A 70,921-nucleotide genomic window follows, 5' to 3' on the forward strand; every position below is an offset into this window, starting at 1 on the left:
CGTCTTGGCCACGAAGGTTCAGAACAAAGGACAGTGCTTGGAAACGAGTGTCAAAACATCTTGAGGACACAATAGTGGCGGGCGGTGCAAAACAGTGTGGACACGGAGGCATGTCCCCCTTTATATTAGTAAGGCAAAAACAAACGGCCCTGATTTTGAGTGCGTTTCCCTCCCTACTCCAGATTTTTCCACTGTGCTGCTATGTAATCTAATGGCATGATTCTGACGGGTTGGCATCTGCCGGTGGTTGGCATTTCTGATGTGACATCAGCTTCATTTTCTGCAAGAATTTTTAGCCAGAATGAGCATAAATTCCTGGAGTGGGTTAACAGTATATTTTCACTTCAACGCACAGCAAAGCCAGGGTAAACCCGGGGCAGCCATGTCCTCAGCCGGCCATCAGCTCACTTCTGTCACAATTACCCAGTGCCACCGGTGCCGACAGGATGTTAAATCAATTAGGCCATTCCATGGAGTCGGGCTAATGTCCTGTGAAATGTCACCGAACTGACAGGTTCAATGAGAAGAGCGTGTTGTTTCTAAAGAACCCTACCAAATGCACATGACTTTAATGCACATGACATTAAAGTCATGTGCAGCGGAGTCTGTTCCTGGGCTTTCCCAGAGTACCGGAGGGGAGCTGTGAATGCATCGGGTCCTCTGCTCCCAAAGCAGGTGATTCCCTTCAGAGATCAGGACCACCCTGGCCCACGGCATGTGGCTTCCAAGGCCTTTTCCCCTGGAAGAATAAGATGGTTCCTACAAGTCTATATGGATTTCCTGTTTGTGAAATCAGAATTTAAATAAAATAATTAGAGCCTTGCAAAAGGAGTTTGACGTGGGAAGTGGGAAGCTGGGGGACCCCGTCTAAGACTAAGCAGGTATTGCTTCTTCTATGAGACACGGCCATCCTGTGTCGGATGTAATGCATACAGTAAGGGGAACAGAGGGTGCGCCATAGGTGACATCCGCTTGCTGACCTCCCTCCACCGCACCCAGCTCGGAGGGTTGCATTCATGGCGTCTCTAGTCTTTTAGATTCCTCTTCCATGTGGGGACTGCTGGCAACGGGAGGTGAGAGCTGCTACAGAGCCGGCTGTCTTTCCCTGGAAATTGTTGTGTTTTTGTGGACACTGGCCCAGGCACACCCATGCTGCCCTGCTCTGCCTCGCCGACACGCGCAGTGACGCATTACCTGCCTGGGAAGCCAGGCCCGGATGGCCAGGCTGGCTCTCACTGAGTGTGCGGGCCAGAGTTTGGCTCACAGTAATACAGGAGTATTTAAACACGAAATCACTGAAACTTTCAGTGAGTCAGTAATGTGGTTGCATTACTTTACCTTTGCCAGTTGCCTAGCTTTGCACCCTCCCATTAACTCTGGAAGAAAACAGTGAAAGGCAGTGAAGAAATGTCCTAGCCATGGTTAGAATATGTGTTAATATCCAAAGGAAGAGTCCTGCCAATTTATGCTGCTTTTGTGTGCCTCAAAGAATATCCTTGATTTAGTATCAGATGGCTATTTTGTCTGTAGTATTTTTGTCACGATTTCTAATACACTTATTCATCCTTTTATTGCTAGCCAAAACTACTCTTCCAAATTCTGAAAGCTAGATCTTTACTACTGTTTCTCCCCAACCCCTCTCTCTCAACCTCTGCCTCTCTCTCTCACAGAGCAGTATGCTCATGTTAAGCTCTGAGACTTTACATTTCATGATAAATAAGAGTCCTCTCATTAAAGTGTTCTTTTGGAATCTTGTAATATTTGGAATCCCTGGAAAAATGAAGATATCTTTAAATATCCTGCCTTAGAAAGTATCTTACCTGAACTCTTTATGATATTTTGATAGTTTTAAGGAGCTCTAGCAGTTTCTTTTAACCTGAAAATACACATGTTCTTTGTAATATCATGTTCTTGTATGGAATGAAAAAAAGAAGGGAGGAAGGAAGCGAGGGAGAGAGGAAGGGAGAGAGAAAAGAAGGAAAGAAGGAAGGAAGGAATGGATAACAGGGAGGGGAGAGGAGGAGAGGGGAGGGGAGGGGAGGTGGGAGGGAGGGAGGAAGGAAACCACAATCTTGCTTTCCGATTAAAAAGCTAAGTGGAACAGTCTTTCTTAAAATTTAGTAATCATCTAGAATCTCTGTATCATTTTTCCTATGAAAAGCAAATGAATACAGAAATAGTTTCCTCTCTTGGTTTTCAACAAATGAGGGAACTGTGCTCATAGGTTATATTTAGTCCCCAGAAACTGAAGATACTAATGGCTGTGGTTTGCAGAGTGCGGTGATGTGCCAAGTGCTTTGCATTTCTTTCATGCATTCTCACATGAGCCCCATGGAGGGTGCAGCATAGAACAGCTAACCTCTGTGGAATGTGGACTCTGTACTGAATGCTTTCACAAAATATCTCATTTTACCCTCATAACCAGACTGTGCTGTGTTATCATATAAGGAAGCAGGTTCAGAGGACTGAAGAGATTTGCCTAAAGACAGGCAGCTAATATATGGCAGCATGGAGATGAACCCAGCTCTGCCCAACTTCAGGGCCTAAGTGCTTCTTCCTTCAGGGTACGTTACCTTCCGACTAGCAGGGGAATTCACTTTACTGTGAATGCATTTAGCTTCCCAAAAGGGAGCAGGTAATTGCTTTGCAGTCAATGAGCCCTATGGAGCCAGAAAGGAGGTATTTCTGAGAGCTTGTCAGTAGCAAGTTAATATCAGCATAGGCCCCAAGATGTGGCTTTCAAACCTGGGTGCTCATTAGAATTAAGAGACTTGTTTAAAATGCAGATTTCTGAGCCCCACCTCTAGGTTCCTAGCCACTAACAGCTAACCACTAATTTTTTTTTCAAATAGTCCATAAATTTACCATTCATACTTGAATAGATTCAGACAACGGCGTTTCTTGAGGGTCAATGAGGCGACTGGCAGTTGTCCTCAGAAGCGTCCAGACTGGTGTGATGGCCGAGGCCTTGGTGCTTATAGAAACGCTTCAGGAAGGCCTGCACTTACTCTGAGATAATAGCGGAAGTAGTGTCTCCTGTAGCACCAAACACAAAACATAGCACGTCACCTGAAAACTGGGGACATTGAATAAATACACTTCACTGAGAAGCCGTGAGAATTAACTGTGCATTAAAGATATTTCATGGCCTTTAATTTAAATGCCAGGTAAGCTTTTATGATGCTAACCCCTGGTCACTGTCTTTACGAGGAACAGCAGAGTGTTTTGTTTTCCCAAAGCGCTGATGTGCTGGTGTCTGTGGGGTTCCTTCTCATTGTTTTTATATCAGTGTTTCAAATCCACATGTAATATAACCTACCTGTCTTTTAATGTTTAAATATATTCCCTTAAACATAGTTGTCGAGACCTTAACATTTGTACATGGAATGGCTGAGACTCAGATCGACAGTCCTGCAAGTGCTTCACTATGAGATTTCTCTGTCCGCACGTTCCCCAGTCTGCACCGCGTCTGCCTTGCCTGTGCTAGCGCTCTGCTCACAGAAACTCTGGGAAAAATGTAGACAGTAATGACGATAATGCTATTGGAACAGTGTATGGTAAGAAGCAGCAAAGAATTAGTAACTAGGAAATGTTCTTCTATATTTTAAACTAATCAACGTACAAAATCCATCATAACCGCGTATGTAGATTTGCCTGATAAACAGGTGGCCCCTGACCACGAATAAGGCAGGGTTCTCTGGAAAAGATATTCATTCTATTTATGAATAGCATCTGTTCCAAGAATGTATAATATTATGGCTCCAGTGAATGCTATATAGGGCGGGGAAAAATCAGGGTGGATTTAATACTACAGCTGTGACTAGTTAGGTATGGTAACTTTCAGGTATTTAGTGGTTTCAGCAAAAGTTCTAATACACATTCCAGGCATCGAGAACCATAGGGAAGACTGTAAAAATATTTAGACGAAGAATTAATATACTCACTGCTCTGAGAAGACTAGAAAAGTACACGCAGTTTCCTGCTGGCTTTAACTGCTCTCAGTTCATCATCTCAGGGTGAAGGGGACTGCGGGTTCCCACACAGGGACAGAGGTCGTGGCAATGGCACATGCGGAAATGGGGAGTCCCGCTGGGTCTTATCCGTGACAACTGGGCAATAGGGACTACATTATCAGGGGAGGTGGGTGACAAAAGAAACACCACAGCAGTGGCCCAGGGGCTTACTAACCGATTAATTGTTCCAGCCAAACACCACCAGGTTGGGACCTCTACCGTTATTTTGTAACTACTGCTGCTGAAAAGCTCACTTTCACAAGTGATTTATTTTCATTTCTCAGACGTATGTTTCATGTTTATTTGTTGCCTTACTACAAACCACTAATAATTCTCCTTGGCCTCTCTTAAATGGGTTTTTTAATGCTATTTGCTTACAGAAAGTTTAATTTTTGTTGGATTAAACCAACCAAATAAATAGCACCCAATCTGTTTGAAATACTTAGGGGGCTCATAAACAGAATTTGAGGACAGTAATCTGAGTTTAAGATGGAACACTATAAAAGCAAAATTCAAAACAATTTTGAAAGAAATGGACGAGAAGTTCAAGAAAACCTAAACATTGTCTAAAGGGGCTGGCCATTTCATTATTGGCGACCCTCAGCTGACATTTTGACTTACTCATACGGTAAGAATCTGTAACTCAGGATTTGTGCGATGTGAGTTTAAACGCCCCCCCCCCCAACCTTTTTTCTTTTTACTTTTACTTTGGAGATGTTCAGCAATGCAATCCAGCAGATAGTCATTGTATCTACCTGACCACAGGTCTCGTGCTACGTTGTGGAAAACAGGGCACTGATTTGTTCCTGGGTCTTAATTTATACAGGTGACTATGTGACAACACAGAGGGATCAATGCCATGGAAAGAAAAGTTTAAACTCATGGTTTCCCTAGAAACAAGAAGTGTGGAACGCCATGCGGGACCGCAGGGGAAGGCACCAGTGTCCGGAGGCAGTTAGGAACAAGGGGAAAGCATAAACCTCAGCCTTTATGGGGTTTCTGTGGGAAAGGCAAGGCAAGGCTAGGCTGGGAAAACTGCTCAGCATTGGCTGGTTTGAATAACTTTGGGGCATAGAGGTGCTCCCTATTTAAGGCAGGGAAAATATTGGCTCAGTGTGCAATAGTTAGGTAAGGATGTGGCTCAGAGAATGGCTCTGGATGGCAGGGGATCTGTAAGCAACTGTGGCCTTCAGTTTGGCCCTGCAATTAATGCATGCCAAGTAGACAAATGCAGAGCCTACCACCACACAGTTAGGGCAGGGATGAACGGTCCCTTCCACTAGGAACTCAGAATCTGTTATCCGAACTAATTATGTGTGCCAATAAAGCAGATCCAAGGTATGGGACTTTTATGGAGGTAAACAAGGAAAGACATGGAAAGCAAGCTTCTCATATGGAAGGTTTACATTCTCTTCAGTGCTCAACTGTGATCACTGCTTCAAAATCATGCAACCCTGCTAACAAACGCTACCCTCATATGCATGGAAGAACTTAAGTCAAGGCCCAGCCAAATGTCCGACGTGTGAAAAATGTTGAATGAAAGCAGTGCTCGCTCCTTCCTCCCGACCTACCATCATTTCTGTGTTGCTCTGCCTCGTGCTGTGACCGACGCAACGACACTCGGGCATGCTGTTCTCTCCCGAAATGAAGATGCTTTTTTTTGCAATTAATGTTGGTAACTAACTTGTTTCATAGGTGTTCACGTACTCCCATTTTTTAAATAAAAAGTCACACAGGGTTAAAGAATATACTCAAGTTAATTTGGGTTGATTCTCGATGAGCGGGTGCTGATGGCGGAGAGCAGCGCTGGTGCCCATATCTGGCCACGTCACTGTCTTCTCAGAGCCACATCTGCACCACCTTTGTACCATCCGCATCCCAGCCAGCCACTGTCATTCCCTGGAGGACAGGAAAACAGGGTTTTCCTTATGAATCTGGCAAAGATTTGTAGATTTTGGGCAGGGGGATGTTTGGAATGTTCTGTCAGCCACTAGTAAACAGCAACCCTTTGCTTGGGTGATTGGCGACCCTGCTCGGGAGAGAGGCAGAGGGGCTGGTTTCCATTAACGTGAAGCCTTATGCAGGAAAGAGCTGACAAAGAGATAGCAAATAATTACAGATCCATTCTTCTTAGAGTGAAGGCATATGACTGAAAAATGTTTGTTATTCTTTTCTTCACCCCTAGGGGTGTAAAGTTTTCTGTTTGGGAAGTGTCAAATCTTCCAAGCAGCAGTTAACAAACACCTCTTGCACTCAATTCCCGAGGGACCTTGCTGTGCTATTCTTTATCATCGCACACTGTTGTCCACGGCTACTGTCTTTTTGTTTGTTTGTTTATTATGTACCAGTCATCCTGTTAGCTCTTGACACAACATTTCTATTTCCTGAGCTGTATCCCTGCTTCTTATTTGGGCATGTACTTCAAGCCCAGATTTCAGGGTCTCAACTGTAGGAATTAGAAATGAAATTCTGCTTGTGCCATTGTTGAGGAGGCCCAGGAACCCCTGCGGATGGTCCGGAAGTAGGTGGTCCAAGGAGCACACTTTGAAAAACAGATTTCATGCTTGAAAATAATTATGCGGCACAACCTCTGAATTAACACACAGCACGTCGGTGTCTACAAACATTTTATGAGCACCTGTTGATGTAAAACCCTCTCTCTGGTTTTCCTATATTCATTGTTTGACTTTCTAGAACAAGCCAACAAGAGGAACTTCAAAGTTTTATCAAGAACATTAATCTTTAAAAAAATGAGAACTGGTAGTGTTTTCCAGGCTGAGGAAATCATCAAAGACAATCCAAGTCAGCTAAAGGAAACCTTCTAGAAGGTCTTCACAGAAGGGCCCTATAACAAGGAAGGAGGAGAGTCATTCTCAGGTCCTTGAAAAAACAGCAAGTTAAAGAAACAAGGGATTTTGTTTTTGTGGTTTTTTTTTTTTTTAAGAAGGCCGTTAAGCATTCTTTTTCTGGCCGTTGCACATCTGCCCTGATGACTCAATAGTCCAGGTTCCTTCCTGAGTCTGAAACCCCTTCTCCAGGACTCAGAAAGGCAGGGACTGTGGGTACTCGGGCGGAGTCTGGCGCCCACTCCCATGCAGCACAGGGTTTCTAACGGCGTCGTGCAAAAAGTTGTCTTAAAGTATATTTTATGTCACAGAGGCAGTAGATAAGTTTTCCTGTGTTTAAATCTCCCCAAATCAAGTAGGCGGGAGAACAGGATTGATGTTGCACGAAAGTGGGTGTGGGTGAAGGAATGTGATTCCTCTAACGGTCAGGCTAAAAGTAGTGCATGTGCTCTCTGAGTTACAAAGACCTGACGTAGCAAGAAATGTCCTTTTATCTAAAAGCATAGCAAGAATATACGTGTGTATATTTGTATGTGTGTGTACGTAAAAATGCCTAAGATTATATATATATGTTTATACTGTACATATGGCTGGTTTCCCACATCCCATGTCTACCATTCCATGTCACGGGCTGTGATTTGTGTGGGAAAAGGGCCCCGTGGAGTTCCTTACCGACTTTTATCTTCATGTGGGGGAACACCACACTGTCCTTTGCCTCTGTCTTCTCACATTATAATTCAGACAATCACCCATTCTTAGTGATGTATCTTTTCAACCTTGCCCCTCTCCTCTCCAAAATTCCACTCCCAAATCTTCAGAACATCTCCCGCCTTCCTCCTCGCTCCCAGCACCACCACCTCCTTCTATCCTCATTTCCTTCATTCTGCCTGATCACTGGAAATGGTCTTCATCATGGCTCAAAAGCTTTAGAGCAGGGCTAGCGATATATCAGTACTGAAAAAAGAAAGAAGCCAAACATTTTGAAATGAGGTCATCATAACAAAGAGCCAGTGTCAAGAAACCGCATAAATCTGTAAAATTGTGAAGTGGTCTTTTACAGAATCTGATATTTCAATCTCGTTACCTTCCTTACCGGCCGTTCTGTTAAATCACAAGTTCTTATTAAGCTTTACTTGGGTTGCTTTAGCTTTGTTTCTACTATTGTTCCAATGTTGTTTTCTACAGCATTTCAGTTACATTACAAAACTTCTGTGGGGGTGACCCAGAAAGCCAGCAGTATAACATTATTCCATGGGGAAAACGCATCCGAATCTCAGTTTGCTGACTGATTAATGATTTTGCAGAAACGTTTGGCTCCGTATATGTCTGCGTCACGCTGGGCAAATATAGGTGCTCCACGACAACAAAAAGGTACTTCACTGAGGTGACAAATTGAGGGCAAATGGGAATTGTATGTCGTTGAAGCAATCTATCCCTGAACGATGGTTTTATGACAAGAAGTAATGAGACCACTGCTAATAACTGCAAATTCTCAGAAAAGCTGCAGCATTTTCTTTTCTTTCTTTTTCCTCATCCTAATCCTCCAGGCTGGAGATGATACCCTTTGTCTCTGCCTAGCCACACCCCTTTAAGGTGCTTCCCACAAAGCCTTCGCTGGTGGCTCCAGCCTGCCCAGCACTGTTAGCATGAGCATTAGTGGTAGCAGCCAACATTTCCTTCATTTTCACAACGAGCCAGTACTGTGCTGAGTGCTTAAAAGGTGTCATCTCATTTCAATCTCATGGCTCTCCTGTGAGATTAGCATCGTCATTATCCCCATTTTGTTTCAGAGGAAATTGAGCCTAACAAAAGTAAAGCTAGGAAGTAGCGGAAGCCCCCAAGATTGGGACCCAAGTTGTCTGCCTCTTGAGCACGTGACCCCACTGTCCACTGCCATCCTCAGATGCACTATGGATAATTCACAGCGTGGCACCTGATTATGGTTATCCCTCCCCCACCCGCCCCAGCTCTAGTGTGTTTGGCTTCGTTGCTCTCTTAGGCTGCACATTCCTCATGGTTAGGCTTCAGAACAATGGTCTTCATGCTAACTATGCTACATGCTAACATGCTACATGCTATGTGTCTCCCTGAGCCCCAATCTCCAGAGACACCCACCTCAAAGGACTGTGGTGAGGATTAAAAGAAAATAATGCATATGAAGGGCTCAGATTGGGTGACAGTGGAAACAACTTTAGCTATTATTGGCATTATTGGTGTTACGGCAGAAAACACAGCCCTAAATCCACGGTGTGGTTAAATGTTTTTCTAAAAAGTTTGCTCTACAGGGACTCCAGTTTACTTTGCCATCCACTTTTGCCCTCATGGACTTGACTTAGCCGACATCCTCTCCCTCTCCCCAACTTGTCAGCAGAGGTGTACATGTTATGTCCTTTTTCTGCCCTCCACAGTACAAGGGCTGTCGCCCCTGAACAGACCTGGCAGCAGTCTAATCTCTGCCGCAAGAGAAACTTGGAGTGGTTGGCAGACTGTAAATAATCATTCTGCTCTGAACTCCCCACTGGCCTCCTCCTGCTCTTGGCTTTAGGTAAATCCTCCTCCTGTCTTCGGTGTCCTCATCTGTCACAGCTGACCTCTGAGGTTTCTTCCAGCCTATAGCTAAGACTCTTAGATGTCTTTTTTAAAAGAAGTTAATCCAAGTACTAACTGTTGTCGTCATCACTGTTTTCTGCCCTTCATGCCTTCAGTGTGTGTTTCTGTGTGTAAGAGATGTTCGTGTGTCTGTTTTATGTCTCTGTGTATGCATGTGCATATGTGTGTGAATTTGTGTGACTATGTGCTTTTGTGTGTGACTGAACATGAGTGTTTTTGTGTTTTGTGTATGCATATCTGTGTGTGTGCGTGTGTACATTCGCACAGGGTTGAAGCTGCCCAAATCCACGTGTCAGGAAAAGGCAGGGAAACGTGGCCAGCCCACCTGTGGTTTCAGTATGACCCACCCAGAAAAGGACAGGAGGAGGGCCACACTGGCTTCTGCCCGGGTGCAGCCCTCCCACCGAGACAGCCAGAGCCTCCCGGATGGGCGGGCAGGGCGGGGTAATGGGCGGGGCAACGGACGGGGCGTGGCGTGGCGGGGCGGGTGGCGGATGCGGCTCCGGGCATGCTCCGCTGCCGGGGCTGCGGGCGGGCTAGTGGAGCTGGTGCCCTGCCGGCCGGAGCGGCGGCGGCGCGCGGCAGCATGCGGGAGCCGCTCGGTAAGTACCGGCGACTCTCCCCACTCCTGACTCCCTCCGTGCATTTTACCCGTCCCCACGGCGCTTCACGGGCCTCGACCCCAGCCTCCCGCGCTCGGCCCCCAACTTCTCCAGCCGGACGTTGCTGGGGTCCCAGCCGCTCCCAGCCTAGGGGAAGGTCTGCCTTCTGCCCCGAGCCACTCCTGGCGACGCCCAGCACCGCAGCCGCGAGGTGGAGGTGGATGTGGGGCTCCCGCTTCTCCAGGGGGGAGAGTCCCCGCCTCTCAGGTGCTCAGCGCTGGCGCGGGGCGCGGGGCTTCCCCGTGTCGCCGAAGGCCGCGGCTGGCGTTAGGATTCACGTCGCCCCTCAGCGCGGGGGTGGTCCCTGGAGGACGGGGGTCGCTGTTTCCCCCTCGGCGCCTTCCCCGCTCCAGCTCTAGTCCAGCCACTCCCTTCCTCCCCTGTGCGCCCCGAGTTGGCGGACATCCCCACCCCGGGAACTGCCAGCCGCTCCTCACAGAGCCGAGGTCCCGGGTTCCCACGCCACCCACTGCCTCCGGACCTGCCCGCGGGACGTTGGGAGCTGGCCGCCGCCGCGTCCCGCTCGCCGCTCCAGTCTCCGCCCGGCCCGGCGACCCCGCCCCTCGGGTCGGGACTGGGGATTAGGGCGCTAATCGCTTTCGCTCCCAGCCACCCCCGGGTGGCCCCAACTGCTGGTGGTCAAGCAAAAAAGAAAATGAAAAAAAAAAAAAAAGGAGGGGTGGGGTAGGGTGGGAGAAAGGAAGGAGCACCGCCTGAGAGTGCTGTAAATCTCGTTAACTCGATGGTTTATGGAGCCACCCGCCCGCAGGGGTTGTCGCACCCAGGTCACCGCGACACCCTCAGCTCACCACCCCAGATCGCTGTCAAGTCACCCAGAATGTCAGGGTTTCCCTAGATGCCTGGACTGCAGGGAGGCTCCGCACCTACAGCTGAAAGCGCCTCTCTTGCTCCTTGTCACTGGCAATAGCAGCCGGGCGCCTAGGATTCTTCTGAGGGTTCGAAAAAGAAGCTGTGATTTCACTACTGAAGAAAAAAAAGAAAAGCGGAACTTCTTGTGCCTGCGCAACCTGGACATGCCCTAGTCCTGCTCATCCATGCTCTCTAGGAGCTGGGGACTTCGGGGAATGAGCTTAGTAGACAGATTGCCACCCCCCTTCCCCACCACACACAAACCCAGCCACCCACTCTCCCACCCTTTCATCTCCTCCCCTACCAGCCCCCAAACTCCCCATTTCCCTCCCCTAGTCTCGGGGATGAGGGTGAAGTAGTGTGGACAACACAACTCCGACGTTTTTCCAATAGCTTCATGTCTTCCTTTCTCTGGCTTTTTGTCTTTTCAGATTTGCAGATATCCCAGTGATTTAAGGTGAGGGTTGGAGCATGGGAGGGAATTCTTGGGAGGGGAGGGGAGTGGGAAATGGGATTTGGGTAGCTAGAAATTTTTTTGACAAATGGCAATCTCAATAGTCTAAACTCAGTGGGCTGTGCAGGTAAAACTTCAGGAAAATGATACCTTATGTCAGGTAGTTTTTGAATTTAAGAAAACCAGATTAAAACCATCCAACAACACAAGTGGGTGTGAATTTTTTTTTTTTAAGCAAATCATACTCAGATTCTATTTCATGGGACTTGTGTTGGCTTTTATGTGACATTGGGAATTTGGTAAGTCATTTGCTTTTCTGTGATGTTCTGTGAGTTTGGACTATCTATTTACCTTGATATGAGGTGTCTGATTCTTAGCTATCAGCGGAGCAAGCTTCCTTAAGACAGCTCAATGTTACTCCTGGCAGGCAGCATGAAGCAGACTTCCACTTCCGAACTCTCCCTTGGAGCGGGTGAGCAAATATTTGTTGAATGGAGGCCTTAATTTGCTGGGTCTTTCTCCTGCCAAACTTCACCCTCTGCTGCAGAGACTGGAAGGTCAGGGCATTGGCAAGCCCATGAGGGGGTTGGTGGGTGGAAGAAACCTGTGTCAGAAAAAGAAAAAAAAGAATTTTCTCTTCCCACCTCCTTGGAACGTAACTTGAAATGCTTGGGCGTCCACATGGTTCGCTTGACAAGTTAACCAGAGTTACCTAATAACCCGTCCGAACGGTCACAGACTCCAGGGCGGAAGGCGTATCGTTCAGTAGCTGTGAAATGGAACTGGACCCGGGGGGTACCGCAAGGAGAATAAATAAGGACCAATTTTTCAGTTAAAAAGAGCAAATATGAAAAGATCCTTGCAGTCTGATTTTTAAAATGCGATTTAAAAATAAATCTGGGAAATAATGTCAGTAAAGGAAGCTCAGGAGTCTGTGGTTCTGCCAAGTTCTCCTTGTCCTTGCTGGAGAGCCCTTGAGTTTGGGAGGACAGCGGACACCAGCCGAGCTGTAGGAGCCCAGAAGTTTCTCTTTTAATGAGCTTGGTGGGACTCCACGCCAATTAATCTGGAGAGAGTTTAGAATCTTTTAGAACAGAGTGTAGGATTGAAGCAATTGTTCTGTTGTGGTTTTTATTTTGATAAGCAAGGGCTGTATCTCTGAAATCCTCCAGGCCTATGGCTGAACCCATTCCTTTGGTCTGTTTGCTTTTTTAAACAGTTGTTTTTTACCTTTTGAATGGCAAGGGTTATATCACTCATTAAAACTTTGCTATTGTGCTTTGTTTCAAGGACCTGCTGACTTAAGGAACACTCAGTGAGGGACACTCACTGGCCAAGGCCCAGCAGCCCAGGGAAGGCTAGATCAGTCTCCAATGCTTTAAACACTGAATGTCATTTAAAAAAATACAGGAACTGCCCCAATGCTAAAACCTCAATTATCTTAATTTGAATTTGTGGTATCTTATTTAAAATTTAGATTCCTTTAAATATATTTTTCAAAAATTTTCTGTAGATAATATAGTTGGGAACAGCCTGGCCCACACTGGCAACGATGATCAGACAGCTAAATATCCTTGTATTTGCTGCTTATTGGTTTTCCGTCGATATTTCATGTATTAAGCTTGTTTCTTCTCTATGTAAATGAAAGAATTGAAGGTACTATTATGAAGAGATACCAAGATATATCTCACAGAGGAGAAGAACAAGAGATGGAGTGATAGAGACACTCTATGTATAGGAAGAAGAGTTGGAGGAGTAGAAACCAGTTATTGCTGGTTATCTTTTGGCACAGTGCGTTCATTGGGAACGTTTACTTTGCTTAAACACAAAATTATGTAGCGTTTACTTCTACAATAACTTTAAGTGACCTTTGTAATTAGAAAATAAGCAGCCCCAGCTGGGTAGCTCAGTTGTCTGGCGCATGGAAAGGTTGTGGGTTTGATCCCCCAGCAGGGCACATACCCAGATTGCAGTTTTGATCCCCAGTTGTGGCATGTACAGGGGGCAACTGACCGATGTTTCTCTCTCTCGCTCAAATCAGTAAACATATCCTCTGGTGAGGATTAAAGAAAATAAGCAAAAATGTAAGAATTATATGAAATCATTTAAGCTTTAACATTTCTGTAAAGCCTTGGCTCTTTTACCCTAAAGATATTTGAAAACAAAACTAGTGTGTTACAAGTTTAATAGACTATTTTAGGAATCTTGATATGTGGCGTTTGACATATTTGATGATAGTACAATTAAATTCTAACCTATTATAAGTTTCACAGTTATTTTTTCAAAAAGCCAAACATTTTAGAAAATTAAAAATATCTAATTTCATTTCTTTTCTTAATGACTACTAATTTTTCAGAAATGCTAATGAGGTACTTGGGGTCTCAAGAAAATGAGTTGGGGTCTCCAAGGTATAATTGTGTGACAGAATGTAAAGGTGAAAGAGAAGACAGAAGTGAGTGTGTGTGTGTTCACAGAAGTTGTGGGGGAAAAGGCAAAAAAGAGAAGTTAGAGGTCATATTTGTGAAAAAGAAGAGAAGTCATATTTGTGAGAAAATGAAGTGAATAATATTTTCTAATAATATTCTTCTCTCTCTTTTTGGATCAATGCCTTAACACTAGCCCAACCCAGCCAGATTGGGTTCCAGGATCCTTTTTGATCTTAGACCCAAGTGTTTTGGGTTTTGTTTTTTTTTTCTCTCTCTCTGTTTTTTTGTTTTCTTTTTTTTGTCACCTTACTGAAACAACTCAGTGGTGGCTGCCTTACTAAAATTATTACTTCACAGATTAAATATGCTTTTTATGTCTTAGGAGATTTTTAACAACTTGAGGGCCCTGGCAGAGCTGACCATCACACTGTGTGGTTTGTTAACGACATTGTGTGAGAACTTACTGTCCCAGAACTTGAACTGGAACTACCAAGCCCTCTATTTATTAGGACTGAAAAGGGAAATGTCAGTCCTGTTGCTCATAATAGAATACTTAGTTCTACATTAAAAAAAGCAAAGCTATAGGAAGCCTTAAAAAATCCACGTTATCATAAGCAACATGCTCCATTCTGGTTTGTTTTATGTCTGACTATTTACCTCTTGTTTAAAGAAAGTGCTTTGTTATATATTAATCATAACATTAGACCAAAAAGTTGTCAGTTGAAGAAATATTTACAGTGAGCTGCCAACAATTTGGGGGACTAATTACATCTTGAGTACGGAATGTTGATGAATACAGCTAAGTTTTAGGCTCTGTAGGGGAGTAACAGTGTCTAATCAAGAGCTTTAGAGTGCTGTTTGCAATGTTGTGTTAGATTTTATCGGCGAGACATGTAATTTTAGGCTCGCTGGAAACAGGTTAAGAATCTCTGTAGCAGATAAGACACATGCACTGCCTACTAGATTCTTAGACCGGTATGTGATTTACCGCTTATTCTTGTTTTATTCTCATTGAGTCTTCCCAATATGTGATGCGTTTTCAAAGATACATTTTCTTAACTCTACCTACGCAACTCCTTGTTTAGAATTTTTTTCTGTTGATGAAATAACTTAAAGTATATGCAAGTGTCATCATTTGACCATTTTTTATCTGCACAGTGGTACTTCATAAGGTTCATTTCGTGATAAAACCTCGTAAAATACGTTTCATAACAGACCCTCATAAAATGCTATAGAATATAAATAAGGACGTAAAAAAAACCCCAGAATCCAATTCCACTGTAGATGTTTTTAGTATTTTTCCTTTCAGGGTTTGTCCCCCCTTGCGCATATGTACATAAGTGGAATTTGTATTACTCTGGACCTGGGGCTTTGTGTCCTGTCTTTATTATTTAACTTGGAACCGTGAGCGTTTCCCCGTGCCATTATATATCTGAAACTATAATTTGACATGTGTGTATACACATTATAATCTATCACGTGGGTGTATCAGGATTTTTAACCATCCCTTAAATACAGATTTAGCCTATTTTTTAGTATCATATTAACACTTGGATAAATACGCTTATATACAACTTTGTGTATATCTCTGGTTACTTCATTAGGATGGGTCCTAAGTAGTAAGATTTGTCCATAGGGTTTCAGATTTTTAAAGATTTTATGACATATTAATCACTTTTAAGAAAGGAAATTCCCATTTACACACAGCCCCCCCCATTCCTACACCCACAAATGGGAGAACCCTCATAAGTCACCATGCCCTCACCAACAACAAATACTGGTTTTTAAGAGATAATAATTTGGTAAGTGAATAATGGCATTTTGGTTTAATTTGCATATCTTTGATTACAAGTGAGGGTGAACATTTGTTTCATGTTTTTAATAATGTATTTATTAATTTTCATTTTATGTTCTAGACAAATTTTTAAAAGAGAAGTTATGGTTAATTTAATGAACTTGTTTATATTTTGTTCAATTCGCTGTCTTGGGGAGTCTTATAACTGTAAATGTGAGAATGAAAATATTTTAATTTTTGTAAATGGAAACGCAGGAGAAAGTGGTACCATTTGTGAATTTCAACCTCTAACGATGAGAATGCAGTGAAATAACAGACTATGGCATCCTCAAGGGAGGGTGTTGATGGGTCTTAGGTGTCTTTTTGTTCTCCAGCACAAAGCCCCATGCCTGGCACTTCCAGTGCGAAGAAATAAGTGTCTTATTTACGTTGGAATAAGTGTGCAACTCCTGCGCTCTGGAACTTGCTAGATGGTGTGGTCCCTGGCCTCCCTCCTGCTCCCCTTTCCAGTCCCTCAATACTCATCTCCTCTTCTCAGTGTGGCCATTTAGCTCTTCTCTCTTAGTTTGTCTCTGTATGGGGCCTAATGAGGCCAAGGTCAGGGATTCTGTGTTCATATGACCTATTTAGCTTTGTTCTGTGTCATGGCCACAAGCTGCATTCATTTCACTGTGGCCAGCTGACATAGAAATGCATGTCGTTCGTCACGAAGGAGAACAGGTTAGAGGGGGGCAGGTTTCTAGAGCTAGAAGACCCTGAAGAACCTCTCATTCAACCTTCTTATTTCAGTTTTTCAGGGGAAGACGAAAGTCCAAACAGGTTCTCCCTTTGCTTCTGTGCAGTGTCTGAGGATGAATTCAACACAACAGATGTGCCGAGCAACATGGAGAAGTAGAAATTTATTTCTGGAGTCGGGGTGGAGAGCTGAATTCTGTGCTTACGTGCGGATGGATTGTTAACAGCATTTTCCTAACTTTATCATCCCTTCCATGTAAATATAAACAATAGAGCTGATATTTAAAGAATTTAGAGCTCTATCTAGCTCAAGAAGATTACCTTAAATGGTCTCATTCAGGTCTTTGGAAATGACAAATAATGTGATGAAAATCCATTTGAAAATGATTTGGGGAAAAGAAAAAATTGTCAGAATTGGTTGGTTAAGTCAAAGTCAAATTACTTGTCATCTTTTCCAACCAATAATTATTTCTGACTTCTGTATTTCTCTTAATGAGAAGACCATTTTCTGAGTCATCAAGACTCAGATTCATTGTCCTTCTTCCCTTGAAAAATACTCTTCTTATCTCTTTTTTTTCTTATGCTCTATGCTTGCACCCCTGCACATTACCATAGGAGGGATTTGTAACTACTTGTCCTCACATCTGTCCATGGTCTGGACACTTCAGTCCACTTTCCTGCTAGGTTCTTCATGGAGTAGCCTTATTCTTGCCCAAACCCTTAATGGTTTTCCATTGTTTGCTCAAAATAAGTCCAAAATCTATTAATGATGCAGGTAAAGGTGGCCATTTCTATATAGATAATTGTTTTTTCTTTTAGAGTTCATCTGTTTCCTGAAAGTTATTCCTTCTCCATTTAGCATAGATGTAGTTTGTCTGCTTTTCGGTTTTACACAACAGGTTTTACGATAGCTCTGTGTCACTAATGAGCCTGAAACCTTAAAGGATATGGGAGGTCTGCAGAAGGTCCCAGAGCAGTTGCATGGTGTACTTGTGAACGAACCGTGTCACTATGTGTTCAGAAATTCACACTAGTATTGCCATCAAGACATTGCAGTCAAGGGAGGCATCCACTGTGCACATGTGTGTGCTGTGTTTAAGCAATGAAGCATCTAGAGCGGCCTTCCTAATCCCAGAGAATAAAGGAGAATTTATTTTCTTTTTAAACGCACAGTTTTGCACCTTAATGTCACCATGACTGCTCTCTTTTCTTGTTGATGCTTTTCGTTTTGGTAAATTTGGAAACCTGTTGCTATATAGATAGGTGAGCCTAAAAGAGTAGCATGGGTTTTGAAGCTAGCTGGCCTCGGTGTGACCTTGTGTCTGCACCTGTGAGCTGTGTCACCTTGCACTCAGTCAGCCTCAGCTTTCTTGTCTGTGAAATGGAGACATTCGTAGGCACACCAGGAAGTGTGCAGGAGTAGAAGGTGAAGTCAAGTGTTCCAGGCGGCCAGCGGAGTACCTGGCACGTTGCAGATGCTCAGTGGGTGGCTGGTGTTCCTCCCCTCGTGTGTGCCGCTGTTCTGAGCTTACACAGCACTCTCTTTCTTCTGCTTTGCATACAGGGCGTTAGTTGGGGCATGGGAGAATAAGTTAACTGTGAATTGGAAGATACTCTTGATGAATTTGTTAGGCATCTGCTGGAGAGTATCTTGAGCATTTTGCCACCTATCACAAGCATCCTCAGGGGGCAAAAGGAATAGAATATAAACCTACTGATGTCATGAATCAATCCGAAAAGCTACCGGAGGCAAACCTGGCTGTTCAGCACTGTTGCTCCCCCACCTTGTCCCCTTCAAACCACCTGAATTAGAGACTGGGTGCACTAAGCGTTTCTCTTTGGGTGTCATCTCATGGATTCAATTCAGTTTAAACCAGTCTCATAGCGGTGAACAAGAGGGTTGTGGATTGGGCACTGTCTTCCCACCCAGCTCAGTGTTACTTGTTTTTTGTTTACATAGAGTTGACCCTTGAGACAATGTGGGGGTTGGGGGGCTTACTCTCCTATTTAGTTGAAAATCCAGGTATAACTTTTGGCTCCCTGAATACTATTGATAACCTACTGTTGACTAGAAGCTTGACTGATAATATAAAGAGTTGATTAAGATGCAGTTGGTATGTTATATGTATTATATACTGTATTCTTATAGGATAGTAATCTAGAGAAGAGAAAGTGTTATTAAGAAAGTCATAAGAAAGAGAAAATACTTTTACAGTATTTATTGAAAAAAATTACACATTCAAACCCATGTTGTTTGAGGGTCAACCACATGGACCTACAAAGTTTGTTTTAACCTAATGGTTTGTTTTGCTCAACCCAAGTTGTACGACCAGGTGAGACGTTCTCTGAGTGGGTGGCTGGGCCTACCTCTGATTTTTTTCTAGTTAAATTGAGCAATACCACAAAATCTATTAGAAATTACTATCCTAAAGCTCCAGGGAGTCCCATACTTCTCCCTGGAATAAATGGCAGACCCATCTATTTTACCCATGAGAAAACTAAGGCTTGGAAGTTGAGTAACTTGATAAAGGTCATGTATGTATGAGGTGAAAGCCAGGCTGGAAACCTAGGTCACTCCGACATCAGAGCGTGTGTGCTCATACTGTGCTCTGCCACCCTCTCTGCGCTTGTGTAGAACAGCAGTTTGCAGCAGGTGTGCCACAAGAGCTCTCCAGACACACAGCACCAGACTGTTCAGTTGGGGCGCTGACCTCTCGTCCCTTAGGTTGTCAAAGAAATGACAACAGCCAATACAACGTTAGCTGTTGGTGCGAATGAATCAAAATTATACCTTTTTTGTCAGATCAGCAAAAAATATATTTTTTGGTGTACCACAGAATTTTAGTAATTAATTCACGTGTGCCGTGAGATGAAAAAGGTTGAAAGTCGCTGGTGTGGGAGAAAGTCTGCAGTCACCTCCCAGCGAGGTGAGAACAAACAGCTGAACACACGCTACCCACAGAACTGGATCCGCGAGCGCCAGCGTCCCTTTGACTCGGCTGTCTGTTCTTCTGGTGGTGCTAGTTTTTAAACCGCTTTATGAGCTTTGTCTTTGAAATGCTAGACTTTCGGAATGTAGGGACCAGAGGATAGTAGGAAAACATGAGAAGAAAAAAAGTGAAATCAAAAGAAACAAAAAGCTGCGTCTTGGCTTTCTCACGAGGGGAGAGTAAAGGTGGCAGCTCTGCACGCCAGGCCCCCCCACCCCAGCCCCTGCCTCCAGCCAGTGACGCAGTGTTCCCAGACCTCAGGTGCCCGGGGGGAGGGGGGGGTGGTGTCACAGGTGGAGTGAGGAAGGAAGCAGGGACGGTTCTTTCCCTTAAGGAGATTCATTTCTGTTTCATTTTTGGCTCATAAGAATAGGAAAGTACTTAGCAGTTAGGCTTTTTCTTGGTAAAAACACTTCTGATAGGATAGAACAGCTGTATTTGCTGTTGAGAACAGAGCAATGAACTTATTAGATCAAGGAATTTCTCATAGATTGATAGGGTCTTTGAACTTGCTGGAAGCTCAGAGGTCACCCAGTCCAGCACCCTGGCCAGCATGGGAATGATTTCTATAATAGTGCTTTTCAAACTGTAGGTTGTGACTGTTAGGCTCCATGAAGTTTCACGGGTAGTGACCATCATCTTTAAAAAGTGAAATAGCAAATTGGGACGACTGTAGTTGAACAACAATAAAAAAAAAAGAAAAGGAAAAAATCTGCTTTTGGAAGTGGAAAAAAGTGAAGTAGCAAATACTCAGCACACGTCAGGATGTGAGGGTAAATATTCCTCTTTTACAGGTTTGATGGCTGTGCGCACACACCTTCAGTCCCCTCAGCCTCTGCCTCAGAAGCTCCCGGAGAGAAACCCCGCTCTCAGAGGCAGTGCTGCCCTCATGTTGGTTCTCCTGTTAAATGTTTTTCCTGCATTAACATGTTTACATATTCACAGCATGGAAATGATAATTACAGTGTGCTCGTTGTCTTGTTGTCTTGAGTCATTGCGCCCTGGCCCAGCCAAGGCTACAAGTCCCTTCCTTACCTGAGACTTTGTCTAGGCACTTTCACTGCCCAGCCACTCTTCCCATGTGTCCCACAATGAGTATTTGATGCCAGATAACAAGCAAAAGTAGTGAAGGGAAAAGCTTCTTAACTGAACCAGCTGGAAAACCATCCTTCCAGGGTGGTCCTGCTGTGCGCATCTACCCTGAGTAGAGGGTCTTTTCAACCTAGGAGCAATCTTCCAGAAGACTTCCAGACCCCTTGAGATTGCGTAAGGGTCCCTTCTGCATCATCCTGTCCTTATCTCTGTCACAGTGCTGTGACAATGTGGAGAGGTAGCTGGCTCCTGTCACTAATACATGCATATGCTCTGTTCTGATTGTCTGTTTCCCACCTGTCTCCACAGCAAGGCTGAGATTCTCAAGGGCAAAGAAAATGTCTTATTCCTTATTATGGTGTTAGTGCTTGGTGCATTACACACTCAGGAATTCGGTGTTAATGTTTTGGACTACATAGAGTACGTTTACTGCTCTAAGTGACTTGGATGGACATTGAAGTCTTCATCCACACAAGACAAGGAATGTAGGCACTATAAAGCAGTCATGAAAAGCAGTCACTTTGGAAATCAAGAGTTACATCCCAAATGATACCAAAGGAGTTAGGAAATGGTCCAAATTCCCTGATGAAAATTAATAACTAATGTAAAATATTTCCATAAGGCAAGTTACTCTTTAGAGACAAACCAGAGCCATTGCAATACTCTTATATTTGTGTGACTTCCACTTTTACGTATCCTTTTTTTAAATTACTTTTTTATTGATTATGCTATTACAGTTGTTCCAATTTTTCCCTCTTTGCCCCCTTCCACCCAGCACACCCTACTCCCTCAGGTAAGCCCCACACCATTGTTCATGTCCAGTGGTCCCGCGTATATGTTCTTTGGCTACTCTGCTTCTTATGCTGTAATTTACATCCCTGTGGCTATTCTGTAACTACCTATTTGTACTTCTTAATCCCCTCACCTCTTCACCCATTCCCCCAAACACTCCTCCTATCTGGCAACCATCAAAACACTCTCTGTATCCATGGTTCTGTCTCTGTTCTTCTTGTTTGCTTAGTTTGTTTTTTAGATTCAATTCTTAATAGATATGTAGTTTTTGCCATTTTATTGTTCATACTTTTGATCTTCTTTTTCTTAAATAAGTTCCTTTAACATTTCATGTAATTAGGGTTTGGTAGTGATGAACTCCTTTACATTTTCCTTGCCTGGGCACCTCTTCAGCTGACCTTCTATTTTAAATGATAGCTTTCTGGGTAGAGCATTCTTGGCTGTAGGTCCCTGCTTATCAAGACCTTGAATATTTCTTGCCAATCCCTTCTAGCCTGCAAAGTTTCTTTTTGAGAAATCAGCTGACAGTTTTATGGGAATTCTCCTGTAGGTAACTAACTTCTTTTGTCTTGCTGTTTTTAAGATTCTCTCTTTATCTTTAAGCTTGGCATTTTAATTGTGATGTGTCTTGGGGTGGGCCTCTTTGCATCCGTCTTGTTTGGAGTTCTGTGCAGCCTGGACTTGCATGTCTACTTTCTTCACCAAATTAGGGAAGTTTTCTTTCATTATTTTTTTAAAATAGATTTCCAATTTCTTGCTGTTTCTGTTCTCCTTCTGGCACCCCTATGATGTGAATGTTGGATCTATTAAGTTGTCCCAGAGGCTGCTTATACTATCCTCATTTTTTTTGATTCTTTTTTTTTTCTTCTTCTGATTGGTAGGTTTTTGCTTCCTTATGTTCCGTATCATTGATTTGATTCTCAGCTTCATCTACTCTACTGTTGTTTCCCTGTAAGTTGTTCTTTATTTTAACTAGTGAATCCTTCATATCTGACTGAGTCTTTTTTATGCTGGTGAGGTCCTCACTAAGTTCCTTGAGCGTTCTTATAACTAGTGTTTTCAACTCTGCGTCTGAGAGATTGCTTATCTCCATTTTGTTTAGGGTTTTTTTTCTGCTGTTTTGATCTGTTCTTTCACTTGGGCCATGTTCCTTTGTCTTATTTTGGCAGCTGCCCTGTCTTTGTTTCTGTATATAAGGTAGAGCTGCTATGACTCCTAGTCTTGGTAGTGTGGCCAAATGTAGTAGGTGTCCTGCAGGGTCCAGTGGCACAGCCTCCCCTATCACCCAAGCTGGGTACTCGAGGTGTGCCCTTGGTGTGGGCTGTGTACACCCTTCTCTTGTAGTTGAGCCTTGATTGCTGTTGGCAGATCAATGGGAGGGGTTTCCCTAGGCCAGTCAGCTGTAAGGATTGGCTCTGACTACTGACCGCCAAACTCTACCCTCTGTGGAGAATAAGGTGCTCAGGGGCAGGGTGGTTGTGCTCCCACATGGTCTGTAGCAGTCCACTGGGTGCACAGGCTCTGGGGTTTGCTGGGTGGTGCAGGCCAAGGTCAGCCCCCACCTGTATTCTGCCTGGGGCCACCTGGCCTGAGCTATACAGCAATCTGAGATGGCTGCTACTTGTGCTGGGCTTGGAGATCCCCAGATAAAGCCAAGCTGTGAATCTGGGTTGGCTGCTGCTATTGCTGGGCCTGGGACCACGTAGCAAGAGTTACAGGGGCTGGGGGCTCACTGAGGCTGACTGTTGCTTGTTTGAGAGGATTTAGGAAGTTACGAAGCTTGAGCCAAGACCAGCCATTCATATGGAAAAGTCACTGTTAACAGCTTGGGTAGGCCCATAAATTGGATGGGACTGAGTCTCAGGGGATCTCCAGGGCAGGGTAAATAGTGTTAGGCAGATAGATAGAGTCTCAGATATGGTACCCGCCTGCCGGCCCTGTGGCTTTGTGGGGGGAGAGTTCAGGAAAGGGACAGTGGCCTCTGCCTGCCTTTCTGTCTGGGTGGAAGCTGTCCCCTAGCTCTTGTTTTGATGCCATACACTTCAGTTCCTCCCTGTGTACCACTGGTGCCTTTCAATCTATTACCCCTGTGCTGGAGCTCAGACGAAGTGAGTCTGACATAGGACATGTGTGGGTTCTTTAAGAGGAACTGCTTAGAACTCCAGAAGTTTCTTCCACTGACTCAATCCCCACTGGTTTTTGCAGCCAGAAGTTGTGGAGACTTATTTTCCTGGCGCTGGAACCCTGGCCTCGGGGCCTCATATTGGGCAGGGACTCGTCACTCCCAAGATATCCCTCTCGAATTTTTATCCACCACATGTGGATGTGGGACCAACCCATTCTGTGTCACCGCCACCCTACCAGTCTGGATGGATGTGAATTCTTTAATTCCGTACTTGTCAGACTTTCATTTAATTCAATTTCTGATGGTTCTGAATGATGGTGGTTTTATAGTTTAGTTGTAATTTTGATGTGGTTGTACGTGGAGATGAGCCATGTTTACCTACGCCTGCATCTTGACTTGAAGCCCTGCGTATTCTTATTTGGCCCCCAAAGCAGTCTGGTGAGACAGGAGATGGTGGCACTGCCCTTTGGTGGATCAGAAAACTGAGGTGTGGTGTGGTTAATGACCTGCTCTAAGGGGCATGGCTGGAGCCGTGCATCAGCACGAGCGCTGGGATTAAAACTGCCACACCTAACGCAGTGTTATTTGAGCTACACACGTATCTGCCAAGTTGTGAAACCTGTTACAATAACTGGCATTGATCATTTCAGTGTATGTCTGTCTTTCCAGCAACCTTTGAGGCGGTAGGTGCGTGATCAGATTAAACGCTGTTGATGTTGAGTGCTGGTGTCTCGGGATGGGAAACAAACTTCAGAAGGGCCAGGCTTCTCCTCAGCCCCTCCATGTCCCATCCTGGTGACTGCTGTAGTGGACATGTCATTGAGGCAGCCTATTCTAAGTAGATTTGAATGCTGAAGAAAGTAAGCTGACTACAACAGGGGTTAGAAAAACCGTGTGACTCTTTAGCAGTCTGTGTAAGGGAGAGGTGATGTTTAGCATAGGAGTGGAGATGAAATAGAAGCCCAGGCTAAGTTTTGAATCTTTTTTGGAAGATGTTTATGGCTTGGCCTGGGTTGTCTTGCCACTTGAGGGTTTGCTTAATATAATTGTCATGCAGACATAGCCATAATGGACCAATTTACCTAACCCCAGAAGGGAAATAAGCCACTTACATGCTTTGTGAGGGTCATTGCTTACCAGTCCAACAATGGACATGGCCCAGCCAGCTCTGTGGTAGACACTGGCCTGCCCCTCGGTCCACCGATGGCTGGTCGGAGTGCAGTGCGTCTTGCTTTTAAAGACCCCGACAGCGAGAGTGAGAAGCTGAGCGACACGAGTCCTAAACTCTGACCCCAGCTGTGGACATGGTTGGGTGTGTGACACTGAGTCAGTGAGTCTGGGGTCCCTGGTCTAGGCTGCTAGGGTTCTGTTATGTTATTTCTTTACTGCCGGAATAACTGTACCCAAAATCTAGCTTAAATGTCAGTTTCCCATCTCATACATGTGCACATGGGCAGTTTATCTAGTGAACTCCTAATCATTCTTCAGAACCTAGCTCAAATGTCTCTTTCATTTGTGAATTCACTCAAGTTATTTTGAGAGCATACTATGTGCCAGAGTCTGGGTGGGGGGGGTAGCATCAAACACAGGCCCTGCCTCCCTAGCCTTGCCTCCCCGTCCCCAAGCCCTGTGTCTGTAAAGGATCTTCTTTCCTCTGTAGTCTGTAGCCCAGTGACTGCTCACCTGAGTCCAAGAACAAATACTTGCCTCTTTGGTTCTTGCACTTCCATCTAAGCGAACCCCCTAAAAGACACACAGCAGATTTCTCTACGGAGATTTCTCTACTAGCGCAGCAGTGGCCAGAGCTTGTCAACTTCACATAATACGTAGGAACCTAAGGGAAAATTAGAGCCTTCCAGAGTCTCATATTCTTCATGCTGATAACTGAGCCTTTGCTATTGTCATTTCCTAGTTCGATACAAGGAGGAAAGACATGCGCAGTCAGAGTACTGTGGGTCCTAGTAGAAACTCCTACCGACAGGAAGCACATGTGTCCCCTTTCACCTGCACACGGGCAGCAGGCATTTCCTGGCCATTGTTCATGGGGCTGCCGCAGCACTATTTCCGTCTACCAGTGGAGTGAGCCTGGAGCCGGACCGCTCTCACCGGCCTGGCGTCGGTGTGCTTCTTGCCCGGGCCCGCGTCACGGCCTCTGGGGAGCCAGGTCTGGCTGACCAAACTGCCTTCCACCCTATTAACAATGAGAAGACGGAGGAAAGAAGATTCTCCTGTATAAAAATAAATGTGGCAGCCCCACCTGCTTTCGTATACATGCTCTCAAGTAGGTTCCGGTCCATCTCTTTTTCTTTCTTTCTTTTTTTTTTTGGTACTGTGGCCTGAGAACAGTTTACTCGGGGAAGTAGCTGCAGTGAGTTCGTGCACCACGACAGGATTTGGATGCGCACACCCTTGGCCCAGAGATGCAGAATCTTTACCCAAGATTTACTGGGGAGAAATTTGACTCTTAAAAGTTTCACGTGGAAAGAGAAGTTCGGGATTCTGCAGTGGGTCGGGTGTGAGTGCTTGATGAGTGTGTTGTGTGTTTTCTCACGATGAGCCGAAAAGCCGAGGGTCTGTTTTCGGAGGGTGGTTGACCTCCCGCTGTAGCTGCCCTTGCTCTGCGCACCCTGCTGACGTGTGTCCTGGCTCTGCGTTGATTACAGATCTCGTCCTGCCCTTGTAGAGTGAAAGGTGTGCCTATGAGATGAAAGCAGGGAAGTATAAGAAGATTAAACCTGATGCTGGTAGTTTCTCTTTTTAGAAATACCAAGTAGTAATTGCAGCTTCTGAGTCTGCATTTATTTTTGTCCTCTCTCCTTATCCCTCTTGTTTTCAGATGGCTGGGGCAAGGGATGGTGGACACTGTTAATCGTTTCATTGCTTAAACACCATTCTGGACTCTTCTACAAGAGGCAGCCATCCGAGGGTGGGGCCCCAGAGTAATCGCCACACCCTGCAGAGTGCTGCTGCATCCCCGCTCTGCCCGAAGGAGATGGACAGTCATTTCAGGCAGCAGTCCCCGTCTCCACGCTCGGCGCAGGCACTGTGCTGTGTTCCTAACCAGGGACTGGTTTGGACGCAGTTGCAGGGGGAATTGGTGAGTCCTCAAGAACACTCTCTGTTGTCCCCGCAGTGCACGTCTTGCCACAACGACCATCCCAGCGGCTGAGCTCGGATGAGGCCGGTGCATTATGTACAGTGTAGAAGACCTCCTGATCGCTCATGGATACAAGCTGTCAAGAGATGCTCAGGCATCACACGAGGCTCACTATGAGGAGCGCCGGCCGGCGAGGACCAGAGCGAGAGGGGGTCATGGCCTGCTGAATGGGTGTGAGGATGGCCCTGCTGCCTTCCCACATGGTAAGGCGTACCCGGGGACAGGACCCAGGGCTGATTCTGACAAGGGCCGTCATGCACTGAGAGCCCACGGAGAGCCCCCGAGTGCCTCTGCGGCCAGAATGTCTGAGGAGGGGTAAGTGAGCACCCACCATTTTCTTCTGACTCGGGGGTTTGGCAGCGGGTGTACAATGTGTAATAAAGCCCTCCCACTCCTTATACTTGGCTGGGATCTGGGAGGGGGTGGAGGGACAAGAATGCTACTGTCCATTGAGGTATTGGGATGCTCCAGGAGCATCGAACACAGGGCCAGGCCCCAGTAGGCCGTCAATAAACAGTGGTGAGGAAATGGATTCTGTCCTGCTAGGCACTGCATTTCGGTACTCAGCTTCTCTGTTCCCTTGAATCTCTTGATACTGCCTTAGCTAGAAGCCATTTAAAAACTCTGTAAAAGCTAGTTTATGTCAGGCACACCTTCCTAGTACATTAGGCTTTCTTATTAATATGTTCGAATTGTGGTACATTACTGAGTTGCAAGAGGTTTGTGTGCTCCACCATGTGTGAAGAACACCTTTCTTCTTGTGTATTCATATAATTCCACCGGCTCCCAGCCCACGTTTTCCTCACACACACACCGGCCCGGTGCGGGTCCCCATCTGAATGCAGCTGCCTCGGCAGGTGTTTGCTTGCAGTAACAGAAGAGGTTGGTTCCGGGGGGAGCAGAGCCAGCATGGGAGAGGAGCCCTGCAATCTCATCCAGGCTGCTTTGACCTGAAGGAAACCTTTGTCATCACTTCATAAAGCTGTTTGTCTTTAATGCTGTGTTGGGACCAGGCTCCGACCAGGGGAGGAGGGCTCTGACTGTTTTGAGCGTGTCAAGAAACTGTGTGTAACCGGCAAGAAATAGACCTGTCTTTAAGCGAAACAACAGGCACACAGAAAGGGGAGTGGGTGAGTCTAAAGGGAATGAAATAACCTTTAATGGTTAGAAGTCACCTTTTTACAGAAAAGATCTTTTTTGTTCATTGACAGCTTTCAGGCAAAAAGCAGGAGGGATTTTCTCTCATAATGCAGAGCATCTAATACCTTGGTTATTGAGGAAAAACAAAGGCGATTGCCCCTCTTCATGCCCGTTGTAGTGAAAGGAGGCTTGTGTGGACAGGTCAGACCAGCTGCCTGGTGGGGGAAGAGATTCACTGATGGAGCCAGGTTCAGAGGGGGACCCAGAATGGAAAAGAACTTCAAGCTGCTTTTATATAACCTTGTTATTCACAAATTGTGCCTGCTTCCACTGCTCTGTTGGGCTCAAGTCTGTTTTGAGCCATGTTCCCCCAAAAACACACCCTCCGTGGACTTTGGAAGAGGGTGCTTATGGATGAGTTGGCTCAGAATTAGGACCGTTTAGTTATTATACACAGACTTGTACTCGATTTTCTCTTGCCTCCCGTTGCTCCTAGTTTTGTGCTGAGTGTATCTGTACTTTCCACCTTGGATTGTAGGGTCCTAAGAGCTCGTTACAGTGCCAGGTGTGCGGGGAGTTTGTTGTGGGCTCATGGGCGCAGTTCCTTCTTCCCGCCAACCTAACAGCGTTGGGAAGCAGTTTCTAACGAGGCTCGGTTTCTAACGAGGTGCTGACAGTGGCTGTGGGATCCATGAGAATGTGCTGCGCAGGCTGTGTGGGGTCCCCCTTTGTCAGGAAGGTCTGCATCAGAGATGAGAGGTGGGTCCCCGAGTGGGAGGTGATAGAATCCCCTTTAGAGTTGCACACGGGCAGTGCGGCTCCCAACCTCGTCCACAGCTGGCTCAGGACTTTCTAGCCCCTATGTGGTGACAGGTACCTGAGGACCATGGGGGCCACCAGCCCAGCCTCTAGGTGGGTGGGCATCAGCCTGTCTGCCAGAGGCCTTTCCTTCTGTCCTGAGTAAAGTGCCTGGATGAGTGGCTTTGTGTAGTTCTGGGATGTCTTTATACAGATGACAGAGATCTTGACAGATCTGGCCTCTTCCCGTTTCTGTGGTTGGCTGATTAACTTGGGAGGTGTACACTAGCTTTTGGATTGAAGGTTGCCTGGTAGGGTTGAAAAAGAAAATGCATAGTCCATGCTTGTAGAAGTCCATGTCAGTGCCCAAAGCCGCAGAGACTAGCTGAGTTGGGTTGTAATGAAGTGAATTTTTTTTTTTCTTAGTAGCAGATAGAGAACTGAAAACAGGAGGTGAACAAAAACGTGGGCAGGAGGAGGATTATTTTTTCTCATCGGAAAAAAATGTGCATTTGGAGAAAGCAAATAGGTGCTAATAGTTAACAGCTTAAAAATTTAAAACAAGAAAAAGGAAAAATTAAACCAGTAATACTTTGGCTTCTGTAAATTCCAAATCTGGATAAACAAATGGTGCTGTGGCAGGTGCCAGCCTGCAGTCACTGGATGAGTGCCACGATGGCCCTGCAGCCTGGCCTGCGGTGACCCTGCCAGGCTGGCCCTTGGGTCTGTGGGGAAGACGGGGCCTGGGATGGCCCTGTGCAACTCCGAGCCATCAGAGTGACTGGGACACGTCACAAAGGCCCCCTCTTCCTGCGGTTTCTCTGGTGGGTTGAGGTCCACCCTAGAGTGTGCCCCCGTACCACGGACCGGTCCCCAGTGCTCCACTGACTCCCAGGCATTCAGAAGGCCACCGGGGCTGAGCAGAGGCAGTCTGTTTAATTCTGGCACGACAGTGGTGATGTAGGCATGCTGGCAATGTCATTACTTCATAGCCAAAGAACGTGAAGCCCAGAGAGTGTTGGTGACTTGGCAAGGGAGGTGGTGGAGGGGAGCCCAGCTCGGGCCACAGGCCCTGGGCTGCCAGGCCAGCGGTCGCTGGCACTGTGCAGCAACACAGGCTCTGGCCCAACCCTCCGCATGCGAGGCCTGGCCCAGTCTGGAAAGGGCGCGGAAGCCTCTGAGCAGCTCTCACAGTTGCTCAGTGCCGGACCGCACTTCCAGTCCTGGTGTTGGTCCTGGTCCTCTGCCCTCCCAGTGGCTCGCATGGATGTGTAAGTGCCTTCAGAGCCCAGCTGTGTCCCTTTCCTGTCGGGGAGCTGCGCGACGAATGCGTCCAGTCGCACCTGCATCAGATACTTGTGTATCATGCTGCCTCTCTGTGGCGTTGCTCAGGGCTACGTAAACGAAGGTGGTGCTGTCCACAAGCCCGGCGCGGTGGGAGTGATCAGGATTACTTCTTTCCCTCTGATAATTAGCATCAGCTCAGAAGAGAGTTTATGAAAGGGCTGGTCATGTCAAATAAAATTTAAAATAATTATAAAAAAAAAGGAATACAGATATGGGGATTTGGCCAGATTTCTAAACATTCAGGATATGTGTTTCCTGACTTGCTGAAGAAGAGGCTGTGCTTTGAGCTTCCACTGTCATTAGATCAAGTGATACTGAGCACCCAAGATGGGATGAGGAGGACAGTTCTGACGTGAGGAGTGGTGAAGGACCAACCGAACTTACCAAAAAGCTCCTGAGCTCCAGCACTGGACTCAGGACGAAGAGTGTCTTCTCATCTTCCATAGCTGCTTATCCAAACTGACGACTGGAGAGTAATTGTTTTCCATAGTTACCTTCTGCGTTGCACTGGCTGTCTCAGGCTGGAAACTTCGCAAGCATTCAAAGTACGAATGATGGGCTCTGACCCTTGTTGCATGACCCTGCTCAGGGGCCTTCCTGCGCCCCGTTGCCGGCGTTGTCAGCCCCTGGCTCTGTCGTGGGCCCTTCAGTCCTCCTCCTCTGAGCCACACTTGCCTTTCCTATGTCCTCTTCCATTTCCAGGTGCCAGCCACATGGGGTACCATGTGCTCCCCTCTTCCTAAGTCCTGCCTGGGAGCACCCAGAACCCCCTCTTCCCCTTCTCCACAGGAAACCCACCTGAGCAGCGTGACCTTTTCAGCTTTCTCCAGTTAGTTACTTGTTCCCTGGTGTTCTGCCAACACTTTCTCAGCTCCGCAAGGGCTGACACCAGTTCTCCTCTGATTTTGCTAATCCCTGTTGAAGAGTTTTGCATTCATTGAACACTCAAGCATCTTTCAGCAATCAATACATTGGCTCATACCTAGTTCCTTTATGGCAAGGCAGTTGTGTAGGTGCTGAGTGTTTCAGGCCGTTGGCTACTGTGAGCTGGAGGTGGAGAGGGTTTTGCCAGTGAAAGGACCTGTGTGAGGCTAGTTTGGGGAGGTTCCATTGTAAAAGGAGGGGTGTTGGCTTTCTGTTCTGGACGGTTCAGGTGGCAGTGCTGATGTCTTCATTCAGACACACTAACCAATGGCTTCATTTGGAGCAAGGAGGTAGTGGGGAGGAACTAACAGATGCAGAAAAACTGTCAGGCCAGCCAGTCCTGCTGGTACAGTGCCCCTCCTCCGTGGAGTCTGTGGGCGCAGGAAGCTGAGCCACCTGAGCGAATGGGGGCGGTTGCTGTGAGACTGTAATGGGGAGTCTCGCGGGCCATCGGGGGTAGGAAACATAGACTCACGGGCCTCACTCTGTGTGGGGATGAGGAAGCCGGGAGCCCGGAGTGGCCCCTCAGCTGCTGTCTCTCTGGGGTGGAGGCTGTTCCCCTGGGGGACTCCTTGGGTCTCTGCCCCACAACGTCTCTGTCTCTGCATCTCCCTGCACTTCTGCTTTCTCCTTTGCTGGCTGGCCTCTGCCCTCCATGCATGGTAACTCTTCCCAGGAACTTGGGCTCACGGTTGGTGATTTCTCTTCCTCTCTTGCCTCTGGGTCATGGTTTATCTCCAGAGCCCCCTGATGACCACTGCCCATTTCCCTTAGTCAGCTTTCTGAAAGACTTGATAGTTTGGGGCAGCCAGGGGGGCTGTGGCCACGGTGAGGGTAGGGGAGGACTGAACATTGCTGTCTGAGCTTTATGCGCTGTGGGTAAAGGGGCTCCGGACGAGGGCGGTCTCCAGGCTGGGTGGGGGTACTGACCATGCACCCCACACCTGTGCTCTTCACAGACCATTCATTTAGTAACCAGAGGCATTTCCCCTTTGAGTCAGGGACTCCACAGAGCTCATCTAGACCCTAAGTGGTCTGTGAACAGGTTGTGGTGCTGAGACTGGCTTTGGCCGAGACTGGCTGGAGGCTTTGCATGGCAGTCCCTCATGCGCTAGCTGCGCAAAACGTCACCGGCCATGTCCGATGTCACTGCAGCAATCTCAGGTGCATAGCTGCGAACAGGAATGTCTGCAAACCAGCACACAGTCAGCCAGCAGTCTATAGATCAAATCACTTAGTGCTAGATTTTTATTATGTCCTAATTTTTGCCATATAATCAGAAACAGATACTTACTGAATTCATCTTATATGTGACATCTCTGTCCTCTCTCTGGAAATATGAAAAGGATGGTCCTGAAAGCTTCTATTTACAGCTGTGTTCAGGATTATAATGAGAAGTATTATTTTAGTTCAGCAGTTTGCGCTAAGTTTAACTATTTATGCACGTACTATCTTGTTCCAAGTCTTGCTTGCCAACACACACACACACACACACACACAGATTAAGGGGAAAAAAGAGGAGACAAAGGAGAAAACCTAGCTGTTATCTATACGCGGAGGAAACTGCTGCTTAAAATGCAAGTAGCTGTAACTGAATAATACTTAGCTACCATTCAACTATGTAAAACACTGTTATCAGGCATTCACGGTTTCCTTCATGTGTTTCCTTTGAAATATTATAATCAGAGGAAACTGTAAAATAAAGTAACACAGCAGAGGTTTGAATCTAAAAGTCACACCATAATAGGTTGTCTCTGCTCAGCCCCAGGAATTCTGGTAAAAAGTTTTGTTAGTTAACCATGAGAGTGACTTGCAATTATCTCTTGTCATCAGTGGCAGTTGTAGCTAATTAGAGACTTAGCAATCTCGGAGAGCCTCTGATGTGGCAGCGATCTGGGGCATCATCTTGGGAGGTTTATATTTGATCAGTAAACATCCATTCTAGATAGTGCTACTGGATATGGTAAACAGTTAATTTTCAGAGGCTTTTTAAGCTTCTCTCAAATCATATCCTGCTTATGATGGTTTTCCAAAAAAGGAATGCTTCAAGTTTAACATCTGTTTCTATGTAGCTTGTTCTCTTTAGAAAACCATAGTTCCACAAACATTACTTGTCGTTTAGCTTCTTGCTTCATATCCTAAGTGTTAGGTGTTGTTGTTGACCTTTACACAGAGTAAAGTCTGAATCGTTTGAGCTATTATGCTTACGAACACACGTGAAGATTCGGACCTCCTAATTCTCCCATCATCTTTTTGTAAGCTCTTCTTCTGAGGTGTTTGGCTCTTGCTCATAAACAGTGTGTCCTTCCCGAAGTGCCTGGATCCCAGTTCTCTTTCCTGCACACACTCTGCTGTCATTTTGCTCTCACCAGTTTTTCCTGACAAGAAGCAGGTTGGACCCTTCGAACGTGAGGTTTCTGGATGAGCAGTGATGAGAAAGTGCTTCTCTAATGGGAAGACGTCAGCAGCTCAGCCGAGAACTTCATTTGTGCAGGTAGCTGTGTCAGCAGCAAGAGGAGAGTTTTAGTGTTGAGTTTTTTCTTTAGCTAGAGAATTGGATTGGTTAACCAGCTGGGACATACCCAAGGGAGAGACACCGAATAGTAAGAACATGAAACAGGTGTCTAAAAACGATCGGAGTGGGTCTTCAGTTCCACTCACTTTGTTGCAAATGTGACTACAGTTGACCATTGAACAACATGGGTTGGAATTGCAGGTTCAGCCAGCCATGGATGGAAAATGGTGTTTTCACCATTTTCACCAGTGATTGGGAAGCCGCAGATGCAGAGGGTCTAATGTAGGCATTGTTCTGTGCCGTGGTATATAAGGGATTTGACCACCTGTGGACTTGAGTATCCACAGGGTTCCTGGAAGCAGTCCCCCAGTGGATACCAGGAGACAACTGGGGACTCAGAGTTACACCTCGATTTTCCATTGCACAGGACTCGGTACCCCAAACCCTGTGTTGTTCAAGGGTCAACTGTATCCCTCTCAGTTCTTCACAAAGTAGGAACAGCCTAGACTACAATCTAGCTGACATACTGACACGTACCAGCTGTGGGGCCTCAGGGCTTTGGTTAGCTCTCCTAGGGCACAGCGTGCTTGTCTGCCTGGGGAGAGAGGGGACGACTGCCTGTCAGGTTTCCTTGTTCCTGGTGGCTGCCTCCCCTACTCTTCACTGCTCTAAGCTTGCCTTCCAAAGAGCAGAGGGACGGAGGCACAGAGAACGCTCTGTAAGTGTTCATTGAATAAATGAATGAATGTGTAAAAGTGAGGGGTGGTGATAGAAACATGAAAGGGAAGTGAAAACTAGGGTGTTTTTTTTCATCATCCACAGTGACAATGTATGGACTACACTGGGGAAGATATTTTAACTGGGTAAAAATATAATATATCCTTATTAAAGAGCAAATAGGAAAATGCAGAAATAATCTGCCCTACCTGGTGGATTTATGTGAGAGAACATGGATTGGAGCTTGCTCTTCTTGCTTTGTTTTCATAAACTAAATATTGGTTTGTTCTACATCATCATTATGGAAACGGGTGTAGCTTCTTCCTTAGAGACCAGCCAGCACCGGAGGGGCAGAGTCTTGTTGTGACAGTCAGCTATCTCATTGTTTCCTGCGATTGTGAAGGCCTACAGATGACATCTGCAACAAAGACAATGCAGATCTAAAATAATCCCAGGTTGAGACAAACAGTCCTTCTCCTCTCTTTCCTCTGTGCCCCTCACCCTCTTCCTTGGATGATGTGAGGGAAAGCGTTTCAGAATTAAGTGCTCTGAATTGTTTAATTGAGTTAACGATAGTGATAATAACTGAAAACAAGAGTTGAGGATGTGAGACACTTGGCTGCACAGTTTAAATGTATTATCTCATTAACCCTCTCGACAAACTTCAAAAGGAAGGAATTATTACCATCCCCTTAATATAAATGAAGAATCAGAGGCAGAGAGAAGTGGAGCGGGTTGCAGGAGGCATGCAGTTAGGGAGTTGTGTGTTGACATTTGAACCCACACCGGCTGACTAGCTAGTGCCCAGGGCAGAAGCCCACACTCCCAGCAACATTGCCACACTGCTCCCTGCTCGTGCTGTGAGGAGCCTGAAGCCACCCATGGCCTCGCCAACCTGTGCAGGTGCCACCGCCTTGACCATTCTGCTGACCCTGAGGGTTGGCTGCGTGCTCACCGGGTTCCTCCCACCCCCAGATCTGACCACAGGCACTGTCTTCTCATTCCACTCTTACCTGTCTAAGCCCTTTCTCCCTAAAGCTTGGAGTTTTCCCAGAAGGTGATTGTTAACCTGTGGTCAATGCAGGTACAGCCACCAAGCACTCAGATGGGGAGGCCCACGTCTTGAAGGAGGGAGGAAAGGCATTTGCCCTGACTTTCACCTGGGCTTTACCAGAGGTGAACTCAAGTCCAGGAATCTGCGCTGCTCCCTGCCCTCAGCCTGACACGGCCCTCCCTGAGGGTCAGTTTCTCCGCAGTCCCCTCCACCATGATGGCACACAGATGAAGTTTTATAGAGAGGGCTATTTCCATAGTGTAGTACATTGACCATACCAGGACATGCTGAAAAATCAAATCGCAAGCTTCAGGGTCCTTTAAGAACATGTTCTGTAGCAATAGGTAACTGACCCTTCACAGAAACATGTCAGACATCAAATACTGGGGCTGGTGAATATGAGTCACTCAAGAGATGCCGCTACATCTCTGCCCATCTAGAGGAAAAGAACTCCTTTGAGATGCGTGAGGTTCTTTAGGTAACACGAGCTACCTTTGTGCTCAGACTGTGCATCTGGCTAAGACTGGCTGGCCCACCTGGAAGGGAGTGACTTCTGAAGGAATGATTGTGGTCAAGTGCTACAGCCCACTGTGGTCCCGATGTGATGCCAGAGTTTGAAGGCGATGGCAGTACCAGCATCTGCCAGGCTGGCCGACCTGCAACTGGAAGAAGTCACTGGGCCAGAGGCCTCTTTAGTGGGGCCTCCCACCCTCCACCCTGACCTCACAGGGAAGCACAGCTGACTAGACTCTGGGGGCTGCCCACAGGGACCAGATTCAGGATTTTGTTCCTGGAGGAGGGAGGGCATCTATCCCATGACCACTGGCCATCGGCCACACAACAGATGATAGTAAGTTCGTGTGGCGACAAAGGATCTTGGAGTCCACCGAGAAGGTAATCCCAGAGTGTGTGAAACCCCAGTTAAGGTCATTCAAATATTGCCATTCTAAGTAGGCTTTTACTTTGAAAAGAAAGGCAGTATTGTGGTTGAAAGTGAGCCATGTAAACGAACAGCAAAATTTTATAATTTTTTCATCAATAGCTTTTATATATTCAGCAACTAGGTTTACCTCTTTTTCTTTAGGCATGTTGTTTTTCACATGTTTATATTTCAAGTATTTTCCAAACAGTTCTTATCATTTGTTTTGTTGGCATTGTGTCTCTTTTCTGTGCTAAAGCACGGCGCTGGGAGCAAGTGTAACTTCTGTCTCATCTCTGTGCTGTTCTCCCAGGAATTCTCTGCAAAGACCCTGCTTGTCTCATTGAACTTGTCAACACAATTTATTCGGGCTATCGCATTCCACGTTGCTTTCCTTATCTTTTTCCCACCCTGTATCAATGTGTTCAGCATGTTTTTGTAAAATGTGCCATTGTTAAGATTTTTAAAATGTAAATTATTAACCTCACTTTTTAGAAAAAAAATTTCATTTCTTCTTACTTCTTCAAAGGTATTAGAAAATATATCCTTGGCTTTGGAGCCCATCTGAGGTAGAACACATTTTAGCTGGTAATAGACATCATATATCAAAGCCAGTAAGTATCTACTCCTGATAACTTGTGTGAAGGAGAAATTCACCAGAACTATCACCATGTGGGGTCCACTTGTGCCTATCAAAGCGAGGCTCATACTAGGTTCAAAATAGGTGATTAGTAAATATTGGGTTGGCCAAAAGTTTCGTTTAGTCTTTTCCGTGCGATGGCTCTAGCAGCACTTAGTTACCTCTAACTTCATTCAAAACAATGTTGTTAGACTGTATTGTGACAGCTGTTGTATCAGTGTGCATTTTAAAAAAGCATACCAAATTGGTGAATTTTTGTGCAGTCATTTTAATATTGAAGGTGGAAGAAAATAAGCAACATTTTTTACATACTATGCTTTATTTCAAGAAAGGTAAAAATGCAGCTGAAATGAGAAAAAAGATTTGTGCCGTGTATGGAGAAGGTGCTGTGACTGATCGAACGTGTCAAAAGTGGTTTGCGAAGTTTGTTGGTACTATTGACATTCAGGCCAAATAAGTCTTCGCTGTGGGGCTGCCTTATGCATTGGAAGATGCTTAGCAGCACCCCTGGCCTCTACCCACTTCTTAGAAGCCAACAGCGGGAGATAGATGACATACTCAAAATACCCAAATCAATAAAGTTAGTGGTGAGAATAAAAATGCATCTTTTATTTTACAGAAAAAACTAAACAGACTTTTCGGCCAACCCAATAAATGCTTTATAGTTTCCTGTGTCATGTGGACTATTTTAAAAATAGATTATTTAAAATTTCCCAGATGATCTCTCTTTTCCTTAAATTGGGATTCAGGTGCATTGTACAAATAGAAAAAATGTAACCAGAATGCTTAGCCATTTTGATGTTATAGATGGCAGTTTTGACAAAGTGATAATGTAACATTTTGTAGAGGGGAAGAAAACTGGCCACATGACTTGTGTAGGTAGTTTCAGTCTGTTTATATTCTTGTCCTATTTATGTCTCTTTGTCTTCTGATTATGCTCATCATACATAGGTAGACAGGTAGCACTTTGGTATTTGAGCCACCTTTTGACATTTAGGTACCCCGTGAGTTTACTGAGAAACCAGATTATCCATTGAGAGAATGAGCAGAAGCCACACAGTGTGGTTTCTTCCACAAAGCTGTGCACCCCAGGAAAATGTCTGTAAGACCGTAAGGCGTAAGAATGGTGCTTATTAAAGCTACGTGGTACACACAGCCCACACAATACCTAATGATTTATTTCACTCTCTATTAATCGGGTCTGTGATAATTGAAACTTCTAGTTATACTCTAATTTTTGTCTTGCCTTTGGACTTTGCATAAAGTCTAAGACCCTCTAGCCAGGAGGCGCTGAGGAGCTTTAAATGGTTCCTCTTCTACAGTGTTTCTCAGGCTATGGATGGGAGTCACAGAGGATTTCTTAAGGGAGGGGACCGTGGCTTCCAGAGCTCTAGACTGTGATTTACCAGCTCACCTGGGTGGGTGGGTACAAGGGAGATGTGCATGCCCCCCTCATGAAGCAATAGCTAATCCCTGTGGAACCTGGCCCACGAAGTGCTCTGCTGAGCATTCAAAACCTAAATGTTCAAGACCTGATTTTGATGACAACAAAAGCAACAAAGAATGGACCTTCAGCCAGGCCCAGTGTTAGGCAGCTTGCACTGTGTTTGAGTAGTAAATGCAGAAGCGCTTAGGCTGCTCAGTGGCAAATGCTTTACCTCGAGTTGCTCTTAAATAATATTTTCTACTTTTTCAACCAATAATTCAGTTTTGCTTTAAGTGGCTGCTTAACAAGTTATCGGGGGTTGGAGGTGGAGGCAGGATTTGAAGAAGTAATTCCAAAATAATAATAATGGTAAGTAATAGATTTTTGCTATTCATTTACTATCTAGGCTCCTGCAGAGCAGCAGCCTCCTGCCTGTGTTCTGGGAGCGGCCCTGCTGCTCCCGGTCCGGCAGTCCCCAGGCTTTGCGTGCTGCGGTAGCACCGCACTAGGAGCCTCTCCCCGTTCCCTGCCGTCTCCACTCTACCTTGCTATCAGTTGAAAAGCGGACTGTCTTGTAGAAATTGTTTGAAACCACAAATGACACGCAGACACGTGAAAAAAATTAACCTTACTAGTGATCAAAGAAATGTAAACTGAAACCAATGAGAAGTTATTTTCACTCATCTAATAAGAAAAAAGATGATTGTAATAACAGAGATGGGAAAGGTTCAGCAAGACCACCTGTCCTCTGTACCACCCCAGGGGATATAATTGGAATGGCCGATCTCAGGTCAGGTTTAACAGTATAACATAATGTCCCTCATCTACTGATTCCTTTTCTAAGGATTTATTCTAAATGATAACCTAAGGCATGCTTAGTGTTTGTGAACAATAGTGTTTCTCAAAGTGTATTAGAATGTAATCTACACAGATGTCCAACGGTGGTTGAGTAAACCGTGTACATGTGATAGAATACTAATCAATTGAAGTTGCGCATTTGAAGAGTTTTCATCACATTGGAAGGAGTAAAGCAGAGTGGCTCACTGAAAGGGCTTTGTGGTCCCGCTTCTTGGGTTTGAACTCGTTCCCTACCACTTAAAAGTTGTGTGACTTGAGAGAGTTGTTTAACCTCTCTGTACCTCAGTTTCCTTGCCTGTAAAATGAAGAAATAATGGTGGTTGTACAGTTAATGACAAAATTCACTTGGCATGCTTTGCATAGTGCTTGACACATCACAAGTGCCCAGTTAATGTTAGTGTTAACCTTTGTGCCTCGATTTCCTTTGTAAAATAGGAATGAGAGTAGTCCTTCCTCAGAGGAGTGCTGGTGAAGCTTAAATGAATTTGTATCTAGAGCTCACTTAGTAGGGACCTAGCCTATGGCAGCAGCTGTGTATCAGCTGTTTGTACTACAGGTTCCGGGGAACAGACCCCTGGAAGAGCACTAAGGCTGTTTGAAAGCCTTGCACACACAGGCTAGAAGGCATCAGAGTAACTGTCTCTGGGTAGAAAGATTATTAGTGATGTTTGGTTTTTTACTTTCCTGTATTTTTCCAAATCTTCAACAATGAATACATATTACTTTTATAATTTAGAAAGCAAACAACTGTTTTAGAGTTGAAACTTTTTCCGCTTGCCCCATGGTTAATCCGAACAGTTGAGTGCCCCAAGCTTCCTTTCAGTGACTGGCTTTTCTCTATGAAAGTCCTAATGTCTGGTGATTTGCAGGCAGTTGCTTGGTGTTTGTGTACACGCAGCGCTGTTACTCAGATCTTTTCTTCGGCTGCATCTGAATGGTGCCTTTACACTTTGGATGCATGCTAGAGTCATTTGAGGAGACACTGAAATACACCGGTGTTGGGCTCCGCTCTAGACTGATTACATCCAAATATAAGGTGATGGGCCCTAGGCACTGGTATTTTTTTCTTTATGTTTTATGTTTTATTGTTTATGCTATTACAGATATCCCCACTTCTTCCCTTTCACCCACCTCCACGAGGTCCCCACTCAGGCCATCACCACTTTGCTGTACATGTCCCCGGGCCATGCATATACGTTCTTTGGCTAATTTCTTTCACCTTCTTTCATCTACTACCCCTCTACCCCTACCCAAGCATTGAAATTTTCCAAAGGCTCACAAGGAGACTCTAATGGGCAGCCAGGTGGCAAACAGCAGCCTGGAACTAGGCACTTACACTACACTGTGTACCATTTCCTGCCTGGCAGAGAGGTCTGCCCATGAACAGAGCCCCCTCTTCCTCTGGTCAGTCTCAGAGTCAGCCTTGGAAGTAGTTCCCACATTGTCTAAAGGGAAGACTCCCTTAGGGTACTTGTTAAAATGCAGTTGCACCCCTACCCCCTATCTGAAGCTGACTTCCAGGGGGAGAGACTTGGTTACGTGAGTCTTTAATGAGCCCACTGATGAATCTTACCGTGAGGGAAGTGTAGGAACTCTGCCAGAGCCATGGCTCTGTCCCAGCTGCACACTGGGGGTTCCGGGGGAACCTGGGAAGACGCTGGTGCCTAGTCCCCCTCCTGCCTCCAGAATTTGGACGAGTTGGAGCTGGCATACTGCCTGAGTATCGGGAGCTATAAAGTCCCTCCAGATTCTGATGCAGTCATGGTTGACAACCACAGGCAGTGGTGATTCCCAAAGTGCGGTGCCGGGACCAGCAGCATCAGCATCATCTGGGGACCTGTTAGAAATGCTCATTATGTTCCACATATGAGGGTGTCATACAATACTTGTCTTTCTCTAACTTCACTTAGAATTTTACCCTCAAGGTTCATTTATATTGTTGCAATGGCAAGATGTTATTCTTTTTTATGGCTGAGTAGTATGTCATTGTTTCAATAACTCATAGCTACAGAGAACAGATGTGTAGTTACCAGAAGAGGAGTGGGTTGGGGCTGGGCCAAATGTGGGAAGGGGATCAATTGTACGGTGATGGACAGTACTGAGACTTTTTGGGGGTGATCACTTTGTAGTGAATACAGATGCCGAATTATAATGTTATATACCTGAAACTTAAAGAATAATTAAAAATGCACCTTATGGAGCCCCGCCAGGCCTGCTGAACCAGGAACTGGGGATGGGACCCAGAAGTCTGTGCCTTAGCAGACCTCCTGTGATTCCTGCACACGGTGGAGTTTATGAACCACTGCTATAGGGCGGGGCTGTGGAAAGCAGGTTCCCAGACTGGCTCCCTAAGAGCTCAGTGATTTGGGCTGAGCTAGGAACGGACTCCCGGAGGCCCTAGACCACACTTGAGAATCATTGCTCCCGGGCTCACCCTTGTTCCCATGGGCATTCAGAGCTATAAGGGCCTCAACATCTCTCAAGTGTAACCAGTGTCCTCATGTCTTGTGTGCAGCCTGTTGCTGCCGCTCCTGGGCCCTTGGATGGCACAACCCGTGGCTGCCTTCCAGCCATAATTAGTGGGATGTGTTTTTTTTTTTTAAAGCCGACAAGTACTCTGGTTGGGCATCTGTTTTTTCAAAGTACTGACCCACGTTTGACTTGGAACACCAGTCACAGAAGCAGCGGCATGCGCTTCCTCCCTCAGTGTAACTTGTGCCCCTTTGTTTTGTAGGTTTTATCATCCGCCCATGCCAGCATGGTCCACTCAGCACCAGGGCGCTCCCAACCACGCCTATTGGAGAAGAGGACAAGAGGCCAGTGGCGTGCGGGGTGCCAGAGACCGAGAAGACCTGGAGCTCAGAGGAATGGCCCAAGCCCCCAGCCTGCCCGTCCATGTGAGGGAAGGTCCATGGGAAGTTGGAGGAAGGACAGAGAATGTGATGAAGAAGGCAGTTTGGGAAGATGAGCTGAGAGTGGCAGGTCCTGCCAAGTGGCAGAACGTAAGCGTGGAAAGCTGGAACCAGCCGAGGAGGTTAGGAAGGCAGATGTCTGATGGTGATGGGGAGAAACTGTTTCAAGATCTATATCCATTTGTGCGAGGAGAGCACGTGCTGAATGCCCAAAGCAAAGGAAAATCCCGGTCATTGCCCAGAGTTCTCTCCCCCAAGAGCCTGAGCTGCATGGAGATTCCATTAAGCCATGGGCACTTACCAGGTGTCCCTAAAATGCCATTTTACCCTCCAAATTGTGCACCGAGTTTGGAATCCACAGGGAACCCTGAGCAGGGTGGCTCCTCGGTCCCTTTACCGTGGCCAAAGTTTGGGAGACCCCTCAAGCCTCCATCCTACAACTCCCACCAATACTCTAGGGGAGGTGTGGAGAACAGCGACTGTGCAGACAGCCAGCAGACAGACCCGAGTGACCCCTACTTAACCAGAACTAATAACCCCCGGCAGGAGCTCGGCCTGCCGGACACTGGTCTGGAGCCGCCCATGTACGTGCCTCCACCATCATACAGGTCGCCACCCGAGCACATCATAAACCCCTACCTGGAGGATGCAGCGCCCGGGCAGGTGTGTGATGGTCCCCGTCATCCGACTGAGGAGGCTGCTGCCAGCTGTCAGTTTCCTTCTGGTTCCTTTGCAACTGGGAATGAGGATGGTGGGAGCCCACACTCTCCTCACAGTTTCTCACAACAGCCCCATCCCATCACTGCTTGCGATGGCTCTGTTCTCTATATTCCCTTTGATGACCCACGAATACGACACATTAAACTGTCCCGACCCCAGGGTTTCTGTAAGGAAACAAAGGTGGATGAGAAATTGCACAACTCCGGTCTAGTCTCTGCCCCCGAGCCAGCCCATGGAAACGTGCACCATGATGGTGCCGTTTTGAACCCACAGAGCATCATGCCCCCATCGGGGAGGAAGAGAGTCCCTGCCCTTGCCGATCCCAGTCCCTGGTGGCTGTGGGGCCAGCTCCCTGGGGAGGGAGAAAATGGTGGCTTTCCTGACCAAAGAGACCACTGTGTTATGAGAGGACAGTGGCCTGATGTGAGAGGCAGCCAACATGGACAAGCTGAAAGCCAAGTCTCCTCCCCAAACCCACAGGGCGAGAGTACCTGCGAAACCCAAACCAAGCTCAAAAAGTTTGAAGCTGGGATTCAGACCAAGAAAAGTTCAAAGAAAAAAGTCAATGAGACGATATTTTGTTTGGTTTCCGTCCCAGTGAAATCGGAATCACATCTGCCAGATACAGATACCAACAACAATGACTTAAAGCAGAGTACTGATAAAAAGCATGGGCCTGATAAGAGCATGGCTCTGCAAGAACAGAGTCTGCTGAGCACGTCTTCCACCGACCTGGAGCTGCAGGCTCTCACAGGAAGCATGGCCGGGAGAACAGAGTTCCCAAAGCAAGAGCTGGGGCAACCAGAAGAAGGCAGACAAACAGATGACCTCAGATTCATTCACCCCACGAAACACAGAGAACTCCAGTATTCTGGCTCGTGGCCAGGGTACCAGTACAGAGATCAGCAAACACAAACCACTTTCACGGAAGAATCCAAAAGCCTGCAGCCCATCCCTGCTGAGAAGTCAGGAGGGTCACCTAATACAGTGCTGACTCCCAAATTTCTAGACCCTACTGCCTCCAAAGCTCAGATGCACACGGCATTAGTTTCCAGTGACCAGTACCAGAGGCCAAATGTTCACCACCTGAAAGGTCAACTGTCCCTCAACCCTTCTAGCCACAGTGCTTTTTCAAGGACTTCCTTATTCGCAAACCAGGCCCCTGTGCCAAAAGTGGGCCGTAGTCAGTCCTGCATAGATAGCCATGGACGTGGAGCCAGCCCCGCATCCAGAAGCGAGGTGGTGAAGGGGGCAACCACAGGTCCATGCAATAGTCAGCAGCTGTTTGGTCAGTTTCTTTTAAAACCAGTTAGCCGTCGCCCCTGGGATTTGATAAGTCAGTTAGAAAGTTTTAACAAGGAGCTTCAGGAACAGGAAGAGAGCAGTCATAGCAGCAGTGGCAGTGAGGACAGTGAGACTGAATGGCAGCCAGAAGGCCATGCTGACTGCACAGCCAAGAGCTTGGGCTTCAGTGAAGATAGCCAGGAAAGGAGGGTGGAGGAACCGCCAAGGAGGCCGGTGCTGGGGGAGCCTGCGTTCAGGTCAGGAAGAGTGAAGAGCAAGTCTGAGAGTTGGAGTGAGGAGCAGAAGCCTGCCACCTGCCACCAGGGTGCTTACCCACAATGCCTGGGCTCGGGGGTGGAAGACGACAGAGGTGAAGCATTGCCATCAGCACAGGGGAGCTTGATTACGGAGAAGAGAAACCAGGAGGTTGGGAAAAGAATAAAGGAGCTAGCACTCAGCCCAGGTCCTGTGAAAAGAATGATGTCTTCTAGGTCAAGTGACACAGCGTCCTCGTCCCATCCCGCTAAACTGAGGGAGCCCCAGCAAAGGCAGGAACTCCCCAGTGTTGTAAGGTCTGTGGAGCTGAGCCAAGCAACCCCTACGAAGCCTGGTGGTGGGGAGAACAGGGACATGGTGGTCCCACTCTCTCTTGCCAACAAATCTCGAGGACTCTCAGCCCCAGACTTGAGGTCTGTGGGGCTGACCCCAGCCCAAGAGCAGAGTGCCAATGAGTTAGATAGGTCTTCAGGTGAAGCGAGTGCAATAGAAATCCCCCCAAACGAGTCCCTTCAAGCGAGGGCTGCAAGGATCCTGGGCATTGAGGTGGCAGTGGAGTCCCTGCTGCCGGATGCCAGGGGAACGGGACATAACCAGCACCTGGAGCATGATGGCAGTGCTTGCAGGTCAGCGTCCCCTGGGGAGGAGCCAGTATCCAGGCCAGCACAGCTGGATGACCCCAGAGAGTCCACTGATGCCTTTTATGGCAGGAGAAAGTGTGGCTGGACTGAAAGCCCTCTGTTCGTAGGGGAAAGGGACAGTGCCCGACGGGCGCCCTGGACTTCTGATCACTCAGGTGTAGATGGAGTCATCCCCAGCAAGGCCCCTGACCCCGAATCTCAGCCCAGCGCCCCGGAGTCCAAGCCCTTCAATCACAAGGACACGGGAACAAAACCACCATTCAGGTCCACTTTGTTCCACTTTATAGAAAGGACTTCAAGTGTGGCAGGCTCGGAAAAGAGGCTCAGAAGTACTTCCAAAGTGATTGAAAGTTTACAGGAGAAACTGGCTTCTCCCCCTAGGAGAGCCGACCCTGACCGCTCAATGAGGATGAAAGAGGTGAGCTCCATGTCTCGGATGAGGCTCCTGAGCTCCCGGAGCACGGGTTCCGTGGAGGATGCCGAGGAACTGAAGACTGAGAAGGGTCCAGGGGCTCAGGCTGGAGGCCTGGTGTCTCTGACCACTGGGGACCTGGCCTGGAAGGCAGGAAATTCATTCTCTGTCTGCAAGGGTGCCCGCCCACTGGAAGAGAACGGGCATCTGGCAGCAGGAAGGGAGAAGAAGAGCTTGGACCAGGACTTCTGGTGCCCAGGTGAGGAGTCAGGCAAGAGGCTGGGGTTCAATGTTAATTTGGCATCCTTGGGGCATAAAACAGCAGGTTGATAGATAATGAATATTTGCATATTCAGAAAAGAACAAATTGATCCTGCCAATTATTGTACCAAAAGAGTCTTCATTTTACAAAGAATTATCTAGAAGCCTTCCTTAAAAATTGAGTCTTGTAATATACTTTAAATGATTATGTCTTTATATAAAATATTTATGTAAATTGCTGTATAAAAGTATCCATGTAAAAACTTTCTGCGTGCCTTACTGTGATGAGATGTGTTGATAGAGTATTCTCACTTTGGTGCAGGCACCTTGATAAATCATATAAGGAGACCACGGCATCTGTGCCCTGCTCTCTCCCAAACACTGGTATTCGCCCAGGTAACCTTCATCGCTCTTTATTAACCTACTGAGAGCAGACACACAGGTTGATGTAAATAAACTACCTGTCCCACAATGTTGTGTCTCACGTTTCACCTTCCAAATTCTTTTGCTCGTGCCCCCGCCCCATTTTTATGTTTTTACTACCACACCATTTATGAAACTTGAGTAGACAAAAAATAACAGTTTTCACTTTCTCCACACCACACCCCTAAAAAGTTCACTCATTAATTCTGTTTCTTAAAGGCCCCTAAGTTCTGATTTTGAAATCCCAGGTGAGATGATTTTGGCAACAGCACCCTGCAGGCCTTTGGGCCTCTCCATCCTCTCACTCAGGACATCTTTAGAGCCTTCTCTGTTTCATAAAGCCACCAGGTGGGTTCCCAATGACAGGAACAGTGTGGTTTTCCTCAAGCACAATTTCATCATCCCAGCTATGACACAGATAGGCTGGGAGACCTCTCAGCATCTCTGTTCAGACGCTTCCGTCAGGGGCTGGAGATTGTCAGTTACATGTGCAAAAATGATCAGAAGAAGAGCTGAGGTAGTTACCAAAAGGTCTGCATCGTAAACCACAGACTGGAAGGGACCTCAGGTCATTCATTCAGACCCTTTCATAGTAGGGGAAACTGTGGCCTCTGAGGTGAGTGTCACTGCGCTGCCTCAGGCCCCAGCCCGACCTCCTGGGCCAGGCCCTTCCATCTCCTGGGCTGCCCCAGCCGTGTGGGTCCCCCGCCCTGCTCCTCTGTTTTCTGTTTTGAAATCCAAGGAAGGATTTACTTGTTTGTTTACTTTTCCATAAGGACAGACATCATCTAAACATCTCCATTTTTACAGTTCAGAATGTCAGTGTTTTTTTCAGCTTCCTCTTACTTGCTTCGAAATAGATTTGATCTTTGTGGTGATTCTTTTCTTTTCTTTTTTTCTTTTCTTCCTCCCGTTTCCCTCACCTCCCTACCTTTTGGCAACTATCAGCTTGTTCTCTGTGTCTGTGGGACTGTCCTGTTTTGTTTCCTTTATTCATTTTGTTGAGATTCCACATATAAGGGAAAACATATGGTATTTGTCTTTCTCTGACTTATTTCACTTAGCATAGAACCTTCTAGGTCCATCCATGCTGTGACAGTGGCAAGATCTCATTCTTTTTTATTACTGTGTAATATTTCATTGTTTGTACGTACCACAGCATTTTCATCTACTTGTCTTCTGATGGGCACTTGGCTATTATAAATAATGCTGCAATGGAATAGGGTTGCATGTATCTTTTTGAAGTAGTGTTTTTGTTTTCTTTGGATAAATACCCAGAAATGGAATTGCTAGATCATATGGCAGCTCTAATTTTAATTTTTTGGAGAGCCTCCATACTGTTTTCCACAGTGGCTGCACCAGCCTGCATTCCCACCAACAGTGCAATACAGTCCCCTTTTCTCCATTTCCTCACCAACACTTGCTGTTTGTCAATTTTTTAATGACAGCCATTCTGACAGGTATGAGATGATACCCCACTGTGGTTTTACCTTGAATTTCTTTGATGATTAGTGATATTGAGAATCTTTCCATGTCTGCTGGCCATCTGTATGTCCGTGTTGGAGAAGGGTCTATTCATGTCCTCTGCTCATCATTTAATTAGATTGTTTAATTTTTTTGGTGTTAAGTTGTATGACATATATTTTGGAAATTAACCCCTTATCAAATGTATCATTAGTGAATATCTTCTCCCATTCATTAGATTGCCTTTTCCTCTTGTTAATGGTTTTCTTTGCTGTGCAAAAACTTCTTAGCTTGATGTAGTCTAATTTGTTTACTTTTTCATTTGTTTCCATTGCTTGCCCGAGGAGATATATCAGAAAAAATACGACTAAGAGAAATGTTGGAGAGTTTCTTATAGGAGTTTTAATGTTTCAAGTTTTACATTTAAGTCTTTAAATCCTTTGGAGTTTATTTCTGTGTATGGTGTAAGAAAGTGATCCCATTTTATTTTTGCATGTTCCTGTATGGTTTTTCCAACATCACTTAGTGAAGAGACTGTCTTTACCCCATTTTATATCCTTGCCTCCTTTGTCATGGATTAACTGACCATGGATTAAGTGAGGATGAAATCCAAGAATTTAAAATAGATGGAAAAGATCACTTGTTTCATCTAGAAGAATACAGAAATTTTTGTTAAAAAAGTCTACTTGGCACTTTTTAAATTTTCCCAGAAATGCATTATAATTCTTAGGACTGTTAGCCAATGTTACTCTGTTCCTTATGCAAAATACTACATTATTGAAATAACTGACTTTTCAGGGCCCTCTTGGATCAGCTCATCTGACAAATTTGGTCTTTGCTGAGGATGAGATTCCTAAGACTGTGGAAAAAGTGTTACGCAGCCCATTTTTGAGCTGTGGGAATTATCAGGCTTCGCATGATTCCTCCTCTCCTGCTCCCCCCGCCCCCAAATATGCCCATTCACTTTTAAGTGCTGGTTAAAGAGACAGCAGAGGCTTTTAAAGTGGGTTTCTTTTCCTATAAAATCAGGATGATTTTATTAGTCCTACCTCATCCTGAGAATTAGAAGGACTTTAAAATAAGACAAATCCTATTAAAATAAAACACCAGTTTGTAAAGATTTCTATGTCCCAGTCCAAGGCCACATATTTCAGGAAGTATTTTATAACATAATTTCTAGTTCAATGAAGCACTCCCTCAATTTTTAGTTTGGTCATTTGGCATGTGAACGGGATGGGATAGGCATTTGAAAACACCTGGAGAAGGCCAGTTTTAATTTGAGCCATTAAAAACACCACTCCTGTGACGTTATTTTTTTTAATCATAGTTACTAACAAGTAGAAATACTTTTCTCTCTCTCATCTTCTGATGTGTTTGTTAATGCACAATAAAATGACGAAGAATCTGACAGCAGAGAGCTGCTTACGCTGACCGACAGCTACCTCAGACAGTCCTAAGTGACCGCGTAGCCGGACGCCACTAGGGAAGGTTTCTTACACACGCAGCGGTCCGGGGGACACGCCATGGGTCATTCCGGGGACGGCCCTGGGCCTCATATTCAGATTCATTCTTTAGAGGAGCCATAAGCCTGAGGTAGTACAACTTGACATATATTAAAGTTTCTCCTCATCGTTACTTTACAAATTAGAATAAGGCCTTGTTGCTTTGTTGCTGATAAACTTGTGGACTTTGTTTTCCTTTTGCTAAATTTTATTTTGAACACAAGAATCCTCATGTCTATCCCACCCTACCCTTTCTTCCATCACCCTAGTGTGTCCGAACCACTTCACTGTTCCTGCATGCAGAGCACACGTACATTTAGATTTTGTTATGGAATTTAAAGCCAAGAATACACCATGTTTATCTGTAACTGCCCCCCCTACCCCCTCCCAGAACTTTATTATCTGTGTTGTGTTGTAGTACCTAGCATCATAAAGTGTCTTTATTTCAGCCCGGTGATGGGCATTTCAGCTAACGTCTTTTCACTGGACTTTTGGGGCTCTGGCTAAGAACTCAGCAGCTCAAAACCAATTCAGGGAACAGAATCCCATCTCCGCTCTTTCAGAACCTGCTGGTTCAGAACCTTGTGGTTCCCTCAACTTCCATATACTCTTCCAATGTGAGTGTGGCAAGAGAGCGAGGAGAGGCGCTGCCTCAGGGCCGCTGTGGGGGAGGTTCCACAATGCCACGTGATGCCCTTAGAAGGGGAGACATCTGCACGTCTTTAAGGGGGCGTTCATATACAAAATACAGCTAGGCCAGGCTTAGTGACTTGTCTTTGCCTGACTCTCGCCCATGGGAGCCAGGACCCCAAATCTTTGGGTAACCTCTCTGTTCTGTAGATCCGGGCCGGCCAGTGGGGTAGGCCCTGTCTCACGCAGCTCCTGGGCACTTGAAACGTGGCTCATCCAAATGGAGATGGGCCGTAATTGCAAAATACACACCGGAGTTCAGAGCCTATTACAGAAATAATCTAAAATTTCTCAGTTTTATACTGATTACCTGTTGAAATGATATTTTGGATATATTTGGTAAAATTACATGCATCATTAAAATCAATTCCACCTGTTTTCTTTTCTTTGCTTAATGTGGCTACTAGAAAACGTAAACTAGACCTAGGCCCTGCATGATCCGAGGAGGAGCCCACATTCTACAGAATCCTTTTACTGCTCTCTGTCTCTGGGCCTTTAGCTTCAACCGTGGGGCTCTGGGGTGCAGGCATGTTCTGTGGAGGTGTCCCCAGACCTGGCCCTGAGGAGCCTGGTCAGTGCTCAGGGTCTGTGTAATGAGAGGCTTACTTGCTGCTCCAGGCCTCCCCAGCCTCGCATGCCTGCAGAGTGCGCTTTCCAGAGCCGTCCGTGAGGGACCGCCCACCTCATTTCCAGTGGAGAAGCAGATGTCTTCGCTCACAGGCCACCCCTCTCAGAATCAGCTGAGTGTGAGGCTGATGGAACACAAAAGTGTGGCACTTGGCCGGTGCGGTCCTCTGCTCTCCCACCGGGTGATGTTCTGTGAGACATCAGGAGGCACCGACTCCCATGAACTCTGCTGCTTTAGCCTGATAGGCACTTGGTGCGTGAATCACGTTTGAGGAGCAGCAAGCTCCTCTCCCAAATGCAGCACCTGCCCTCTCTGGTTTATGATGTCAGACTCGAAGTGCTCCAAATGTTGTCTTACTTGTCACACTGGCATCGTGTTGTAAATATGTCATGGCGAAGTTGAGCCCATGCGAGGACGTGCTGCTGGTGACATTGGAATCTGTGTGGCCTCAGGATATAGTTTCCCAGAGGTCTTGCTTAAGACCTCTTGCTTAAGAAGCAATTGTTTGTAATAGTTTATACAACTATCAAATTGTACCATCCTTCTGTATTTCTTACGTGTTTTCTCCTAAAAAGTTAGAAAACCTTTGAACTGCTGTGGCAGGAATTTCTGACCTCATAGGAGGCACGTGTGTGTGCTTCCGATTTGCCTGGACGCAGAGGCCTGTGACTCCCGGGGGCCAGATTTAGCTTCCCCCGGCGCAGTGCGAGTGGCAGTTTATGACTGTCGTTGTTCTGCGTGGTGTCCCATCTGGGAAACCCAGGCCATCTGGGCCCAGTGTGGGGTTTTTCAGTGCGGGCTACAGAATGCATCCTCGGATGGCCCGGACTCACTCACCTGTGTGGGGGAAGGCCCAGAGGATTTGTGTGAACAGTCCTGTGTCCAGCCCTGGGCCAGCCTGCTGGGTGCTGGCAGTCAGAGACAGAGGCCCAGGAGTCAGGATTTCAGGGTCCTCAGGCTCTCCTGTGACAGCATCTGATCGCAAAGATGCTCACTGCAAAGCAAACTGTCATTAGAGTTGTAACTTACAAAAAAATAATTAAACAATCCTTAGCACCAGTCGAGCTCACCTCTGCTGGTTAACAGGCATTGCATTTAAGGCTAATCATGTTTCTCTATCAACGGCAGGGAGGGACCATCAAATTATTAAGAGCAACTCACATTTTTTCCATCTGTGATTAGATAAAGATCATACATGTCCCTTTAAAACAGCTTTTTGACGATAGCTTTCTACTCAGTGAAAACAAGATTGTTGAAATGGATTTTGATCCCTAAACATATTTATTTATGCTCTGAGAATTAAGCCGGAAACAGACCAGTTATTCAACTAATTCCCACTAATTTTCTTTTCTATCTTTTCCCCCACAGATTCGTACGACCCTAGCAGAGTGGAGAGGGTGTGATGAGATGGCAGTGAAGTGCAGGCCCGCCATATTTGCCGACTGAGTGTCCTGTGGTTTTGTCTGTCAGCCAGCTTGTCCGTGTGTCAGCTGGAAACTACTGGCTTTCGGTGCACTGTGACGTGCTTTACCGCGGCTCCCAGGAGACTCCGTGCCCACGGAGTCACTCTGTGGAAGTAAAGGAGTAGTCTGTTGGAACCATCTGTTTTTGTAACATGAAGAGTTAATACCTGTTCGGAAAAGAGTCACATAGACTCTCCTGCATGATGGATTTAGCCAAGCTGGTAAATGGTTTGGTGTTAATCTGGTTCTGTGACAGTCTGAACATGGGCGATAGAGAGAATGATTTTGGAAGGACCGTGAATGTCGTGAGGTCCCCTTCACATCCCCAGCGCCTGCGGTCCATGCGCACGTTAAGGAGTTTGGGACATAGGCTGTTACCCAGTGTTTCTGCACTTTGACTTTCGGGGAAATGTGAATGAGTATGTCTGGTCCATTTCTAATCAATTTGGCCTTCTGCTGCTGGAAGTAACTTAGCGTATAAGTAACTTGCCATCAGAGACTAAAAGCAATACCTTTTTAAGTTTCTAAAAGATTAAAACACTTGCTATAATGTACTAAGAGTATTATTTATCTGGTAATGAAATACGAGGATCGTTTGCAGACATGCCATCATCTGCTTTGCACTCAGTGTTATCTATCTATTTTTATTTCCTGTATGGACACTTAGAAATTCTTTATATGGAAAATAATTGCTGGTTTAAAATAGACCATTTTAACAAAGCGACTGTATTTCTTTTTACAAAAATGCTATTTTTCTATGTTGTAAACAGTTGTTAGGCGGCAGATTTATAAGGAAGTATTATTTTATTTAAGAATCTGTATCCCTTTGTGTGAGAGGGAACCAGAGAGGGTTCACGTTTGCTTTGAAGCATATACCCCTTACCCATTCACAAATCTGCTAGTTCTATTTTACCTTAGAAAAAGATGTCAATATAGACATTTTACAGGGTTTATCAAATAAACTTTTAACAAACTTTTTTTTACAAATATAGCTATAAGGTTATATAACCCTCCAAAAGCAGCCAACATCCTTATGACAATTTTTGCTGCCATGTCCACTAGAATTACCGAAAAGCATAGTTTCACTCTGTGTATCTATGGGGCTCTGCCCTGAAACCGTACTTTCCTCCCCTTGCCCCCGGCCCCTTTAAGAAATATGTATTTTTATCTAGAATGATCCTTAATTAGTCTCTGCATATTTTTTAAAGTGCTAGAGACATTTTAAATATGCCATTACAAAAGTATTATGAGGCCTATGTATTCTACTGTTTACTATTGCATTAACCTGCACAAAGTTTATGCATTTTTTATGCATTTGCCTATTCTTTCTAAGTAAGGTATTCTTGTTAGCTAACATTTCCTGAATACATTCTTGTCTCTTCCCTCCCTTTCTTTTACTTTTCCTTCTTTCTTTACTTTTCTCTCTCCCCCCACCTTTTTTTTTTTTTGGAGAAGCCACCTTATCTGTTTTTAGACATTTCAAATTCCTAAAATGTGAACTGCTGGGTGGTCTGCAATTTGGCCCTAAAACAGCTCTGACTGGGCTTCCATGCCTGTTTTTATCTGTACCATATGATTCTATTTCATAAGAACTTCATGTATTTGGACTGTAATAAACAACACAGAATCTAAGTAATTCTAAAAAATCTTTTCAGATACACTTATCCACAGTCTTGGGTCACTTCTTTCCAGATTTTTGGCTCTTGTGAAAAGTCACAGTAAGCTCTTGTTTTCACAACACAAAGAGAAGGGCCAGGTCTCTGCTAAGAAAAGCTTAAATTGTTTTTCCTGGGAAAAATTTACTGGATAAGAGGTTAATTATCTGGCAGAACTAATGGCGGTGGTTACCTGAAGGTCTTGTGGGCATCCTGCTCCCCTTTTTGAATGCAAGTGAAAGAAGGCATACGTATATAGGCATGTGCACATACGTGACATATACAGACACATACATGTGTACATACATGCAAGTGAACTCTGTTCTGACTTCCTTCAAAATTTTGTTGACCCCATATAAAGACTTCTTTTAAGGAAAAGAATTAAATTTTAGCTTATTCCTCAAGAGAAAGAGAAGGGTAAAGAGAAATAATTATTGTACCTTATGTATATCACAACCCAAAATACGATACTCTTGTTTTGTTTTATCCTAAATTGTTGTATTATAGCTTTCTGAAACCATTCTGAATTTAGTTGATATTATCAATATTTATACTTCTAAGCTTCATTCCTGGATTCCAGCTTGCAAATAAATCTTTTGGGGGCGACGGGAAGGTAACTTTGACAATTTGACTTTTAAACTTGCATATTCTAAGGGAAATAATACAGTCTAATTGGAAATAGTTTTCCCAAAGGTATTGAACTGATTGCTAATCATTCTTTTATTATTTCTATTGCTCATATACACATACCTCTTTGGTATTACTTGTGGCTGAAAAAAAACTTTTTGTCTTTTATGTTTGTCATCGTTTCTCTCATATGTATGACTAACTTTCGGTGTTTAATAATTTAGGGCTTGTACAATTAAATTAAAAGTTCTGATTTTTACCTGGACTAAAAATTATATGAGGAATTACATATGAAATGTATTTGTATTTCTTAGTTTGCAAAAGGACAAAAATGTTGGGAATATAGCTCTAATTACCTCTTTGAAGAAAAATTCTCAGTGATTGAAAACCAAATATCTTTATTATCACTTTTCAACCTTATGTTCCTGCAAACCACAGAAAACTCCTTAGAAGCACACGCAGCTCCCGACTGCAGCTTCAGAACCCTTTTCTGTGTTGTTCATAACTATTTGGGTTTCTTTTTTAAAAGTCACTTCAAAATGTCTACTCTCAGATCTGGCGTGTGTACTAGAAGTGTAGGTTGAGGTTTTAATTCATGTGGAAATTCTAAGTGGAACTTTTCCTATTCATCTGACTGGTGGTGAAGGGCTGGTGTTAGTGGAAGTTCAAGTGCTTACACTCCACGGATTCTGAAACTAGACCCTGACCACACTTTGTGCCAGCAAAATGACTTACTCTGGTAGAAGCTTGGCTTAGGGCTTCTGAGGAAAAACGGAGAGCCCACCCACTGGTGACAGAGCTACTTCCCAGCCCCAAGCAGAAGGAACGGATGGAAGATGAGAGTAACCCGCCACTGCATCTGTGACCCCTAAGGACTGTGTGTGTGCATTTTGGCTCTGTCGTTTGTTTTGTTTAAAATGATTAAATAATACGCAGTTAAGTGTCAGGTTTTCATCTCTTGGAAAGTGCTCAGGGCAGCAGAATTCTCTCTAAATGTCTGAGCTTAGAGAAACACTCCCATTTTCAGAGTCCTTGTACACAGTTACTTCAGTGTTGGGACCATTGTTCTGCCAGATCTGCCTGTGCAGGGGATGAAGCTTGGGACGGGGTGAGGGTGGGAGTGTGTTTCTTAAGCTGAAGCCAGTGTAGCAGGCCTGGGGGATTTCTGCATTTTCTCTTTGCTTTTCACTGCAGATTCTGTACATCTGTTCGTGGGAGGAGAGTTGCTACTCAGGACAGAATTTAAGAGAGGCATTCCAAGTGACCTTTAAGAGTCTGCATGGTGGGAGGTCCTTTTCTTGGATAGTGGGTTGGTCCACTGTGGGACCCACCACGGGAAGATGATAAAGTAACATTAAGGAAAGAGGGTCCCCAGCCTGCGTGGTAAGGAGTGGGTAAGACTGTAATTCCGATGGAGGCCTCTTGGAAAGGTCGGTGTGGCCTAGCAGACTGCCCATTGAAACAGTGCTTGGGTTCATCAGCAGTGCGGCGAGGCGGGCAGAGCGCCTGCAGATTCTTGGCTTTGACTTTTGAGAGCCCCTGTCACAGTTGTGTTTACTACAGAGGACAGGGACATCCTTGTACTGTGGCCTCTGACCGAAACGTGAACCCAAAGGCAAGCGTGGCCATTCGTCCCATCGCCTTGATTGGGGGTGAGGAGGAGCGCTCCCCCGGCCATTCACCCCTTTCCCCCACGGCAGCCGGGCCCTGGGCCAGCAGCTGAGCCAGAGGGGCGGCCTTTCTGCTGCCCTCGCCCTCCCCACGGCGGGCCCAGACACTGCCGTTTACTGTCACAGAGCAAGAGGGAGACAGATTGAGAAGCACACGGCAGAAATTAAAAATGAAAACTGCCTGTCTCAGTGAGGGAGAAAAGCAGTAACTGACAGATTATAAACTCAATGAGGTACTTATTCTTCACGTGAACCAGCTGAAATTCGAGCCCTTAAATGCAGGCCTGACAGTACAGCTAAGCAGAAGCACCTCAAAAAAAAAAAAAAAAAGAACAAGAACTTTTAAAATGTGAAGACAAGGCCCCATAACCCCTCAGGAACTGTAATTGCACAGCATTTTTTCGGGCACTGTCAATGCAAAGGCAGGTGGGGAAGGTCCCAGGAAAGACAAGCGGTACTGGCCAGAGGCCAACTGCGGTCCTGCCCCCACAGCAGGCGGTGCCAGAGGCCTTGTGGTGATGAGAGGTGAAGGTGGGTGAAGGCTAGTGACACCAGCATGGCACATTTGAATGTCTTAAAGGAGCTGTTGTATTGCTGCACATAATGTAAAGCCTTGCTGTTTCAGGATGGCTGGCCTGCTCCGTGACACACGTCCCAAATAAAGACGTCACATGAAAGTACCTGTGTGCATCGTCTTTGGCTGCCCTGTGGCCCTTAAAGGCTGATCCTGGAGGGCAGCAGGCTGCAAGGACACAGCTCAGGTGGTGTCGGTAACACAAGGACAGGTGGCCCGAGACGTTCCAGCACCTGTGGTCTCCACCAAGTATTTCCTGCGTGTTGGCGCTCCTCTTTGTGTCCCTCGCAGGGACTTGCTGACGTGGTGGAAAGAGGCCTGGGGTCCATGTGGGGACTGGGTTTGAATTTTAACATGTGGCCTTGTTCACGTCCCTTCCCCAGATTCTGTCCCCACATCTACCTCTCTCACTCCTCGAATATAAGAATCGCATGTACAGAAAGGCCCTGGCACACTGGGCATTCAGGGCATGGAAGGTGAACGTGGACCTGGACTCTGGGGGGGGAGAGCAAGTCGGTGTCTGGCAGCTGGTAGGTTTTAAATCCAGGCTGTGGTCCCTGTTCCAAGCGCCCTGTCCTCGTGCCCAGCATCGCGTTTCTGGAAGCAGAGGCACACGCTCTCTGTTCCTAGTAGCTCCATAAACATACACGCTGCTGTTTCCAAGTGTTAAAGTTCGGTCTTTCTTTCCAACGTAAGCTCCTTCTCTCTCCCAGTAGTTTTCCCTGACTGTTGTCCCTGTCCTCCCCTTGGCTCCCCGTGTGCAGGTCTCAAACTCGAGTGTTCCAGGGCCCCTGCAGTAAGTAGTCTGAACTCTCAGACCGCGTTGAGATGCGGGCTTTAAAGTAAGACCCGGTGGGTTGATCACTGAATCCACATATTGAAATATTACCGCAAAATAAGTCCTCTGACCAAATTAATAATCTGAGATGAACTATACAACCTAGGAATCAGAGGACCCAGTCCCGGGCTTGGCTCTGTGTTAACTAGCTGTGTCCAGCCACCTCCCTTACTCTCTCTGGGACACTTCCTAAGTGGAGAAGAGAGATTGAACTAAGCTGGTTTCTTCCAACTTTAAGATTATATAACTATTTTGGGGGCAAATTGGAAGTCCATAGAGGCTGACAACCTCGAAGTCTCCCAACATGTTTTTCTTAGGCTAGAGCAGGGCACTGGGGCGTCGATGAGCCTGACAGTTGGCCCACGGCCTTCATCCAGTGTCTGCAGACCGCTTTTCTCACCATTGGGCTGCCTGGGGTCCTTATAAGTGCAGTTAGGTTCAGAGATGTTTGGGTCTCACCAGCTAAGCTTCTACCCCACACATAAATCTTCCCCCAGGTGGTCAGTCAGCTTGTATTTCACAGGCTGGAAATGCTGTCAGTCAGCCCATTGCTCAGAATTTGGGGGACAACAGCTCCATGGAAAACAGTGCCAACCCTCCCAGGCCCCAGGGACCTCTGGTTTGGATTTAGCTGGAGAACCCAGCACTTCTTTGAGCTACAGGAGGTCCGTGCCGGATCCACTGACTATTTCTTCTTTTGACTGCCTTTCTCAGTTCTGTGCTTGCTGCTACATTAGCTGTGGATGTTTTTACCTTGCCTAACAACACCGGCGTATTTCTAAGAGTTTGATAGCAGAGTCAGGTTGTGGAGAAGTAAACCCAAGTATGCATTTAGCTATTGTTTCTTTGGCGTATTTAAAATAAATGCTCAACATGGCAGGAAGGGAAGACAGGGACACTAACACTAACATTGTCGGGCCCCTACTATGTGCCAGGTGTGCTTATACATTGATTAATTTAATACACACCATTTTACAAAAGAAAGCAGGTACAGAAAAGATGAATAATTCCATACAGATGCAGCAATTGGCTAAAGGGAGTCAAACCTATTTCAATACCCCAAAGTCCACGCTGTTTATCTTAGCTTGCTATACCCCTGGTGGCTAAGAAAATGATCATCAGTGAGTCAGGAAAGTATAAGGTAACAGCTTATAATTTTGAATGCATTTGTTAGTGTCAGTTTCAGCTGCTTATGTCAGAAAATTGGAAACAACCATGACTTAAAACAAGGTAAAGGCTTATTTTCCTCACACTTCCAAGGAATCCAGAGGCAGGCAGTCCAGCAGGTTAGCTCCATGGCAACTGGGGAGCCAGTCTCCTTGTATCTTTCTGCTCCAGCATCCTCACACAATGACTTCTACCTTTAAGGTAACTTCATGGCCCAAGATAGCTGCTGGGGTGCCAGCCATCTTAGACAAATTCCAGGTAGCTAACAGCAGGAAGAATTCTCCTTAACATCCTTTAAATAGACTTCCAGGCAATCTAATACTTCTGCTTATATTCCATTTGCTGGAACTTAATCCTATGGTCAAACTAGCTGCAAGGGAGGCTGGAAAATGTCTTTTAAACTGGGCACCATTGTGGATCTGAATAAAAAAGTTCTATTACTAATAAAGAGAGTGATGATAGTTATTGACTGGCAAGCAGCAGTCTCTGCCATACTTAAACTACTTCAAGGCATTAGCCCCAGAGTGGGTGGATGCTCACCAACCAGCAATAGAGTTCCTATGCCTCCCACGTCTCTGTGGGAAGCTTTGCGACAGGAGCCTTGCTGACAGCACTGAAAATTTTGTCTCACCAAAAACTAAACGTGTTGCCCCAAATGGAGAGTATCTAACAGTGCCTTCCTTCCAAGGAGGGAGCATCATGAGACCAAAGGGCCAGCTATATATAAACAGCCACCTTGGCAGACCAGTCTTAGGGCCTGTCAAATGCAAAACCTTGCTTTCCTGGGAGATGCACCTCCAAGGGAAGGGAATGATTTGCCACATCGCTGGCCGTGGTAAGGAGGAAAGGTGTGAGGTGAAAGGCAAACACAGGAGTCTAGGTGCCAAGTTCCTGGGTTCTGGGGACAATAGACTTCTTCACCCTCGTCTGCTCTCCTGTGGGCACTTGTCACACCTGCAGAGGCAGAGGCTGTGGACTCGGGCATCTACATCTGTACATCGAGGGCCCAGCAGTCCCCAGGAGAGAGCCTCAGGGTGGGAGGGGCCGGGCCAGCGGCCCTGGAGGTGGCTGGAGCAGCACAAGCCTGCATCCTCCCTGGAAAGTCCCAGGAGCAGCCATGCCGCTGCCTTTCTGCCCGAGAATGGACCCTTCAGGCCTCGGAGACCCTGCAGTTTACCACAGGGAACCAGAGCTAACCCGGAGCAGTTCTGATAGCAGGTTTGCCACAGAATGTTCTGCCTTTCTAACTATCGCAGTTCATTTCAGCTGCAGTGGGAGAGTTCTGAGCTTTCGGCCCCAGTTTTCTGAGAGTTTTACTTATAGAGGTGTCTCTGTTGAAAAAGAGGCAACCCCAAAACACTTTGATTTTTTTGTCAGACTTTGTGACCAGAGGCAGAAATGAAACAAACCACAAGAAAACATGCAAAGATGTCAGGGAGAAAACCATCCCTACGGAAGGCATGTTGCTGCAACATAAATCAGCATGGTGTCAAACATGTGCCCCCTGGCGTGTCTGTGACTGGGAGCAGGAGAGTTCGGTTCTGACTGGGCAGATGTGCTGCGCTGAGCAGGAGGAGAGGCTGGATAGTGGGGGAAGATGACTACCTTGTTTCAGCAAACCTGCAAGACAAGCCATTATTTGTTTCATCATTAAAAAGGAAAATACTATTGATTAAATTATTTCTTGCCTTGGGTTGTAAGTACATCCCGATTTCAGAGATGTTAAGATGTAATCAAGAGATGTACCCATACAGTTGGTAAATACAATAACTAACCTTCATTCCTCCCTCTCTGGGCTCCCGCACGAACATGGCTCCCTGGTGGGGCTCCTGCTGGGCTGGTTCTGGAAAGATCTGTGATCTCGGAGCACCTGGCCATCGGCATAGGCGGTGGGGACTTCCGGGCTGTGGCCTGCAAGCTTGGGTGTGTATCCCAATGCCTGAAACTTGTTAAAAGAGAAAAGGAGGCTGATTTAGTAGGTCTGGTGAGGGAAATAAGACACTTCTTCTTTTAAGTAGAACATCACATGGTTTTAGTGCACTCAGTCCCATGGACACTTGGGGAAAGTCTCTGGAGTCTTCAGAAGTGGTTCAACAGACCAGACATGGGAGCTTCTCCCCATCCTTCCTGGCTCAGGCCTCTCACAGGCTGGCCTCAGCCTTCTCTTCTCTGGCCAACATCCCTTCAGGTCCCACTTAAGCCTCATGTTTTACAGCGGCTTCCCTGACCTAACCAGGTGAGCCTGGGGATAAGGTCCAAATGTGATCCCCCCCAATTCACATGTCAAATACTAACACCCAAGGTGATGGTATTTATTAGGAGGTGGAGCTTTTGGGGGTGATGAGCTCAGGAATGTGGAGCCACCCTCATAAACGGGATTAGTGCCATTAACTAAAGAGACCCCAGGAAGCTCCCTTGCTCCTTCCACCACCACCACTGGCCACAACAAGAAGTGTGCAGCACAGAGAGGGCCCCCACCCCACCATGCTGGCACCCTGGCCTCAGACTTGCAGCCTCCAGGACTATGAGAAACTTGTTTCTGTGGTTTATAAACCACCCAGGGTGTGGTATTTTGTTATGGCAGACCAGACAGAATGAGACAGTTCGGGGAGCCCCAGAAGGCTCTTCCACTGCACGGCACTGCGATGACTGGAATGGGGTGTAGTGAGAGTGTTAAATGTCACTGTCCTTCCTCCTGGGCAGGCAGTGTCCTGAAGGTCTGGGCCGTGTCTGTCTCATGGGTCCACAGGCCTAACAGTTCTGGCACATACTGGCGGTGTCGGTTACCAGGCATTTTTTGAAGCCAGAGTACAGCCGTTCCGACGTTAAACAAAAGGAGGAAGTAGGGGCCGCCAGGTCCTCTATTTTAGTTTGGTTGAACAGGAAGTGAACACCATAGTCCAACAAAAATTTACAAGTCTGGAAGTGTTTACACCAAAGTGTTAACAATCGTTCTCTCTCTGGAATTGGGATTATGGGCATGTGTGTATTGTTTATCTGGATTTTCCATAAGAAACCGCTATTGCAGGGGGGGAAAGAAGAAAAGGTTAAAAGAAAAAGTGAAGGAAAATGGACAGTGGGTTGAACCAGCTCCTCAGGTGGTAGGCAGGTAGATGGGGTAGGAGCGGCAGGGTTAAGATGGGGTAGTGGGGTCCTACTGGGGTAAGGGCACTGTTGGGGAAGGAGACTCGGGGCTGCCTGAGCAAAGCAGAGAGGGCCCAGCATCCAGCATCAGGAAAGGTGGGCTGAGGGCTTGAGTGGGTGTGAGTGGGAGGAGGACGCACCCTGGGGCGTCTCTGGCCAGCAGACACTCTCTTTGTCACCCACCCAGCCTGAGCTGGGCCCCACTGGCTTGACATGTGGGCCGTGTGGACGGGTCAGGGAAGGATGCCCCCACTGGAGAAAGCCAGCAGAGCACACACAGCCTTTTCTAACCCATTCACTCTCACAAGGCCCAGTCCAGTTTCACCTTCAATCTGCCCTCTTGTAACTCAGCATGAAGTGGCTTCAGAGGTCCCCATTCCCATGGGCTCATGCCTGCCACCCGTGCAATATGAGACCATGCCCTCTATTGTTGTACAAGTAAGAATAAAATCCAATGAGGTTGGATGTGACTCTTCACTCAATTACCAATACAGGTTAGTTTTCTTTTTCATAGGAGAGAGGAGGGTCTTTTAAAAAGGCCCCTAAATGCAAGCTGGAGGTGTGGGAGCCAGCCTCCCAAATGAGCCCATAATCCTCACTCTAAGGTATTCGTGTCCTTGTGGAGTCTCCTCCCACACTCAATAAGCCTACACTTTGTAACCAACCAGCATGTTGTAAAGACTATGGTTTGTGAATTCTGAAACTAGGTCATAAAAAAACACTGGCTTTTAACTTGCTGATTGGATACCTCGCACTGAGAGAAGCCAGCTGCCATGCTGGAAGGACACTCAAGCAGCCTCGGGGAGATCCTTGTAGTGGGGAGCTGAGGCCTCTGCCAGCAGCCAGCACCAGCTTGGGAATGTACTGCTTGGAAGGGGACTGTTCGGTCCCAGCTCAGCGGCTCCCACATGCTGACACAAACAATGTGAAATGATAAATGTTTATTATACGTTTAAACTGCTGTGTTTGGAGGGGATTTATTTTGCGGAAATAGAAAACTTAGTCTGGATGTTTGACCTTGAGGAAGTTAGAAAGCAAAAGGGAATCTTGTGATTTCTGTTGGGAAAGAAGCAATATAGGACTGGGGCCTGTGAGGATTCATTTCGGCAGCTTCATAATGTTGCCACAAGGTCTGTCCTTTCTGTCTTCATCTCTGGGACCACAAGTAGAAGCTATCAGGAGAGCTCCTTCTGCCTTTGGGAAACCCTACGTGCATGAGCTTGGGCGGAACGCTGTGTCTGCCTCATGCCAATGTGGTGCCGCCCGGTTTATACCACTGTTGTTAAATAACTGTCTTTATTATAAAGGTCTGTCACCCTCAGAGCGTTCCCTGTCAGAATTATAATTGTGCCCATATTATATCTGGATCAGACCCATTCCACATACATGGTTCCAGGAAGAAAAATAAGCTAAATTTTGTCAAACTTATTTCATTTATCACAGTTTGTTACGTTTGAGTGCCTCCAATGGGTGGTGCCTGTGAAGGGTGTCATTTTATTCTCAATCCAGAGGAGTTTCAAATCACAGAACCTTTGCACGGACCCCGGTTCCACCTCCCTAAATAAAGCACATCTTATGAAAATCCCAGGTGGTTGCTCAGGGCAGGTTTGTTCGACAGGCCGTGGTCGTGGCACACCGAAGAGTCTCTGCAGGGCCCCCCACTTCCCGCAGTGAGCTCCGGTCACAAGCCCAGAGTAACCATCTCCACAGGAAGCCCCCCAGTGGCAACACTGAGCCCCTGCCTGTGTGGAGGACTCTCGGCTCCAGGAAACTGGACTGACCGGAGCCTTGGCCAAATCGGCCTGCATAGCTCTGTCTGTGTTGGAATGATCTTTATGAAAAGTGGCAACTGGTCAGTTTTCTGAGGCATGCATAGAACTCCTTAGTTTGAACCTAGGCACAGCAAGAAGTCGCTCATCAGAGAGGAAGTCTGGCGTCTGCCTCTGCCTGGCTCTGTCCCGCCTGTTGACAAAGGCACATTGGGGTCTGCAGGAGCGTGTGATTGGATTACTGTTGAGCAAATGTCTGTTCTCTAATCCCCAGTGCCTGCTCCCCAATGCACACAGTGAGGGCAGAGTTTAACAACACCTCCCTTCCCTGGCCCTGCTGACTTGGGGTTTGGCCACATGGCTTGCTTTGGTCAGTAACAGGTTAGCAGATGTGATCTGAGCCAAGGCTTGAAATGGGCTCACACGTACTTCCCCTCCTGTGTTCCTCCTGTTGCCAGGAGGCTGTGCCCCAGGCATTCCCACTTTTCTGGAAAAAGTAGGAAACGCACAGGGGCGGGCCACCCCAGTCAACCCCAAGACCCATGGCTTGCCGTTTGGGGTGATCCACAGACATGAGTGAAGAAACAAATGCTATTGTGCTACTTCCCTGGAAATCTGGTGGTTCCTGGCCCAGAGAGTCACAGTGAGAGCCGCGGCTGACTGAGGTGTGTGGGGGCTGAGCTGTTTTTTGTACCAGCTGCTGCAGCACAAGAAGCCCTGTGCACTCTCCAGTCGGGGCCTGCAGGAAGTTCCAGAGTCTCCCGAGGACTGTGTGTGCCCCAGAGGGCGTCTCTGTGCCCTTTGCCCCTGCCCTGGGAAGTCTCTCCACCTGCCTGGCTCCCATTTGTGCCCAAGGGGCAAGTTGAGCTCAGACCTTTACTCTCACACTTCTTCAAGGGTTAAGCATCATTACAGAGCTCCTCTGCTTTTAGTACATTCAAACATTTTACTAAAATCCCAACAAGAAGAATGGCTTTACTCCTTCATGTACAGATTCATTTCTTTGGAAATATACTTAGAATCCCCATGAGCTCATGCCTGCCACCCGTGCAATATGAGACCATGCCCCCTATTGTTGTACAAGTAAGAATAAAATCCAGTGAGGTTGGATGTGACTCTTCACTCAATTACCGATACAGGTTAGTTTTCTTTTTCATAGGAGAGAGGAGGGTCTTTTAAAAAGGCCCCTAAACGCAAGCTGGAGGTGTGGGAGCCAGCCTCCCAAATGAGCCCATAATCCTTGGTTTCTAAAGGGACGGTGACATGGGAGAGAATAGGAAACATATTTGAGGTTTGTGAAATGCAAGGTGAAAACTCAGTCAAATATCAGCACTTGCCATCGCCATTGGGATAAATGCTTCCAGGGCTCAGGACTGTGGTTAATGAAGTACGAACGTCCCTGCCAGAGAAAAAAGAATCCCCTCTCACAGGTTGAGGCCTGCAGAGGATGCTGGGAGCACCGCACGGGGGTTTTCATGCAGGGGCCTTTGCAGTCTTGTGGAAGGGGCCGCCAGAAGTGTTCCATTCTTCATGTGAAATTTAGAGTGTGGGCTCTGTTCTGCCCTCAGGGAAGACAGGGGCAGCCACCCTTACCCTGAGCAGAGTGTCCTGCTGACATTTGAACACTAGAGGGCAGTGTACACTCATGCCAGGGAGGGTCTGATGCTCCTCGGTCCCTGCCGGGCTGTGACAAAGGCTTGCGGTTTGTCCTGCAGACAGGGCTCACAGGCCTGATTATCCAAAGATCTGGTTTGAGGTACTTTGCTGTAACGGGCTGGCACGAAGGAAAGCCTTTTAAGGGATTCTGCTCCTGGACCCTTACTTGATTTGTGAAAATGTGCAGATAACTGACGTATGTGGACCTTAGAGTCAGTTGGGCCTTGGATGAATGGGAGTTTTGTCACTGAACACAAGCCTGTTAGCATAGAAGGGGTTCTTGTGAGGGTTAACTAAGATGCCTGCGAAGAGCTTAGCAAAACCTCTGTGCAATCAGTGTTAACCACACTCACACTGGTGGCCTGGAAAAGAGTTCCCCCCCCACCTCCCTGCAGGACCCAGCAGGAGCCCTCCAGGGCAAGAGACCCTCACTGACTTTTGTTGAAGTACCAAGACAGCCCTCAGTCCCCAGGCCATATGACCTTTCTGGCCACCTTCACTGAACAGAAAGACCCTTCAGGTGGAGGCCAGAGCAACAACAGTCAGGTTCTGTGTGAGGGCTGCTGGCTGACCATGAATGTGCCCGTGGTCCTGCTCACCCCTCCTGCTCCCAGGCAGCGCTGGGCTCCAGGCTCAGGTAGCTCTCAGCAGCAGTGTCCCCGTGGGGCCCAATTGCTCCTGGGCGTCTGTGAATTCCCAAGTTGTCCGGTCAGAGCAGCCCCGGGAGGCATCATGGCAACCCTGAACAAAGCCTCCGTGTTCAGTGCACACGCCATACCACCTGTTTGCAAATGAGCTTAGTCTTGGGAGCGTCAGAAGTTCCTAGAGGCAGTGGCTGCTGAGTGCTCCTGGATGGTCCAGTTTGTAGATCACAGTGGGGAAGAATGAGGCTTGAGTGACCTTAGAGATCATTTTCCCAGTGGCCTGGAATCTCGGTTTCTCAGTGTTAGACATGGCGAGTCACCAAGTAGCTGGGGGGCTTGGGCAGATAACTTCTGGCTGCTGCAGGCTGCTCCTTGGTTCAATAAGCAGCATGATGGTCGTTTTTGCCGCTCTGTCCTCACCGGACAATTGTCAGAGTAAGTGAAGCAGAAATACCTGATGGATGTGTAGAGCTTACACGTCACACAGCGCTCTGGTGGGGAGACCGTTCTCCACGGGCCCCTTGGCCGGTGTCACTGTGCCTGCAGAGGCACTGACTGCTTTTGTTCTGGACTTTGTTCAGCAACAGCTTTCCAGGATGTTTGCAGATGGACAGCCTGGGAGGATGGCAGCAGTGTCTGTCTTCAGAGCACAGGGCAGGTTTGCTGACTGCCCAGTACAACAGAGACAATGTGCCCTGCTAGGGCAAAACTTGGTCAGGTCATTACCCACTCTGGACAATGTGGGTTTCCCAGCGCAGGGCTCCTGGCTTGTGCGTCAGGGTCGCCTGTGGGACTGGGGGCTTGGGGACGCGGTGCAAGAGGATGCTGCTACCCAGCCCGCTGATCTTGCTGTAGCGCAGTCCCTCATCTCTGAGACTAGAGTCTTGTGTGTCTCCTACACCACCTGTCAGTCCGAGGCTGGCGAACTCGTTAGCCGACGAGGAGGCAGAGGCCTCAGACCCATCCCTGCTCTGAACCAGTTTTAGCCAAAGTGCCCGCATCCAGATTTCACAGCAACGCTGGAAGCCAGTCACGGCAAGTATTTTCTTTCCCGTTTTCTTCTTTCCCACACACAGTCCCACACTTTGTGTCTCGTCATGAGAACTTAAAAGTTCTTGAAAGGACGACTCTCCTAGTCACTTTCAAATAGACAACACGGTCTTATGACCTACAGTCACCAAGCTACCTCTCACACCCCCAGGACTCACTTGTGTGGTAACTGGAAGTTTGCACCTGTGACCCCTTCCCTTGTCCCACCCCTTGTAGCCCTGCCTCTCTTCTGCGTACCTGCGAGTTCTTTTTTTTTTGATTCCGGATACAAGTGAGATCATATGTATTTGTCTTTCTCTGTCTGACTTATTTCACTTAGCCTTCAAGGTCCACCAGTATTGTCACAAAAAGCGAGATCCCCTTCTTTTTATGGCTGAGCGGTATCCCGTTGTGTATGTGTAGTGCGTTTTCTTCATCCATCCGCCCACCGGTGGGCGCTGAGGTTGCGTCGGTATCTCGGCTATTGTGGATACTGCTGCGGTGAGCTCAAGGGGTGCATGTCTCTTTCTGAGTTAACGTTTTGGTTTTTGTTGTTTTCAGGGAAATGAGAAGTGGAATTGCTGGATCATATGGTAGTTCTATTTGTAATTTGGGGGGACCTTCCACATCTAGGCCTACTTGTACCGTCCAGCATGGGGACCACTGGCACGCACAGCAGCCGGGCCCCGGGGATGTGGCCGGGCCAAAATGAGAAGCACCATGAGTGTAAACTACACCCCGGTGTGAAGACTTCACCCCAAGAAAATGAATGTGCAGTGGCCCAGTGCTTTTGTATTACCCACTGACATACTATTTTAAAATGTTGGGTTAGGTAAAACACATTATTAAACTAACTTTACCTGTTTTCTTTTACTTTTTTAAAGGGTGCACCTTGAGAATTTAGTCACCAGTGTGGCTTCCGTGTGTGAGTCACACTTTAGTTCTTGGATGCTGCTGCTCTATCAGTCATTTCATGGTCCGGAAAGGAGGCAGAGATTAAGCGGCTTGGCTAACATCGCAGCCCACGTAGTGAAAGGCTGGGACTAACACATCACAGGCTCTGCCCACTCCTGCCACCGCATCAGGGGCCACGCGCTGGCTCTGGAGGAAGCCCTCCCTTGAGAAGGTTGAGAGGAAGCTGAGTCTTAAAGGAAGACACACTCCTGTTTTCTTCGTTGCTGGCCGATGAAGCACCCAGCATGACAGCTGGCACAGAATAGGCACTCCATGTGGGTTGTAAGGTTGACTCATTGTTCAAGGTTGTTGCCTGTGGGAGCAGAGTTCTCATCCTCCACAGCCTTCGCAATGCTGTCCCCTGCTGGCTCCTTACTGGAAGTGCACAGCGAAGTCCCTCAGAAGCTGCTTGAGTGTGGGTTGCACGTACGTACACTGTGTTGCATAAGTGTGTTGTGTGTGCATGTATCACACGTTTATGTGTTCCGCCTGTGTTGCACAGCATGTGCTGCAAGTGCTGGGTGTTGCATGTGGACACTGTGGGGGTCGTGAGTGTGTCCTGCCTGTGTGGGGGGCAATGACATGTGTGCCCAACCTGCTCTTGCTTTAACACTCAAAAGGGGACAGTGTCCCTTAGCTTATTGCTGCTCCCCCTCCCTGCAGTTGCCAGCAGGCAGTTGTGGGAAGAGTCCTTTTTATAAATCAGGATCTTGTGGCAGCGCTGGGTGTGGTCTCTTCCGCACAAAATTAGTTCCACAGTAGTGCACAGTGTCCCCTGTGGGCCACTAAACATCTCAAGTAAGGTGTCCTTGTTCAAGCCTGTTCTGCGGTTCGGACGTTCCCTCTCTGCATGGAGCCACTTGCTTTCAGGCCCAGGGGTGACATTTTTGGGGAAGGAGACAGTGAGGAGTTGAGGGCTCTGGGGGAGACAGGTTCTCCACGGTGATTGATGTCCTGTGCCAGGCTTCCAGGGAGCCAAAAACATGTGGCACAGATGTTTTCACACCTTGGAAACACGCATAACCGGTGGCTCAGTGCCCTTACTCTCCATTGCACAGGCTCCCTGAGTGTTAACTGGGTTACACAGTGGGGTGGGGGGTGGGAGAGGGCGCTGGGCTTGGATGGCTTTCCTTCATTCAATGTTTTAAGAGTGAAATAAAATCACGTTATCTCTAGAAACTACACAAGCATGGACAAATTATGAATCCACTCTTTTCCTTCCAGGAGGCAATTAAACTATGATTTTAGATAAGAATCTAAGGACTAGTTGGCTGGTGATCTTAAGAAAATCATCTCACTTTTGAGATGGTGTTTGCATCCATTGAACATCCCGTCTTCTCAATGGATGGCTGAGGAGATCATGTGAGGTCTTGAATGTCCGTGGTCCTTAGCCCTGGCTGTACGTTTAGAAAGACTGCCGCCCAGGTCCCCATCCAGACACATTAATCAGAAGTCCTGGGAGTCTGGATCAGCCATCGATGTTTTCACAACTCTCCCAGGTGGCTCTGCTGTGTGCTCCCAGCTGCTGCACGTGACCCATCCTAGAACGTGGCAAGTCTCCAGGCACCTGAAATTCTGCGTGCCATTTGCATGTGGGAACCAGGTTCTCCACAGATGAGGATTGCCAATGACTGAAAACTCCAGACCCAGGGGTGTGTGGGCTGGGCCAGGCTTGTGTCCACCACCTGAAGGACATACTTCTTGTTCTGTCATCCTTTTGGGTACCTCCAATGGCAGACGATGGGGTGAGGGGCCAGCTTTGTGAAAGTGCTGAACAGGCTGGCCTTACCCTGGCTGTTGGAAGACTAGGCCATGGGTGGAAGTAGCACCGACTCTCCCCGGAGGAACACAGGCTGCAGGGCCAGGCCTCGGTTACTCCCGGCTTTTCGGCTCTGCCCCCTTCTGCCACCTCCCCCCTGTCTGTCCTCTGTCCCCTCACAGCCCCTTTCCTTTGGCAACTCCTCATGCTATGACCCAGAAGATGGGTAAGGGGAGGGCTCATTTCTGTCTCTTTCTCCAGCCCATGCGGGAACAGTTCTCTGGACTTTGCTCACGTGCCTGGAACAAAAACCGAAGGCAAGGGGAGACCCTTTGGTTCTTCTTCTTATTTTCCACAGGCCTTTCAGTTCCGCACATTTAGTTCCAACGGTCAGAGATGGGAAAGGAGACACGAGGAAGATCATTCCCTCAGCACAGAAAATCTTCAGGGAAGTGGAACAAATGTGAGCTGGCCCATTGCTCACAGTCCTGCCGCCCAGCTTTATGGTGCCTTCAGCAATGTCCCCAGTGTTTCTGAGGGCGGGCCCTAGGCCTACCCACAATGACAAACACAGTCCCATTTCCTTTCAAGCAACGTATACCCTCAAATGGCTCACCGTTTCTTCCTCCCCCACCCCCGCCCGGAGTGTGCTTTGGGAAAGGTAGATGACCATCTTTCAACAGTCAGTGGTCCAAATTCAAGGAACATGTGGAAAGTTAGGGGCGGACAAACAAGAGATTATAAAAAGCGCATTAGTCCTTTTCTGCAGGGAGATTCACTTCTTCAGCATTTGAACTTGCATTCCTCCTTTGTAGACACCAGTTGCTGTTCCTCATCCGCACCTCCGACCTGCTCTCCCCTTCTTCCTGGGTGCATGACCCCGCGGTTAGAGTCTACGTGTCAAAACCTCCCCTGTGGCCGGGTGTGGCCACACAGCCCGTTCTGCTGATGGAATGTGAACAGGAGGGGCATGTGCCACTCCCACCTCACTGCTCAGAAGGAATTTGCGGTCCAGGACTCTCCCTTTCTCCCCTTCAGTGACATCTCATGATCTGGTCGTGGCCTTACAGCCAAAGGCACCACCCCCGGAAATGGCAGAGTCACAAGACCAATATCTGGGTCTTTGCCGTAAGGCTCAAAGCTTTAACTTATTTAGCTGAGCTGGTCCCCAATGTGGAGACTGTTATGTGAGTGGGAAATAGATACCTGTCTTCCTTCAGGCATCAATTTTGGTATCTTTGTTACAACAACTTAATCTTCACCCAAATATGTTCATTCATAGTGTGAGTTTCTCCTCTACATCATGCTTTCAGTCCTTGCATGACCCTTAACTCTTCTCTTCTCAAGAAAGGTGACTGGCATGCCTCTACTTTGAAAGTAACTTGACTTCCATCAGTGTTCCTTGTAATCCCAGGGGTGGCAGAGGGTGATTACAATGGAGTAACATCTTACATACAGGTTTGGCCCCAGGTGAAAACCCTATGAAACCTGATCCTTGCAAAGTCCTTTAGGAAGTCTCCATAGCAAGAGCATCTCTCAATAAGCCAACAGAGACCAGCTTTTCAAACATTTCAGATGAAGCATTGGGGTTGCATTCACAAACCATGGAAAAGAAGGCACACCTTTGAACCAAGTTCAGCCCGGCAAGATGCTCACGGCATGAGAACGGCTGGGGCTCTGAGTTGGATCATGCTCAACTCAGTCTAGGGCACCGGTTTTTCCCCAGAAGCAACTGTGCCCCACCCCCAGGGGGACATTGGAAATGTCTGGAGACTTTGAGGTTGTTAATACTGGGGAGGGGTGCTACTAGCATTTGGTAAGCAGAAAGGTCACTAAACATCCCACAATGCACAG

At 46.8% G+C, this 70,921-nt stretch overlaps 1 protein-coding gene and 1 long non-coding RNA gene across 5 annotated transcripts in view; both read left to right on the plus strand.

The window, feature by feature from the left end:
• The first annotated feature begins 9,946 nt into the window (after positions 1-9,946).
• Positions 9,947-55,872, plus strand: JCAD (junctional cadherin 5 associated). 4 transcript variants are annotated; one of them, XM_053922593.2, is made up of 6 exons: positions 9,981-10,071; positions 11,433-11,458; positions 16,466-16,667; positions 26,544-26,882; positions 41,640-45,409; positions 51,487-55,872. In XM_053922593.2, exons 4-6 carry the CDS (start codon positions 26,602-26,604, stop codon positions 51,519-51,521), a joined length of 4,086 nt encoding a protein of 1,361 aa, XP_053778568.1. In that variant the 5' UTR covers positions 9,981-10,071; positions 11,433-11,458; positions 16,466-16,667; positions 26,544-26,601; the 3' UTR covers positions 51,522-55,872. The 4 variants fall into 4 exon arrangements, with proteins under 4 accessions (XP_045038729.2, XP_053778567.1, XP_053778568.1 ...); XM_053922592.2 differs by lacking the exon at positions 16,466-16,667 and having other exon boundaries at positions 9,974-10,071; XM_045182794.2 differs by lacking the exons at positions 11,433-11,458; positions 16,466-16,667 and having other exon boundaries at positions 9,947-10,071.
• A 14,150-nt stretch (positions 55,873-70,022) lies between these two features.
• Positions 70,023-70,921, plus strand: part of LOC128780637 (uncharacterized) — a 9,800-nt gene continuing 8,901 nt past the window's right edge. The window contains exon 1 of the long non-coding RNA XR_008426578.1: positions 70,023-70,921. This exon is cut by the window's right edge and continues 674 nt beyond it. This is a non-coding gene — a long non-coding RNA (uncharacterized lncRNA).

The sequence above is a fragment of the Desmodus rotundus genome, chromosome 4 (assembly GCF_022682495.2).
Source record: "Desmodus rotundus isolate HL8 chromosome 4, HLdesRot8A.1, whole genome shotgun sequence".
Taxonomy (NCBI): Eukaryota; Metazoa; Chordata; class Mammalia; order Chiroptera; family Phyllostomidae; genus Desmodus; species Desmodus rotundus.

Bases quoted from the DNA above. Each gene is read 5' to 3' on its own strand.
- JCAD (XM_045182794.2), top strand. From the start codon at position 26,602: ATGTACAGTGTAGAAGACCTCCTGATCGCTCATGGATACAAGCTGTCA. The intron at 26,883-41,639 runs GTAAGTGAGCAC...TTTGTTTTGTAG, and splicing joins GCCAGAATGTCTGAGGAGGG to GTTTTATCATCCGCCCATGC. The intron at 45,410-51,486 runs GTGAGGAGTCAG...TTTCCCCCACAG, and splicing joins CCAGGACTTCTGGTGCCCAG to ATTCGTACGACCCTAGCAGA.